Source organism: Neophocaena asiaeorientalis, unplaced genomic scaffold, assembly GCF_003031525.2.
Source record: "Neophocaena asiaeorientalis asiaeorientalis breed wild unplaced genomic scaffold, Neophocaena_asiaeorientalis_V1.1 scaffold362, whole genome shotgun sequence".
NCBI lineage: Eukaryota > Metazoa > Chordata > Mammalia > Artiodactyla > Phocoenidae > Neophocaena > Neophocaena asiaeorientalis.
The window spans coordinates 3,252,362-3,323,495 of NW_020175700.1; the positions used below are offsets into that span (position 1 = coordinate 3,252,362).

The following is a 71,134-nucleotide window of genomic DNA, read 5'->3' on the forward strand; positions in this document are numbered from 1 at the left end:
ATATATGTGAAGGGGAATGTTTCAGGGGGAGTAGGTCTAGAGTCAGCCAGAGAAGGGTCTCTGAGGTCTGGACCTGCTGAAAGCCACTTGTGGCATTGATCAGGGAGAAAATCAGGAAGAAGGTTCTAGAAGGGTTGAAAAGTTGCCCACCCACCTGGGAGTTGCTTGGCCAGGGTTGAAGGAAGGGGCTGGGGTCTGTCTCCCCAGCAGGAGAGTCTCAGGGGGCATAAATGGGGCATCCCCTACACAGCAGGCAGAGACCAGCCGTGTCACATCATGATCTTATTTAGGTCTCTCGACCTGTGATGGAGGTCCCACCATCCTCTTCTGACAGGTGAGGAAACAGTCCCAGAAGTTTTGAATAAAGAGGTTAGAAAATGCCTTAGTGGGAATCTGACCCAGTCTGTATGCTTACAAGGCCCATCTCCTAGGCTCATACATGTTTATCCTTTAGCATTAAAAAATCTATTTCCTGCAGTCTCTTGGCAAATTTCCATTAGAGAGTCCTTGGCTGTCTTGACTGTGTGAGGGACAGGGAGGGAGGAGGATTGGGTGGGTACCCAGGTGGGAGTGATGGTTGGGAGCTGAGGGCAGGCAGGACAGGGCTCTGTCAGATGAATGATGAGTTGGGCAGCAGTGATGTCTTCGTGTCTGTTTCACTGCAAGTGTGCTTGGTGTGTCACACCTGCTCTCTCGTTTAACCCCACGACCCCCTATCTGGGAAGGAACAATGACTCGCATTTTCAGAAGAAGAAGTAGAGGCCTGAAAAGCTCAGGTGCCAGGTCTGAGTACTCCCTGGGCAAAGAATCACACCCACATGTGTCTGGTCTCAAAAGGCAGGACCCCTTATAGGCTCAATGAGAAGTGAGTGGGCTTTTGTGGGCTAGCCTGTACACTAATCTCCAGTTCTAACATTGTGTCTATGATACAATTGAAGTTTGAGGCACTCTAATGTCAACACCATTTCTTTGTAAGTTGGGAAAGTCCTATTTCTCACAGTGGAAAAAACTTCACTGGCAACTTCCTACTTAGCTTGGTCCCATCTAGTGGCCAACTGGAAGAGTGCAATGGAATCATTGGACATTGCTAGCAGGTGCAAAGACGGGCACTTCCTGGGATAAAAGATGGGCTGAAATTCATAATAATTGAAGTGTCCATGGAATTTATAAGATGCACATTTAAAACATGTGAAATCTATAATTTAAGGTTTGTTCTTAATGTTTAAGCTTATTAACTGTTGCTGGTAGAAAATACACCTTATCCAATCCATCGTCTTTTAACTGATAAACTGTATTTAATGATAATATGATATGACATATAATTAATATAAATAATAGAATTAATAGAATATAAATAGAATAGCATTAATAGAATATAAATAGAATATATGTAATATAATACAAGCCCAGTGCTTGCAGACATGCTCAATAATGAAAAACATAAATTTGAAAATGCTACAGGTCACTAATTAATCTAATCCCCTGAGGGTCGGATGGATGTTTTTGGATCACCATACTTCCATATCAAAAAACAAAATACCAGATTAAAGTATACATAAATTGCCTTCCCATCTGTCATACCTAAACATATGCTAAGACATGATGTACTTTCTAGAGACTTTCTAATCACAGGGGAACCTCAAGAGCTCCGCCTGAGCAACTCTTACACCACAAGCACAAGTGCAGGAGAATCCCCAGGTCATCTCACGAGAACACAGATTTTAACAACCTCTCCCACCCTTTCTCTACTGCAGGATTCAAGTAATGGCAAAAATCCAAAGGAAGATTCTTTGGTAATTGATGCTTCTTTATAGGGAGTCCTGGCTGAAAGGCAGGAGGAAAGTCTTGTCACTGTGAGGTTAGGATGGATGAGCCCAGGAGTGATTCGCCAAACTAACACACTCAAATTAGTTTTCAAACATTTTGGGTTTGGCAAACTGTATCTTGCTAAGCCCCCTTTCCCGACATTTTTATACCCCTGTGGATTTCAAGGAAAATTTAATATGTATGTTTCGGATTCAATTCGGCTTAACTCAGCACAATTGTTTAGTGAGAGCCACTTTGTGTCCAAGAATCTTCCAGAACCCTTTTATAAGCCCCTTAAACAACTTTCCTTCTAACCAGGAAGTGTGTTTTGTCAGAAGTAAATTGAACTCAAACGCCCAAATAATTCAAATTTGGTTCAGAACTCAGAATCCCCAAATTTTTAAGAGGGTTGGAAAGTTTACAAACAAATCTTCATGTCACTGAGGAAGTCTGGTGGCGGTACTAAGATGTGTAGAGTATTACAAGTGAGATGCAGTGATTACATTTTATGTGCTTTAAAGCCAAAAGTCTGACTTCTTGCTGCCTGGATCAAGTGCTGGCCTGGTCAAGCAGCTTCCAGGTCTGGGTGGCCCAGGACCCGTGCAGTCCCATCAGCTTTCTGAGTGTTGGTACCTTCCTCAGCAGGCTGGAGAGTGAAGCCACAACAGCTAACACCCACGGGCACCATAGAAAGGTGGGCTATCTGCCCAGCCCCATGAGGGCCTTTGCAACAAAAGGTCTCTCTTCCATAGATAGGACCTCACCATCCAATTTAGGCAGTTAAATCTGTAGATGAATCAATGAGCTAGCTTCATTTATTCTATCCCAGGGTTAGTTTTGTCTTTTCAAAAAATTTTACTGTAAACCTGAGCACAGAATGTTCAGAGCATTTGATTAAAGCCAAAAAAGTACAGATGGTGATAAGACTTTTTTTAAACGTGCTGCTCTTTCTATACAAACATGACATAATTATTCCAGTTGAGTTTAGAAGTTTGTTTTTCTAGTCATGGTGTTGGGGCATGGTTTAAATAGCCAGCTGTGTCACTTAGTAATGAGGTTCAGCCACATGTAGCAGAAAGCCCAAATAGCAAGCTTAAATAAGACAGGGATTTACACTTTGCTCACATGTAAGAAATCCAAGAAAGGAAATCCAGAGCATAAAGCCTAGTTCCAGGGTCATCAAGGACTTGGGCTCTTCCTGTGTGCCTGCTCCAACCTCCTTACCATACAACTTCCATTCTCAGCATTGCTTTATGGTCACAAGACGGCTGATGGAGGCCCAGCCCTCATGTCTATGTTCCAGGCAGCAGTAAGAAAGAAGAGCCTTTCAGCTGACTCAGTCCCATGTAACGAGCTTCTTTAGAAGCCCAAACCAAAGATTTTGGCTTATATCTAATTAACAGCTACTGCCTACCAGAGAGGCTGGAAAATATGTTTTATCAAAGCACATTGCTGCCTTCAATAATATAAAGTTCCACCAGCAAGAAAATAGTGAAGAACTGGGTGGTCAACCAGTTGTCTCTACCTTACCTGCCATGCTCTCTCCTGCCCTTTTCATAACTCTTAATCACAGCAGTTATTGGTGGAAGGCGGACCAGGAGAAAATCCTGGCAGCCATGAACTGTCAGGCTGAGTGTGTGAGACCTAATCAAGGCCTGATCCACAAAGATTCTGATGTGTCTTCTTTGCTTTTAGGTACTTAGTTCTCTGCCTCCGCCTGGACTAAAACTGATTTACCCCAGATCAATATTGTGTGTGGAAGATCTTCCCTCAAGGCCAGAAAGGACTAGAGGGGCTGGAGGGGTTGGGTGTCAGCTGGCTCATCTTCCTCAGGCCAGGGCGTTCCTGCCTCTGGTGTCATCACTGATGAAATCTTGCAGGAAAGCAGATGTGTTTACATGTTCCCTGAGGAGAGAATGATGTAGTAGCATGGGGGTCTTAAGTTACAGGGAGGCTGAAAGGCAAGTAGTCCCCTACTCAAGTCAAGTTTGGGCAACATTGAACAATACACACGAAACGTGGCATCTACTCCATTGACACCAATTGGGAGGTGCTCGCAGTAAAGTCTTTCCTCACCCCGTCAGCCCAGTTTTTAGCCAAGCAAACTGAGGTGAGGTCACCTGCACTGAAGGGCCACACTGTTTCCCTTCTTTAGAGAACCGCCTTCACCCAAGGAGCCTGGCTTTCCATGAAAGGCTCCCACACGCCCAGGTCCTGGAGGCTGACATTGACTCCTGGGTGCTGGGTAAGGTGAGTGGCCTGTGGGAGGCAGCTCTGCAGGTGGCCACCAGCTCTGGAGGTGCTGAGGGCCCTCAGCAGGCCTCTGGGAACCCCTAGTAAGGCTTAGGTACCAGACTGGAAATGAGGTAAAACAAAAAGGGGTTCCATTATTATCATTCTCCTTATCATTATGAATTACATTTGCTACAGACCTCAATATCTCCTACAAGGTTTATGCATTTAAAAATGAATTAGGTTGAGATTTAGGAGGGGGTGGAATATCTAACTTAAATTTTATCTCAGTCTTTTATCTCATCTTTATTCATGATTATTTTTATTAAATGTTCATCAAACTAGTAAGCCCTCAGCATGAGATGTCCTGGACTTATATAATTTGAGATGCCAAGAAGCCAAGCAGCAGACAGCAGTAGCACCACCACAGAGTTGAATACAAAATACAAATGCTATTTTTACAATGAAATTAGCAGAGTGACTATTGTTTGACCAGGGAAGTTGGCGGAAGCCAGACAGAAGCCAGAGAGACTTGCTAACTTCCCAGAAGAAAGCCTACTAAGAGGAATCAATCTCAAGGAAGAATAGGAAAATGAGGAGCTGGCATGTATACAGCACTTTACAGCTTATAAAGCACCATTTTCTTACTTTAGCTTCCCTAAACACTATAAAGTGAGATTATTTTATGGAAAAAGAAACCGAAGCTCAGAGTGAAGTGTACAACCGAAGGGCACACAGCTGGAATCCAGGTCAGGGATGTGGTCAGAAGGGTTGGGCCTCTAAAGCCTTAGATGTTCAGACAATCCCCCTGCCGCCCAGACATCCAATGGCTGATAATGGGAGAAAACAGTCCTTCCTCCTTTCCTGGCACCTATAGTCACCACCTCTGAGGCTGGTGCCTAAGGGTTTGATTTCTATACAAGGCACACCTGGAGGGATGCTGCTATCATTTTGCACCTATACGTTTGCTGTGCTCTCTGCTGCCCCGGTGACATGGGGCCACAATAGACAGGTGTTGCCCTTGGTGAAAGAAGGGTGCAGAGGAAGGTAAGAGAAATCCCTCCTCCACACCCTGTACCATCCACCCACACACAGTCTGGCCTTGGTTCCTCCACCGCAAGTGATGTCTGGTACAAGTATCTGTATGCCTCTGTTTACTTACCCGTAAAATGGGGAGAAGAGCATCTTGCTTTCATCCCTCCTACTGAGTGGCAAGATGGGAGCAGAGGTAGCCTGCTGGTCTGAACAAATCTCGAGCCAGGCCCATCCTCCTAACCTGCTCTCTGGGAGCCACCTCCTATGGCTGAGTACCCCACTCTGATCCCAGGTTCCCAAGATCATGTGGGTGGATGTCAACAGGAGGAGCCACAGGTGAGGTTGTCGGCCCCCGAGGCCAACTGCTGCTGGTCAGGAGGGTCTGCCTCCAGACCCTGCAGGCCCTGCTGGGCCCATGCACCCAGACGCTGGGGCTCAACATCCAGGTAGAGGCCCTGGCATGAGACATCTGTCCACATGTTTCCAAGAGGCCCGAGTGGGGGCCACAGGGCCAGCCAGGCAAGACAGGGAGCCCAGGGACTTGCAGGAGCAGCTAAGGAAAGAGACAGCATTGTTCTGAGACTCATCAGTGTCAGTAAACCTGGCATCAAGAACAGACTCACTGATGTCGGTCAGCCCCGGGGGACCCATTGTCCCCTTTCCCTGCTTCACCTGTGCATTCTAAGCCACAACAGCATAGGACCCTTTCATTCCCAGAAGGCAGGTGGTCTGATGACAGGTTTGCAAAAGTTTAAAAGCTTATTCCACTATCCAGGACAATCAGCAGCATTGCAGTGAGGAAGGAGAGAGAGGATAGAGATGGACACTGAGAGCCCCAAAACAAACAGAAGGAGCCTCAGGACAGTAAGGAGTGTCCACATTGCTTGACACCTGAGATTACTCACAGAAGGAAATGGACTGAGGAGCTGAGGGTTCTGGGGATTAAACCACTGCTTTTGTCCTCCAGTTGATGCCCCACATCATCGTTCCAGAAACCTGAGGAATGACATACATGAGAATACGCTTCCATGTCTCAGATAGGACCTGGAGCAAGTCCCTGGCTTTGGTGCAACGTTTGAGAGGAGCTGGACGTGCTTCCTTGGCAAGTTGAGCAACCTACGCGATAAGCGCTTCAACACTTAAAGCTGCAAAGATCTCACGTGCTTTCTCTTTTGTTTATTATTTTTTTAAAAAACTAAGGTATAATGTATGCCTTAAAAAAAGAAATCAGAACAATTGCATCCCAGGGCCTCGGGCTGGAGCCCCGCTGTGAGCCTGTGAAGGTCAGGGGCCTGGCCGCGCTGGGACGCCACAGCACGGGGAAGGAAGGGCCAAAGGCTTTTCCTTAGCCTTCTGCCCCTCGGCGTGTGACGCCCAGGGCCGGGGGAGATTCCGCGCCCGCTTGCCCGCAGTCCCGGCACGGGCCGAATGGGGCGCGGCGGACGTCGGTCCTGCAAGCCCGGCCCCGGCGTCTGGACTCTAGGCCGAGGCACGTGGGCAGCGACGCGGGGCCTCCCCGCGGGGTCCCTGACCCCGGACGCGGCGCAAGGCCCTCAGCGGGCGGGCGGGAGGGCGCGCCTTCCCGGAGCGCGGGGCGCGGACCAAAGTTGGGCGAGTGCACGGAGAGTCAGCGGGCGGGGGGCGGCAGGTGCCGCGGGCGGACTTGCCAGCCAGCGCAGCAGCCCCGCGCCCCCGATTCCTGCCCCGGCCCGTTGCTCGAGTCCTGGGACTTCCGGGGCCCGGCGGCGTTTCGGGAGCTCCTCCAAGGGCAGCCTCCCGGGCGGGGAGCGCGCGGCGCGGTGGCCGGGCTGGGGGTGGCCGGGCTCCCGCAGGGGCGGCGGGCGAGGCCCCCTCCCCTCCCGCCAGCCCTCCCTTCCTCTAGTCCTGCAGCCAATTAGACAGCCCCCTCGGGCGGGAGGCGTGGGGCGCTCCATAAAGCGGCGCGGAGCTGTCACCCCGCGAGTAGGCTGCGCACCGCCCAGGCCGGAGCAGGCGCCGAAGACTCGGGCGCTTCGGACCCAGGAGCGTGGAGGAGCCATGGCCACCACCAACGGGGCCGTGGAGAACGGGCAGCCGGACAGGAAGTCTCCCACCCTGCCGCGCCCCGTGCGCAACCTGGAGGTCAAGTTCACCAAGGTGAGACGGACTCGCGTCCCACCCGACGGCCGCCTGGCTCCGCGCTGGGCTGCCCGGCCACGGTGGCGGGGACCAGGGGTCAGCAGGCCGGGAGCCCCGCTGCTGCGCTCCGAGAGTGCGGGGAGCTGGGGCGGAGAGCCCTCAGCTGAATTCGCCCGGCGCTCCTGTGACTCGAGCCTCTCCTCTCAGCCGAGCCCTCCCGAAGCAGCGTTCAGCACTGGGCATGCCGGGCGGGAGTCCACCGCGCACCCCAAAAGGGACGCCAAGATCCGCACCCCCAGACGGGCTCTCGGGCGCGAAAACCGGGCGAGGGAGGCTCTGCAGCGGCCGCGCGGTGCCAGGCTGAAGCCCGGTGCGGCCCCGACGTGCCCCTGCAGGGCCCGCTTTGAAGGCGAGCGGTGGTGCCCCGTGACTTGGGCGCGGTGGTCTTCCAGCAGACCCTGCGGCGTAGTTTCCGGGGCTGAAGGGGTCGGGCTTCGAGAAGGTCAGAGGGTCCCTGCAAACACCAAGAGCCGACCTGAGAGGTCAGGCTGCCTCGGGAAGTGTCCGGAAACGTCAGCGGGAGCAAGCGGAGAGAAGTTAGGCACCTCCTGTGCTTAGCTCTTACCAGCTTACCAGTAGAACGAGGGCTAGTAGGAAGGTGCTCACTGATGAGACTGTCCCGGAGCCCAGAGACCTTGGTCTTGGCAGATCATGGTCTCAGATCTGGGCCTGGGAAACCGCGGGTGGCAGGGCCCCATCGCGCCGCAGAGTCCCGAGGCTCGCTGTCCTTTTTGCGCTGTGGGCTAGGAGGCTGGAGCACCGACAAAGCGGTGAGAACACCTGCCTAGGGCAGAAAGGAAGATGGCGAGGCCTGGAGCCCGGGCTGAGCAGGACTGGGAGCCCTGTTGCCAGCAGGGAGCGTGTCCCCTCCGGTGGGAAGACACCCCGAGGCTGTTTGGAGGCCGTTGGGCTGGCTCTGGGGGCACTTCAGGGGTGCAGGCCAAGAGCCACGGTTGGCTTCATTTTGCCCAAGTTTGTCTCCTTTTATTTTTGCATCTTATCCATTGCCCCCAACTCCAGCTGACATAGCACTTAGAAAATTCCTCCATCAATTTTACTTTCACAAGTAGCAATTATGCCTCTCAAATAGTTTTAATCAAGCAGAGAAAGTTGTGGGCCACTATGTGTGGCCTTCAGATTTTGATCTCTTGGCGCTTTATTGTCGGCTGGACCTCTGATCACATGACATTAAAATTAACTGTTTCCAGAGGGCTCTGTAACCAACAGAGACACTTCGGTGGAGATTATTTTTAATGTAGTTTCCTAAGTAGTATCAGCTCCAAAGTGCAAATTCCAACTCATATTCTGGGAACAGTGAAAATAGTACCTAAATTTTTTTAGCCCCTAACACTCGTGGTGGTCACCTGTTGTTGGTGGTAGTAGTGTTTTGTTTTATTGGATTTTAAAAAGCAGTATAGAAACCAGAAAATACATATATTATTTTCCTATTCCTTTTTACCTTTTTTTAGTGCTATCAGAGCAATGGAGCCACATATGGAGTTACCTCTCTGTCTGCAGTTCTTTCTGCCCCTTCACAAGTGTAAATGCAGCCTTTAAGTAGAGAGGTGGATTTTAGCACATTCACAGAGTGACCGGTGTTTGTTGTCCTGCTGGGTGCCCCCTCTTCTTAGTGGAACAGAACGGGTTGTGACTAAGGCTGAGGGAAGGGCATGAGATGGAGGGGGCTGGAGAGCCAGGATCCTTAGTGGTTCCTAGGCAATGATGACTGCGGCAGCCTGACAGTAGGCTGCTGTACCCTCCTTTCATCTGGAGGGCAAGGCCTCTGTCTCTCTGTCCTTGCTCCAGGCCCATTTCCACAGAGGCCTCCTCCTAGCAGTTGTGGGGTTGGGGCAGCCTGTGTGGTTGTGACTGAGGGTGGGGAGCCCAGGCAAGCAATGCTTAGGGAGCCCCTGGCTGCAGAGGCAGCCCACAGGGCTGAGGAAAGAAGCGGGAGAAACAGAACTACAGTATCGAGGCCCCCCGAGGCCCCTGAGGCCCCCTGGCTGTGGAGTGTGTGAGCAGTAGCAGTCTGTTATTTTTCAAACCTGACTCATGGTGCTTCTTGTTAATGGAGGACAAGCTGGAAATGGTGGGTCTGAGCCCCAGCCTTGGGGGACCATTTCCCAGGGTAAGTCCAGACCCCAGAAGGACGAAATTCCTTTGTTCTCATGTTTTAACACTGGGCTCTGCTCTGTGATTTTGGTGAGGGGGGGTCCCCCCCAAAACCCCCACATAGGTCTCAGAGGGTAGCAGCCCCTTTCACTTCATAGGGCCCCTTCTTTTCCTTCCAGTAGCAGAAATTCTTTTTTAAGATTTTCTGGCTCATTAAAACACTGGTTTTTATGATCTCTTTAATGAAAAATAAAATTCACTCAGATTTCCTTTTCTGAAAATATGCTCCTTTTGAGTATAGCTGAGGTCCAATAGATGTTTCTGTAAGTGGCGTCAGCAGAACTCACTTGTGTGACCACCACCTTCGCCTCTTCTGGGGCATCCGTATCTTGATAATAGCTGTGGTTTTCCAGCTCAGTCTGGATGGTATACCATTCCATTCCTTCAAAATGTGAGTCCCATCCACTCAATGTAACATAATTTTATTCCTCTTTAAGTTTTGTTTCATACCAATTCACAAGTCAAGGGGAACAGTTTTTTTCTAGACCCATTTTCCTGTTTTGGGGTTCAAAACAATACAGCCAGCATAATTGGTAGGCCACACTTACCCCTTCCTCATTTGTGTTTTTGTTTTCTTTTATTGGAGAGAAAAAGCAACAGTAGAAACCACTTACAAAATTACTTACTAATGTAGTATAAAGAAAAAATTTTTGCTAAATTAGAAACATTGTGATGGGAAAATATGAGTAGAGTTGAGCCGTCTGAATTTTTTTTAAGTTGCTGGTTAGAAAGGACCATGGATCAATGTCATGAACGACCAAGTAATTTTTTTTTTTTTTTTTGGAGAAGCATGCTTGGAGATGAAGTATAACAGACATCTGATCATTGCAATCTGTTTTTATCCCCTTATTTATATTCTCTTCTACCACCTTCTCATTTTCCCTCCTCCTTGGAATTGATACCAGGAAGGTCCTAGAATCAGCAGTTTTCACTGACAGTCTCTATTATCTAACCCACGAAATTTCATCTTCCGACAAATGGGCCTCTCTTCCTGGCTGCACTTTCCTCCCCACGCTAACTTAACTCCTCTTCTCTACTTATTAATTTCTCACTGTTACCGAGTGATTGCTTGCTGGATGGCAAAAGTGAACTCTTGGATTTGGTTTCAGCTGGAAGAATAAACCTGTAATTGTAGCCTGGCCTTTTCCGTGCGCTTCCCTGGGGGCCTGGCTTCACGTTGAAGGCGCTGAGCTTCCAGAAGTCAGATGGGCACATCCCACGGTCGAGGGTCACTGTCAGCTCTGGACCCCACACAGGGAGGCAGGGGCCCTCTGCCCACCTGCCCAGCCAGAGCTGGCCTTCTGTGCATTGTCCCCACCGCAGTCAAATTTCCCTGCTTTCCAGGGAGAGTTATCAAAACACTGCACCAGTGGCTTCCCAGAGCGGGCTTCCTTCCCTGTGAGCTTAGGATTTTTTACAGGACAGCCCAGGACAGAGAACATAGTCAGGTTGCACACTGGATGAGTTGGCTCCCCTCTAATCCATCCTCACTGGGGCGTCAAGTATTCCGAATGAATGAAATTCACAGTCATTGAAATTAATCCTTGTAGTGATGCAATTCTCCCTTTAAATGACTCAAAGATATGCATATAGATATAGAGATAGAATAAATGCGTATAGAGATGTGCATATAAACATATGCATATAGATATAGAGATGGAATCTGATGAGCTACTTCTGTACTTAGAAATTATTGATGGCATTTTACTTGATGGAAATGCTTCTAAAGCATATCAGTCACGTTTGCGACTGGGGTCTCTCTGATGCCACGATGGGCTCTGATGAAAAAGTTGTCCCAAGCTGGTACAGCAGGAGGTTTCCTGTCCTCTCACTAGGTAGCCAGGACCTCCATTCTGTCAGAACATGTTTTATGTATTATTTGTCACCTCTGTTCCTAGTTCTTTCCCAAAAGCTGGCTCTTTTAATGCTTTTTTAAGGCAGTTAGAACTTAGGGTAAACTAAGAGTAAATAGTACACACATTTCAGTGCATGGACTTGTGAATTCTTTTTAGTTTGCTCATGATGTCTTTTTCTTTTTAATGTCTCTATTCTCAGCTGTGTTCTAGATAACTGAGTCTCTGAACTAAGTGATTTTTGTGAGTTAATTCTTTGGTTCTGGATATAAGCCGTTATTTGCTACATATGTTAATATAACCAGAACATTTCCTAACACAGATATTTATCTTTGTATTCCAATACTGGCTTTTATTAAGCCCAACATGAAAATAGACATTTTAAAGGGAATGGGGGAGGGGGGCTGATGTGCATTAATGAGGGCTAAAGGGTTATAGTAAGATCCTTGTATAATGCCAGTTCCTTGGTGATCTAGCTGGGGCTTGCAGCAGGAAGGAGGGAGAAGGTAGTGCTCACTGCTGACATACTCTTCAGGGACAGGTGGATTTCTTGGCACCATATATATATATGTATGTGTGTATATATATATATATATATATATATATATATATACACACACACACACACACACACACACACACACACATATATATACATATTTAATCTTCCCCCAAACTTGCTGAGTGTGTAAAATTCAACTTTATGTAACTAACCCTGCTATTTCTCTGTGAATCCATCTTATTGTTTAAAAAAAGAGAGAGAGAGCTTCCCTGGTGGCACAGTGGTTGAGAGTCCGCCTAACGATGCAGGGGACAGGGATTCGTGCCCCGGTCCGGGAAGATCCCACATGCCGCGGAGCGGCTGGGCCCCGTGAGCCGTGGCCGCTCAGCCGGCCCATCCGGAGCCTGTTCTCCGCAACAGGAGAGGCCACAACAGTAAGAGGCCCGCGTACCGCAAAAAAAAAAAAAGAGAGGACATTTTAGAAAAAAATTCTAAATTAGTTTTATTGTGACAAAATGTAGTTCTCTGAAAATGTGTTAAAAGTCAGGAGACTTGGATTCTAATTCTGAGTGTGCTCCCGGTTGGGCATGTGGCTCCATCCCCCTTCCAGGTCCTGCCTATAAAAAAGGCAGACAGGTAGGTTGGAGGGACAGAAGGAAAAGACGTTACCTAAGGTCCTCAGTATGTTGGAATTATATGATTTTGATTTAAGCCTAATGCATTACAACTTCCTTTCCTGGTTAGATATTCATCAACAATGAATGGAACGAATCCAAGAGTGGAAAAAAGTTTGCCACATATAACCCTTCAACTCTAGAGAAAATATGTGAAGTGGAAGAAGGAGATAAGGTGGGTGCCCCCTCTCCAGTAATTCAATTACAGATCACTAGAGGAAAAGGAAATGCTTCAGCTGAGTTATAAGGCAGAACTGGCCCACACTGAGGTTGGACCTAAGCGAGCTGCTTCTCAGACACTTGGCCCAGAATGGGATCAATTAGGGACGATGTGCTGCAGAGTCACTCTCCTTTGATAGATGTTTCTCCATCTACGAGGATGACCTCAGCTCTCCTTATCATGTGGCTTAAGGAAAGGTTTTTATCAACTGTTTGATACTGGTGGCATTAAATAATCTTTCCAGAAAGCATTTCCGGCTGTTGTGTTTCACGAAATGCAGCATTCTGGCAGGAGACACTTTAAAAAAAAAAAAGACTTGAAGGAAGAACGACTTGCTAAGTCATGCAGAAGTAATAATGTCATGCAACTGCCAGATTTCTTTTCTACCAGAAACTTAAATTATCTTGTAAAGCTATAGTCTATAACCGTATTTGATAGTGCAGGGTATATTTTATAAGCTATATTATATGTATACATTATATATGATATATATTATTATATATAAAGCTAAGGGACTTCTGGAGGTGTCCTTGATACATTTCAAACCATAAAGTATCTTTTGAATATGTATCATTGGGGGAAAGGTTGACGGTACCACTTTTGTAAGGAGCGAAGGGAAACGTAACCTTCTCCTCAACCACTAGAGTACTCATCTGATGTTCTTAAGTGTGTAGGTAATGTTGAATGTGAACAGGGTGAATGACACATGTGTAAAATAGGCTTGAATTTGATCCTGCTAGTGATGGTTTTGTGATAGGTATGCAATGCAGAGTGTTTCCACCTATACATACCCTCCCATGTGCAGCGCCCCATGCTAAGCTCTGTTTACAAAGATACTAGCACTGAGGAGCTCGTGTGAAGATGTGAAGGTGTAGGGGTGGAGCATGATGCAGAGCAGGACTCCCAGGTGCAGTATACAGGTATCAGGGAGGAGAGTAAGATCCCTGCCCCTGGCTCTGGCTTGTCCCATGGTCCCAGTGACTGTTCCAAGCACCAGAAGACAGAGGCTGCCCTGTTCCTGCATCTGGAGAGGTCCCGGCCTCCACCCCAGAGCCCGGGACAAGGAATTCAAAGACCTAATATCTCCCTTGCCAAAGCTTCTGCTCACCTCCAAGCCCACTTTGGAGACACAGAATCTTGGTGGAGTGTCCCTCTTGACTGGTGCCAGGTGTCCACTGCTGGCTGCACCTCCCTAAGGAAGAGAGGCTCAGAGGGACCTGGAGGGTGAGCCCCTGCCCATCAGCAACCAGAGCCTCAAACCCCATTTTCCTGAACATAAGAATGGGTGTCAGGGAATTCCCTGGCTGTCCAGTGGTTAGGACTAGGCGCTTCCACTGCAGGGAGCCTGGGTCTGATTCCTGGTTGGGGAACTAAGATCCTGCATGCCTCGTGGCATGGCCAAAAAAATAACAATAAATAAAAATTTAAAAAGAATGGGTGTCATTACTCTAAACAGCTCTCATTCTTTCCCAGTAAAGAAGAAGTTTTGATTGTAATTCTTCTATCAGTGCATAGATGATCCAGTTCTTTTTCTATAAAATCATCACAGTTCTGCCCTCAGAGGGTAGGTGAGGTGAGGCTAAAGGGAGAAAAAGTCCCTGATCCTCCCCATCTAGGGACTTTTTCAGTGTGGTCAGTTCTGAGATCCAGAGGAGGACTCGTACCCCCGTTTTTGCTATTGGACTGCAGTCCTCAGCTGGAGTAAAATGCCAAGACAGACATTTCCCACCTAATTGGTGAGCTGTGGGAGTGTGTTTGTATCCACACTGAGATAGCAAATAGATGATCTTTTCCTACTTTGGTCACCAAGAAAAATAATTAAGGTCAGTGGTTTTATGACTATTTTAAACGTTTTACATAATCAGAAGGAAAGTTAATCTTTGGCCATTGTAGAAAACTTGAAAGACTTAAGATATAAAGAAGAAAAAAAACACTTGAAAGCCCCCAGCCATTAAAATGATTGGAAACCTAGCTTTTGCTCTGAGCCGCCTGCCGCCCCTCCTTCCTCTGCAGCGGGCGGAGACTCTGCAGTTCTCTGACAGCTGAGCCCTCAGCAAAAGGTGACACACTCTCTCTATTGTTTCGGCCGTGCAGCTCGACGTAGACAAGGCCGTGGAGGCTGCACAAGCCGCCTTCCAGAGAGGCTCGCCATGGCGCCGGCTGGATGCCCTGAGCCGCGGCCGGCTGCTGCACCAACTGGCGGATCTCGTGGAGAGGGACCGCGCCGTCCTGGCCGTGAGTACATGCACACAGGGGAGGCGTGGGGCCAGCCAGCCTCCCCGAGGGCCCACCCCCCTCAGAGTGTGGGAGAAAGGACCTAGGGTGTTGTTTTGTGTGGCGGTGTTTTGGTCCTTTGAGGTGTGGCTTTCTGGCCATAGGCAGGCGTCTATGCTACTGGACGCATACTTTTTGTTTTGCAGTCGGACTTTTGTCCCCTGCAGCTCATCTTCTTGGCCTGGAGGAAGTTCAGCTCCATTAGTGGTTCCCAGACTTGAGATGTTCACAGACAGCTAGGCTGGGCTGGGCTGTATCCTGGACCCACCTGCACAGTTATGAACTTAACTTGTTTTCTTACGTGAACTCCCTTTTAAAGTGAAATTTAACCTCATCCTAAGTGACAGTATCCATGAAATTACAGGTTTAATGTGGTGGTGTATTTTTTCTAATACTTATTAAAATAAATGCTACCACTTGACATAGAAAAAGTGTCCCCATATAGCTTAAAAATCACCCCTATTTCACCCCTGAAATGGGCAGTGGTGAGTGTGTGTGGAGTGATGGTGAGGGCAGGATAACCTAGTTATAGGAAACCTCAGAGTATGAAAGACCTAGGTTCAAACCCCAGCTCTGCCACTTACTAGCTGTGTGACCTTGGACAAGTTGCTTAACCTCCCTGAGCATATGTTTCTTCATGGACAATATCACAAATAATGATATCTGAGTCTTGTGAGAACGATCCATTTAAAATCCTTAGCAGTCCCTGTCATGCAGTAAGCACTAAATAGATGATAGCTATTATTAGTAATGCTATCTCGGGCTTCCCTGGTGGCTCAGTGGTTGAGAGTCCACCTGCCGATGCAGGGGACACGGGTTCGTGCACCAGTCCGGGAAGATCCCACATGCCGCGGAGCGGCTAGGCCCGTGAGCCATGGCCGCTGAGCCTGTGCGTCTGGAGCGTGTGCTCTGCAACGGGAGAGGCCACAACAGTGAGAGGCCCACATACCGCAAAAAATATATATATAATGCTATCTGAAGACCCAGGTTCTAACCTCAGCTACTTGTTCTCCTGGCCAGCAAATTTCTAGCACCTTAGTTCCTCAGCTGCAAAACGGGGATCTTTATTCATCCCACTGCATGAGGTTGGCCTGCTCTCATGAGATGGGCTATGAAGACATTTAGGAGTTGTAAGTACAGAATTGAATGAGATCCTCAGACCTTCTTTTGGTCTTGCGGTGGGTGCTTGATCAGAGGAAATCTTGGGGCCCCCTTGTGCCTTGAGGTCCTTTGCAGCCTGCACACGCAGCCCTCATATGGCTCAGGCTCCTGTGTAAAACTTGCCCCAGACCTGGAGGCCCAGCTGGTTAGGAAAGGAAATCTCCTTTTTGGTCTCTGATTTGGAAAAATGGTTTTTTCCTTCTTGATCTGATGCTGGGAATGAGTAGTCAAGTGGACACCTGTGTGGAGGTCAGTGCCAGCTAGGACTCTGAAATTGCTCTTGACCCTGAGTGTGTGTGTTGGGGTGGAGGGTGGAGAAACTACATTTCAGGTGCTCCTCTGGGGTGTGTTGCCCTGAGGGTGCATCCGCACAGAGAGAACTGCACCTTCCTTCCACCCTCCCCAGCTGGCCAGCCTGAACCCGGGTGAGAAGAGCTCCCTCCCAGGGTCAGTGTCTCTCTCCGAAGAGCCTCTGGTTTCTTCCTGCAATGAAAGCCAGTCTCAACTCTCAAGCTGCCAAACTGGCTTCTTCAAAAACATTTCTGTTTTCACCCAGCATGAGCTCATCGGTCTGCAATGTCCGTGAGGACTAATAGCAGGCGGGAGAGGATGTGCCTGGGCACCCTCCCCACCCTGTCCTCAAGTGTCAGTATCATCTTGGGGAGCAGTGGCTTCAAGGCCACCTTTACCTTCAGCCCTCCTGGCTGCCCTGGCAAGACTGGTGTTAAAGCACATAGAGCAAGTCCCCTCTGCCATCTGACCTCGCTGCCCACAAGAAATAAGATCCAGTTCTTCGCCACATTGTGAAAGGGACAAGAGAATGACTGGCAAATACAGTTTTTAAAACCCAGACCACATCACGGGAAAGCACGCCCTTGATGGGGTTTTCCTGCATTCTCCCGCACAAAGTGCTGCTTTCCATCATGTTCTCTTGCCAGCTTGGTGGCTTTGACAAAGCTGGGCAATTACTTTGTGTTCAGTGTTTGGAGACCATGTGGCAGATCCAGCAGCCTCAGCTCTCTCTCTCCCTCACTAAAGCACCTGCACCCAGACTCTGGCACTTCGGGCGCTCATCTTGGGAGCCTTGAAATAGGGGCCGTCCCTGTTTCCTGTCTTCTCAAGCAGAGCCCCACTTCTGAGCCCCTCATTTAAGCCTTGGTGCTGGGGCATCTGAGGCATGTCCCATAGCACTTTTCCTTCATTCTTTAGTATCTGAGGGTTACCATGTGTTAATTTTTCAAAAGGCATATTTTTCTCCTAAAATGTTAAAAGAAATAAACTTAGAAGCAGCTGTGGTTCCCACATGGTCCAGACACAATAATTGTGTAGAAGTCCCAATGAGTAGCTAACACTTGATCTCTCAGATTCAGGCCTGTGTACTCACCTGCGAATCTTTTTTTATTTTTATTTTTTAAAAGAACTTCCTTTCTAAACCTGTTGTGACCCAGTTTTGCTTGGACAGATTCCATAACACCAACCTGGCAAATTCCTGTTGTCATTCCAGTAAGCAAACGTGACTAAGTTAATAATAAAAAACAGTCAATGCTTGTTGAATGCTCATCATGTACCAGGCTTATTGTGGGCACTTGACCTGTAGTATTTATTATCCTATTTGGAGAACGCTGAGACCCAGAGAGTTTAGGTAATCTGTCCTAGTCTATCTAGCCAGAGAGAGTAAGCCAGGGCTGGATGTAGGCAGTGGCTCCAGGCCTCACACGTCCCCACAAAGCTCTGTCCCAGTCTCCTGCCTTTCTCTCCCATCCCAGAAAAGGGCCAAGAGTAAACTCCCTGTTCCACTGACAGACATGTGGATGCTGTATGGAACAGCTGGGCCCTGGAGAATTTTGGCATTATTTGCAATTGTTGGGTTTCCCCTGGGAAAATGCAAGTTCCAACTTAGAATGTAAATCAATAGGAGCCAAAGGTACAGTGTACTGGCTGTCACACTGTCCTGACTTGGTCCCTGAGCAGCATCTACCAGGGGTGAGACATACCGGAGACCCAGACCAGCCCTGTCATCTCTAGCAACACACAGCCCTGTCTCCTTGATGTCCCCAGCTGAGGATTGTGGAGCACCTGTCTGGCCCTAAAAGGGAAAATGACAACAATAGTCAGAGCTGTTAATTATCATCATTTGAGCAGTGGACAGTGCTGTTTGTTAGTGCTTTATGAGGTAGGTGCCATTACTGTTATTGTTGTTGTTTTGCAGATGAGGAAACTGAGGTAGGGAGAGATTCAGGGACTTGCCAAGGCCACTCAGCTAGGAAAGTGGTTGCCTCCTGTTCAGAGAATTCTTGGTTCATTCCTGAAGCAAAGATAGAGTAGCCCCAGCCATTCATGCGGCCATCCTACATCCTTTCCAGATGCAAATGTACAGGGGCAGCAGCCTAAAAAGCAGTCACTGCCCTTACTGAAAGTCAGATGCCCCAAATTCAGTGCCAGCCATGCCACCTACCCTCTGGATAACACAGATGAGTTCCTGGGCTCTGTTAGCCCCTGTGTCTGCACCTTGAAGTGGGAGCAGAGCCATCCATCTCGGAAATGAGGCATATGCAAGTGCATACGGAGAGGCCTCTCTTCCTTTGTAAATCATTCTCTCAGCCCAGTGACTCTAAAATGAGAATCCTGCCCTGGGCTATGTGTCAGGGTGGCCACTTCCTGCAGCCATGGATGACGGGAGGTTTCAGTGCTGGGCTCAACTGGAGCCGCTTGTCTGAGGGACAAAGGGGTTCTCTTCAGCCCGGCTGGAAAGAGAAAAGAATCCCTGCCATTGAGTGGCTGTGGGCTCGCCTGAGGAGTCGCCCCTCACCACCAAAGGCCAGTCTGCTCTCTTCCCACCACGCAGCGCATCCGGCTGGCAGCCCAGTGCAGGAGGAGCTTGGAGTGCGTCTTTGTGCTGGTGGCACGACCCCTCTGGGCTCCGTCACTCTTTCCACAGCTGTGCTGGTCAGCAGGGCCAAGAAGAAGGAACCTGCGTCCCCCTTTCTCTTTTGTTAGAGGAGCCAGCCCCTCCCCAGCCACCCCCCCAAGTCCTTGAACCTTCTGAGAGCTCCCCGGAGCGCACAAACCCATGTGTCCAGGTCCCACTGCTGGGGCAGCAACACTCCAGACAGATGACAGAAGACCAACGCTGAGGCATATTCCTTCCCAGCGAGGCTCCAAACCAGCCTTGTACCCTCTGTCCTTCGTGGGGACCTGTGCCTGTGCTCTGGCCAACCCTCCAGGCTGAGGTGTTTTGAAAGAAAAGCAGTCCTTGACAGCCTGGGACAGGTCTTATCTTAAATGAGGTATCTTGCTTTCTGATGAGTCCCATGTGAGGTACTGAGAGCAGCGTTCTAGGACTCTGCTCTCTCTCCCTGCCCTGTCTTTAACAACCTGATGGTTAAAAGGAAAACTGTGTCTTAAAAATATTTTGTCTTATTATTGCAGACCCTGGAAACGATGGACACAGGGAAGCCGTTCCTTCACGCCTTTTTCATTGACCTGGAGGGCTGTATCAAAACCCTTCGATACTTTGCAGGGTGGGCAGACAAAATACAGGGCAGGACCATCCCCACAGGTGAGCCAACTCAGGACTCTCAGCCTCATCCGGGGTCTCTTAGGGGTTCTGTCTTCTCACTCCTCCAGCTAGCCTCTTCAGAGCACCCCCAGGTCTTTTCCCCAGAGCATCCTTCCCACACCCAAAAAGGAAATGGCACTGTGTCAGTCCTTCCTCTAAGGAATTTTACTTTTGAAATTGAGTTAAAAACCGCTTCATTATGGAACAGATAGGACTTAGAGCTGACACTTGGTGGGCTTCTGGGTTTCTTTCTTGTCTTTTTACTCCTTAAGATCCTTAACCTAGTTTCATGCGAGCACGTTCTCTGTTAATCTCTTTTCCAGATGACAATGTTGTGTGTTTCACCAGGCACGAGCCCATAGGTGTGTGTGGGGCCATCACTCCTGTAAGTATGGCAACTTCTCTAGATAGATCTGTATAGATCCCACCCCATTCCCCTGTGGCCTTTGGAACCAATTTCTAGTGGGTTTTGATTCGATTGCACTGGTATTAATTGAGCATTTTTTCTGTGGCATGGAGCTTGGTGCTTGAGGGTCATCAAGATGGATCAGACCCCATGCCTGCTCTCAAGGGGCTGATTCCAGGAGTGCAACAGGAGACACATGGATTCAAACCAAAGGGGTCAGGGATGGCCAGCCCCCCTCGGGCATTGGTCTGTCAGCTGGGCCTTGAGGATCAGAAAGAGTTGTTCAACAGGAAAAAGGGGTTTCTGAGCAGTAGGAATGGCCTGAGTGAGGGTGTGGAAGTGTCTGGACTACTTGGAGGGCAGTAAAGATAGCCGGTGAGGTCAGAGCTTAGGTGGGGACAAAGTGAGGAACAGGAAGAGCAGCCAGCAGGTGGTGCTGGCTCAGCATCCAGTATGCCTTGCTTCCCAGGGCCCAGGACTTTATTCACTGGGCCATGGAGAGTCTGGCAGGTGTTGGGGATGCTATGATGCTGCCATCTATTGGAGGAAACACCAGGCCACTGCACCAGCTGGGGAGGCGGGCGGCAGTGTGAAGAGGGTTGGAGAAGGGCTCTGCAGGGGCCAAGCAGACGTGTCCTTCAGCCACCAGTCTTGAGAGCCGGAAAATGGTCAGGCCAAATGTGCTCTTGCCCATCAAGTTGGGAGGGATCACCTAAAGATTGGTGTAGAGTGAGAAAAGAAGAGGGCCTGGGGCCAATCCCACAGACCACCAGGGAATCCCATGGAGAAGTCTGAGCAGCCAGGGTCAGGGGCCTCCCAGGGACGTAATACATTTCCAGAAAGAGACTCTAGTCAGTGGGGTCATCTCCTATGTAGGAATTCAAAAAGACAGAAACACAGCTGTTAGATGTGCTTCCCAAGAGAGGCATCGGGGGAGTTGGGGCTAATGGAAAGGGAGCTGGGCACGTGGGGATGGCCCTTCCAGAAGCTGCAGTGAGAGAGAAGGGAGCTGCTAGAAGAGGCAGAGGCCAGGAAAAGGTGCAGATTTGCTTGTAGGTGAGGAGAACTGATGGCATTTATGTGCTAAGGAGTGGGGATCCAGAAGAAGAGGGGACCCCGATCACTATTGGGGGAACCCTAAGACAACACCTGCTGTCATTAGCCAACCACACAGGCCCCTGGGAAATGGGATGTTATATTTGTTGTCTAGTTGTAGGAATTCCAGACAGAGCTGGGGGGAGAAATCCAGCTAGCCATTGGTCAGCCCTGCAGGGGGGACATCATTGGAGTATAAGGAGCCAAACGGACTGTTTGGGGGGTCGGAGGTGAGGCACGGCTAGAATCAAGCTAACTGCGCTCTTGGAGATGCTTGGTTTCATCTCGTCTCATCAAAGATGTTACTTAGGCAAGCTGTGTAGTGGAGGAAACAAGCCTGGCCATGAATCCTGGCCTTCGTCTGAGGCACAGTTCCTCCGTGCCTCAGTTCCCTCTTCTGTCAACAGGAGCGGTAATATGACTGCCCCACGCAGGGGTGTGGGGATCAAATGAGTTCAGATTTTGGAACCGCACCTGGCACACAGTGGACACTCAGTGGGCAAGAGTGCTTGTCAGGCCTGATGTCACAGCAATTTCGATATCCCTGCGTCCGGGGTGAAAGGATGACAAGAAAGTATTTCCCAAGGTTTATTTCACCAAACACCCATTCGGTGGGGGTTAGTATGTGTTCTGTAAGGAGAGAAAGAGATCCTGTGGCATTTGCGTTTAGGAGAGGCGGGGCTCATTTCTGTGGGACTTTTCGGAGATGTTAACATGCTGATGGCATTGTAAACCTCCAAGAGGAGAAGGTAGTACACCTATAGCAGAATCCTCTTTGCAGTGACCACCTATTAGCATCTCCCAGAATGCAGTTTAGGAGGCGCCAGGCAGGAATGCAGTTCTGATCATCGCATACTCCTACGTTACCTCCTATACCCCAAATCTAAACCATGCAAAGCAAGTGCTCCATGGAGGCATCGCAGGGCCTCCAGAACAGTGTAGTAGTGGATCTGGGCCCCCCAACCACTCTGTGTTCTGCTGCAGTGGAACTTCCCTCTGCTGATGCTGGTGTGGAAGCTGGCACCCGCTCTCTGCTGTGGGAACACCGTGGTCGTGAAGCCAGCGGAGCAGACTCCCCTCACCGCCCTCTATCTCGGCTCTTTGATCAAAGAGGTAAGATATCCAAAGAGAAAATATTCTGTGTCCTCAATTACATTGCCACTCCCAGGAACCAGGCCACCATCACAAGATAAGTCTGCCCCATGGAGCTGTGCTGTGCATGCCAGCGCCAGCCGGCTCCTGGCCGAGTGGGAAGGGAATGCCTTCTGGGTTTCACTTGGCAGCTGCTCATTCCCTCTCCTGCTTGCGGTCACTGAGCTAGAAGAGACTCCATTCCCCCCACTGATCCTAATGAGAATACTTTACTCTTATTATGAGCTCAAACCCATGGTTTATGACCAAATATTTTGTCTAGAGAATTTACAGGAGGGTTACTTGGGAGGCAGGTTCTTTGGGCCCTGCACATGTGGTGTACAAAATGGTCCATTCTTCTTGTGGGTGGGTGATCTCGCCAGCTCCCCCTGGAGGGGCTACTGCTGAGCCCCGAGCCTCCTCACCAATGCTCTGCTCTCGGGTGACCGTTTTCTCCGTGGCAGCCACCGCGTAGGGAAATGGACAGCCCAAAGGGACACCTCCTTCCAGACACACCTGGCAATGTGTTTCAGTCATTTTGTCCCCAACTCGTATGTTGCAAAGAGTTTTAAAAAGAAACAGGAAGAAAAGAGGGATAGGAAGTAAGAACCATTCATTCCACTTCTCAGCTGGGCTAATACGACAGGAAAGCAAGACCTTTATTACTTAGATGTAAGGCTGCAGAGCCAATAATTGACCAATTTCTCACTTTCCTTTGACCCGTGATGTAGGACCTTATGACATCGTAGTAATCAGACTTACAGATTCTAAAGTCACAACTGTTTCAAAAAGTGTTTAGGAAAACTAAAGACTCAAGCACGATGTTGTAAAATCTTGCCTTCCTAAAATAATGTGTTTTAATGAAGACACTGGCATCCCCCAGGGGTTCAGCATGCCCCAGTGGTTCAGCATCCCCCACCTGTTCATTTGTGGTGCTCTTGGTTAATAAAGAGGACCCAGCATATGAGGAGCACCAAGCATGAATGTGAAAGAAAAGTCGCTCCCTACCTTCAGGATGTGCTGGCTCTCGGCGTGACCCAGGTTCAACAGCAGGGATTCTGAGGGAGTGAGACCATATTGCCATTTGGAACATTAATGGGGCAGATTTTAAAAATGAAAGCTGAAGCCCAGGAAGGGTATTTTGCAGGTACCTCCGAGCTGGGGACTGTGACCAAGGTGTCCCTTCTCCCCCCAACACACAGACAAACACACACACACACAGACACACAGAGACAGACCCATATAGACACAAACATAGACACACACAGAGACAGACCCATGCAGACACACACACACACACACACACACACAGAATGGTGCTCTGCTATGAAACGGCCACTGCCGTTTTGCTCAGAAGCCCTTTGGGGTAGGCAGGGCCGCCCAGAAGGAGGGTGTGTGCCTCGCCCTGGCCCCCCCCACACTGGCTGACTGGGTCTGGTCCTGGGGTGGCAATAGGAACCGGGCCCAAGCTTTCAGGTGAGGGTCCTGCTCTGCTCAGGGACCTCACCCAACCTCCTCTTCTGAACACCATCTCAATTTCCTCCCAGGTGGGATTCCCTCCGGGCGTGGTGAACATCGTGCCAGGATTTGGGCCCACGGTGGGAGCAGCAATTTCTTCTCACCCTCAGATCAACAAGATAGCCTTCACTGGGTCCACAGAGGTAACCCTCCTCGCCGACTATGGGGGACAGTGGCTGTCGCTGAGAATTCTCTGTTTAGAGGCTAAACTATAACCCCATTTTAGTACATAGTTGTACTAAAAAAATAGTACATTTTTTAAACAATCAGTTAAAAAAAAAGTTACTGGTCCAGTTTCCAAACTAAATAAATATCTAATTCATTTACTCAGAAGCCTCAGAAGAAAATATTCATAGATAAGATAAAATAAAAATTGAAATATCCATAGGATAAACAGCATAATCAAGGTTAAAAAATAAGCCTAAGGTGATTGGCAATATTGTAGTACTGATCGTACATTTGAAAGTGTAAACTTTTGTTTCAGAAATTCCATTTTGAAGCAACTACTATTCTCATGAGCATTCAAGGACATACTTTCAAGTATATTGTATCCATCCTATATGACGTTTTACAGCCATTACAATAAGGAAAGCTGTCCATGATCTATTGCTGAAGCACAAAAAGAAAGTAAATTGTAGGGCTTCCCTGGTGGCGCAGTGGTTGAGAGTCCGCCTGCCGATGCAGGGGACACAGGTTCGTGCCCTGGTCCGGGAAGAACCCACGTGCCTCAGAGTGGCTCGGCCCGTGAGCCATGGCCACTGAGCCTGCGTGTCCGGAGCCTGTGCTCCACAACGGGAGAGGCCACAACAGTGAGAGGCCCGCGTACCAGAAAAAAAAAAAAAAAAGTAAACTGTAGGAAAGTATATACTATATATATGTATATACCATTAGTAAAAGGGTGTGTGTAGAGAAATAGAAATTACCTGGAAGGACTCCCCCAAAAAATTCTTACTGTGGCCTCCTCTGGGGCAGGTCCTGGGGCATTAACAGAGTGAGGGAAGATAAAAACTTTCCCCTTTAATTTACACACATCTATATGTGGGAATTATTTCTAATGAGAAAGTACTTCTTCTGTACTTAAAAAAATAAATGGATAAAATTTCCCAGGCAATAAGTGCTCCCATCTCCCTCCTAGTTTAGTCCAGCCAGAGGCCCAAGACCGAATCCTATGGCTGCTGGACAATAGCTAGAAGACAGGGGACTGAGGGGGATGGAGGGGCAGAGAGGGTCCTGCCCCCCAACGGCTCCTATGTCTTCCCAGTCTTCTCACCCAACAGCAGAAGCATCACTGCCCCTGCCCCTGCCCCTGCCCCTGCCCAGCTTCTCTCTCTAGGCGACTGCAGGGCTACCCATGGGTCCAGCCGGGTAGCGCTCTCACCAGGCAGCCAGCCTCCTGCACAAGAAGGTGGCTTCTGTCACCCCAGGGATTGCTCAACTGACAGGCGTCTCCCTAAGAGGGGTGCTTCCCACCGAGGCCCCCAGCTGTGCCTCAGCCTCACAAGAGATCGCAGGCCCACAGCAGGCTGGTTTGCTTCAGGTACTCTCCCTGGAGACAGTCCTTATCACCTGGATCAGGCCATCCACACCTCCTTCAGGCCATCACCCAGGAGCTGGCCAAGTTTTAAAATGCACTCTCGGGGACTTCCCTGGCAGTCCAGTGGTTAAGACTTCACCTTCCACTGCAGGGAGGGCAGGTTTGATCCCTGGTCAGGGAGCTAAGATCCCATGTGCCTCGCAGCCAAAAAACCAAAACATAAAACAGAAGCAATATTGTAACAAATTCAATAAAGACTTTAAAAATGGTCCACATCAAAAAATAAATAAATAAATAAATAAAAATGCACTCTTACCTTAGTTTTGAGGAAATAGCCTCAGCCCTGAAAGAGCCTAGCTCTGCCTCCTGCTGGCTGTGTGGCACTAGGCCCCTGTGTGCACACTGGTCTCTAAGAGTCTTCCAACTCAGAAGTTGGTGGCACCCGGCCCAAGACAAGTCACTGCTGTGTGCTGGGCCAAGCCCACCTCTAGCAGTGCAGGGGATGCAGGAGGTTGGACATCACAGTTGGTTGAGTGGTCCTCCCGTTACTTCATAGGAAAGCAATTCTCTCCCTACCCGCTGGGGGCCCTCAGTCTTAGGGTGTGTTTCCCATCCTAAAGGTTAACTCCCCTATTTCCCTAATTCTCAGAGGTTCCCTCAGATTATACCAAAGGACCACACAGACCCACCTCCCCTTGGTCCCTTGAGCTGGACCAGCCTGCTGCTGGGAGGGACAGGCACCAGGACAGGTGACAGCCAGCTCCACCACTAGCCAGCTGTGTGGCCGTGGGCAAGTCACTGAGCCTTCAAAGGCTCCCCATCCACTCCAGTACGTGGAGCAACTCAGATCCGGGATTCCAGCCATGTCTGATCCGAGAGGAAATGCTGGGAGAGGGCAGGGGAGTGAGGGGACAGCATCAAGGCCCAGGGTGCCTGGGTAGGGAGGCTGCAGCCCAGGCCATGCCACACTCATGCCTCCAGGCTTGTCCAGAATGTGTGGGCCACATCCAGCTGTGTCCGAGGCTTTATGTGGTCTGGTTTTTATCCTGAAGGTTGGAAAGCTGGTTAAAGAAGCTGCCTCCCATAGCAACCTGAAGAGGGTGACACTGGAGCTTGGTGGGAAAAACCCCTGCATCGTGTGTGCTGATGCCGACCGTGAGTCTCTCCCCTTCCGGGCATTGCTGGGGCTTTACAGGACCCGTAAATCTCTCCCCACTTCCTTGCCCAAATCAGAACCAATTGAGAAAGACAAGCACATACACAATGGGGATGTTTCTCCACCTCGGGTTATCCCTCCATAAATAATAGGCAGATGGAGATCCAAACGCCAGCTTTACTGCTGGTAGAAAGCTGTGTTGGAGGAGGACATGCTTCCTGTGGTAGCCAGAGAGGCCGCCTGTTTCTGACCTTCATGAGTTTGCCTTCCCTGTCCTTGCAGAACTGGGGCCGTGACAAGCGGGCTGGGGTTCTTCTCCAGAGCCCCCTGTGTCGGGGGAGAGGGGGAAGGCCAAGAGGAGGAGGAGAAGGGCATGTGCTCCTCCCACAAGCATTCATCATTCTACCCTCCAAGTTGGTACTTCCTATGATGCTTTCAGGCTCTCGAAGACTTGAGATATTTCTTCCTTCTTTGTCTCAGATCTGACAAAACAGAGGCCAGTGGCAGGTGACCCTTAAAGATATCCTGCTGGCCTAGGTGCTGTCTCTCCCTTCACTACCTCTTCCCTGGGAAAGCCACCCTGCCCAGCAGCTTGGGGGCAGTTTGTGTCTCATGACATAATATTAAAATAGACACTCTTCTTGGTTGTCATGTCCAGAAGAGGGAAGGAAGGGCCACATCAGACATTCATCGACCTGCTGACATGGTCCGCTGCCAGATTTTTGGTGTGACTTCCCAAGTACACTAAAACACCTTTGCCTTAAAGAACAGCCTCCCCCACCTGCCCACTGGTGCCAGGAATTCCTTTCATGGAGTACAAAGCCTTCCACTCCACACTCAGATAAGTTTGGAATTGCAAATATCCCTGAGAAAAATGATCCTAGCACAATTTCTCGCCAAGGTGTAAATAACTGGTTTCAGTTCTACTCCTTGAAGCTGGCTTTCAATGGGAGAGGACTGGGTGAGGAAACAAGCCCCAAGGAAAGAAAGGGAGGCTGGGTGTGAAGGTGGACTGCTCATTTTTGCCTGGTTTGGTGCTCCCTGATGGAAGCATCATCAGTGTTGCTAGTGGTCTCTGGAGCCACACGGAACAGTACTGGGTATTGCCCCACTGTGCCCCACATTTGGAGTTCCAAAGAGCCGGACTCCTGTTTTGCATTCTTGTGCCTCCATATCTGGGTGCCCCTTCTGCACCTCAGCGCACCCTCTTTCCCTCTCAATGAGGAAAACTACAGCTGAAACACAGGACTCCTGTCTGAGGGTTGGTTTGATAAGGGTCATGTGAGCAAGTGAGGTCATGGGCAAGTGAGGTGAGGATGTGACAAGTCTCTGTGCTCATTAGTGCAGTAAAGACACTAAGTCCTGCAGTCAGGGGACCTATTTAACCCCAAACTCCATGGATCGAAAAATCCCCTTTCCCATGCTCTCTGTTTGGGAAGTGCTGAGCAAAATTAATTTCTGAAACGTAGCCATCCCGGGGCCTGTTTTCTCATGTGGGCAATTAGAGTTACAGCTGTCGCCAGTCCGGCCTTAACAACTTAATCGCTTCCTCTTCCCTCACCGCCCCCTCTCTCCAGTGGACTTGGCAGTGGAGTGCGCCCATCAGGGAGTGTTCTTCAACCAAGGCCAGTGCTGCACGGCCGCCTCCAGGGTATTTGTCGAGGAGCAGGTCTATGATGAGTTTGTCAGGCGGAGCGTGGAGTTCGCCAAGAAACGGCCCATTGGAGACCCCTTCGACATCAGGACCGAACAGGGGCCCCAGGTAACCTACTTACGTATCAGATCTTGAGGTGCACGTCTGGGGGCTGAACCAGGCAGGCCTCTGGCCCTGGCCCTGTACAGCTCTGGTGCTCTGTGACTCCAGGGGACTCCCTTACTCACTTGCCCAGCCACTTGAGGCTTTTGTTCAGACGCTGATCAACAGTTCAATCCCATCAGGTCTTGGTAGTGTTATGAAATGGGGGTGTACACACAGAGCTCTGCTCTTTGCAGCAGATAATGCTGAGCTCTAGGCCTTGGTGGAAGGGAGGCATTCCCGGTTCATAAGTCCATGTGACTGCACCCTCCAGCCAAAGGACCAACCCTTCTCTGAGCCACCAGGGTCCCCAGGAGAGAGCCTCAGGCAGAGGCTGTCTTGCCTGGCTGGGCTCTCTGCAGAAGCGAGTTGTAACCCTGGCTAAAATGCAGCAGAGTACAGATGGAGGCAGCAGCTGGAGCCAGAGGCCTCAGCCTGGAGGCCCTTGAGCCCATGTGCATCATAGGACAAAGTGACCATCAGAAACCAAAGAATCCCACTGGAAAGGGCTCGGAGAATGGGGATACATCTCCAGGCAGTAGGAACACATCTCTGGAGACCTGGTTTTTGAAGCTAATGACAGGATGAAAATGATCATAACCACGAGGTTTAATAACCTCTTTAAGAGGGCAGGTCCTGTATCACTTTCTTACTAAGTATGCAGTGCGGCAGATGGATAAATATTTAAAAGAGGGCAGCCTGACCATCCCATGCATTATTAAAATGGAGTTCAACAGCAGCCTACTTTGCTTGTAGCCAAAGTCCTGCTCCAGCCAGGAAATTTCAAATCACATGTCAGGACTCAGCCAATTTGTGTCTGTCCCGGGAGCTGGCTACTTACCCACTGCGTTGGCACCACGTGTTTCCACGGGAAGCCATGGATCTGAGGGCAAGTTTGGCTCTGTGATTTTGTGAAAGCCACAAGCTCCTTCCAAACCTCAGTTTCCTCATCTGGAAAATAGTGTAATTGATGAATATTATGAAAATTTCAAGGCACTTAATAAGTTTTTATTTTTTAAGGGGGGGCATTAAATGGCAGGCTCCCTGATCTAAGTGGCAGCAAATGTCTGTGCATGACTTCAAGCCACATCAATTAGGTCTTGCTTAACCATCTTGGCTGGGGATAAGGGAGGACCATGTGGAAAAGGTGTGTTTCTGGCTATAGTGCCCACCCCTGCCTTGCCCCATCCCACATGCTCTGTGGCTCTGGAGCCACGTGACCCTGGTGGAGAGAAACATCTCCACTTGTGGCCAGCACTCCGCATCCTGTCAGGCTTCAACCCCAAACCCAGCAGCCAGTGACACAAAGTTGTCCATCGGCCTTGGTTGGATTTCAGGTATGAATACAGACATGGCCACAAGTCATTATCAAATCTGCTGTGATTGTAAAGCTAACCCAGAATCCGTGGGAAATATGTGAGCTGATCCCATTCTAAGGAATCCCTTTTACCCCATCATTATTCATAAGTCTCTTTCCAAGGCTTCAGGCTTGACTTTTGAAGCCAGATATAGAAATCTCTTCCAAAACAGCACAGTGGTGTTGATTTCATCAGTGCTTTTGATGCTGCTGCTGAAAGTCCTTTTGAAAACTCACTTAAGCCATCTAACCTCAGCATATTATTTTAGGATGTTGTTGGGGTTTTTTTTCTGCCAAAGTGCTTTTTCATCTACGTTAATAAGGCTTTACTCCAAGAGGATTTACAGCTGTCTAAATAGTTCTGTCTGTCTCATGCCTGTAAAACAGCTAGCTGACCAGATAGGTGTCCACTGCAGGCAGCCAGAACACTCCAGAATTATTCAGGTTTGTTTGGCAACTGAGTAAAGATATGCACAGACTCACGCAGGCCACCTGGTGGGGGGCAGGGTCCTGCATCCTCTCTGTCCTCTCCTCTCCGGCAGAGCCACTCACAGCCTTGGCCGTCCGCAGGACCCTGTTTCTCCGTCTTTGGTGCTGTGCCCTGGTGCAGCCTTCACTTCCCAGCAGGTTCTTCTCTCGCACTGTGAGGCACCAGCTGACATTCATGGAGGATTATTAGATTTAAACAACACATTCACACGGACTTGCCAGGAAGAGTTGAGTCTGGACGGTAGAGTTTCCATGGGGCCCTCCGCTGGCTTCAGCACAGACAGTCTTGGAGGCAGAACATGGTCAGTGGCCGCTGAGGGTCTGTAGTTTGATGAAGCCCCACAAGCCTCTTGGTCTCCAAGGAGGAGGAGAGAGCAATCCTGGCACTTTTAACCCAAGTCTTGGTTAAGACTTCCCAGAGAGAAGTTGAGGGAACCTTGAGATATTATGAGATATGCTGCAGTTTGAGTTACTTTTTAGGTGGCCGTACTTACACACGCTCAAAACCCAAAAGATATATAAAGGTCAGTAGTGAAAAAGCTTCCTTCATAGGCATGGTTTTTACCCTTCCGTCCATGGGTATCCTGTGTTCTTAGTTCTTAGAAGAAAATTCTCCAGAATTTCTGTATATACAAGCAAAATTGAGTATGTATACAAGAATGTAATATGAATTCTGGTTTCCCTTGTTTTTTACTCAAAATATCTATACACAGTACTGTTTTGCACCTTGATTTTTGTCCCCTAACAAGAAACTTGAAGAGCTTTCCATATCATACCAAACCATGGGAACCTGCCTTGTTCTTTTTTATATGTACATAGACTTTCACTGTATGAATCCAACAGAATTCAAGTAACACGTACTGATGAGTATGTGGGTGTGTGCGGTCACGCACGGTGCCACAGAGTATGTCATTCCACACATACACAAGGAAATCCACAGGACGGATTGCCCAAGTGGGACTGCTGAGTGAGAGCACATTTATGATTTCTACAAGCATTGCCAAATTACCTTCCAAAAACATGAACCAACTTACGTTCCTGCCAACCTTGTATGAGCTTGCCTGTTTCTCCAGCCTTACTAACAGAATATGTATGGAGCTTTGCCCATCTGATAGTTAAAAATGATATCTCATTTGTTTTTAATGTACATATATCTCTTATAATGAGTAAGGTAGAACATCTTATCATGTTTAAAGGCCATTTATATTTCCTTTTCTATCAACTGTGCAAGTGCTTTGCATATTTTTCTCTTGTACTGCTGATCATTTTTTTGTCACTTCTAAGAATTCTTTACATACTAGAGGGAATTCTTTACATACTAGCGCTATTTCTATGATATGACCTGTCAATTTTTTCCAGTTTGTTGTTTTGCCCTTTGACTTTGCTTATGCTGTTTTTGCCTTCTTTTTTTTTTTTACATACTCAAATTTATTAATCTTTTCTTTTGGCTTCTGGATTTCAAGCCATAGAAAGGCCATCAGCACTCCAAACTTATGGAGGCATTCTCCCACATGAGAGAATTTGAAAACTTTTTATGACGTCATCTTTCGTGATTAAGTCTTTGATCTACCTGGAATCTATCCTGGTACAAAGTGTGAGGTATGGATCCAACTTGGTGTTTTAACACTGGATCCACGTTTCATAAGATGACTGGTCAAGGGGCTTGCATGGTTTGTGCCCACCCCTTCCAAGAAAGCCAGCCTACTCCTCAGGGACAGACAGTCATCCAAATGCGCCATTGGGTTTGCTTTTTTTTTTATTCAGATTTGCTTAAATTAAACCACTTTTTTATCTGAAAGTCACAGCTACAGCAAACCTATCTAACAAAGCTGTCTCTCCCAGCCAGAGGGAGGGGATTTGCAACAGGGTCAGGGTCAAGAACAGGGTTCCCATGGATTTGGGAAGAGGGATCATTTTCGGTGGGAAGAGCACTTCCCCCCTTGAGTCTCCCAGAGAGGTGCCCTTTGCCAGCCGGTCGAATACAACATCCACAAGCTGGGTGTTAGGCTGGTGGTACAGGGTACACCCCAGCCCAGGAGACCCCTAAACAAGAAGCCCTTCTGATGAGCTGGCTCCCCATCAACCAGGAGTAGCCCCTCTACCTCACCTTGAGCCTCTACTCTGTGTCCAGGGGTGATGAGTAAGGTGGTCAGATTTACTTCTCACTTCTCTGCACTCTGGATGGAGAATTCCAGTAACTGTTGGTGCCCTAGGAGCAGGGTGCAGGGTGGCCAGTTAGAATACATGGCACCCCGTTCAAATAAACAGTGAATACATTTTTAGTGTAAGTGTTTCCCAAGTAGTGTTTGGGGTATGCTTATACTTTAAAAATCATTCATTGCTTTTTAGGAATTCAAATTTAATTGGGCATCCTGTGGTTTTATTTGCTAAATCTGGCAACCCTAGAAGGATGCAAGAGTTAGAACAAAGAATTTGACTACTTCAGATCTTGTTTCACCCACAGATTTGCTTAACAGCATGGAGGGTGTATGAATAAACCTACACCTGGAGAGGATGAGAAAAGCCCATCTCTCCCCTGCTCCAAAGAGCCCAGATTTGTGCATCGGAGGAATATTTGCATACAGGGAACATCTGGTCCATGAATTTTTTCTTGGCCAAAACATGATGGGTAGGACAGTGATCACATAGGAGGCCGTTGGACACATAAGTTGGTAGTCACCTCCCAGAAGGAAGCCGGGCTTACCTCTCACTGTTTTACAGATTGACCAGAAGCAGTTCAACAAAATCCTCGATCTGATTGAGAGTGGAAAGAAGGAGGGAGCCAAGCTGGAATATGGGGGCTCGGCCATGGAAGACAGGGGGCTCTTCATCAAACCCACTGTCTTCTCAGAAGTTACCGACACCATGCGGATCGCCAAAGAGGAGGTACTGGGGCTGCAGGAAAAACCATGTCCCGTGGGGCCCTGTGCTGAGCTGGGGCCCAGGGGGCTGGGCCTTTCAAACCTGAGTCTTCTCCAGGGCCCAGGGATCCCAGAAATCTTTGTGAAGGGACTGTTTTCCTTTTTCCTGTGGCCTTTTCCCTCTCCTTAGGGGTCCTTTGGGAAGCTGTCCTGCTCTTGGGACCCCTGAGCCCTGTGTAGAGTTTGTCCTAGCCCCCAGTTCCACGCATTGCTCATCGTCTCTGGGGAACAACAATCCCTCTTCTGTCTTCTAACATGTCCTCAGGTTAGCCTAGGGTGGAGGGCCATTGCAACCTGTGCATTTTGTCAGGAATTGAGCCATGGATTCAGGGCCCAAAGCTGCCTTCAGTTCCCCCAGACCGAACTTAAATGACAAGTGTTCATTCCAAAAACATGTCCTGGCTAGAAGTCTCTTTGAAGTTTTCCATCATGGGCATCCTTAGAAATGGTGGAAATTAAGATGACCCCCAATAAGAGCATAATTCTAACTGTGTCTTTCAGTGTCACTGTTAAGCTAGTTACAACTGGTTCCCACCTGAGTCCCAGGTGCTTGGACCCCGGAATGTGGCCTTTTGGGGCACATGAAAGAGTGAATCACTGCCGAAGTCTTCCCGGTTCGAGCCTTTTATACACTTTCTCCTTGAGATTTTTATGCGTTACTAACTGTACCCTGATGGCATGAGACTCAGCTCTTTAAACCTCTCTATGACGAGCTCCGTGGGAACCAGGGCAGGTATTTCAGCAGGCTGACCCTGTCCTGCTGGGCTATGGTGCTGAACATTGAATCAGTTACAAGCTCCTTTCAAAATCACCTTTAAATATTCAGCCTGTAGCTCTTTCCTTTCCTTTGCTATGTTGTAGATGGTGAGGAGTACTGCCTTACTCCCTCCCCTGGGAGTTATTAGGGAAACATTTTAGGTCATCTTCATTGATAGAAAATGCAGCACCAAGAGACCAGGGCCTGCAGTCTGTGCCTGCAAACACCCTTCACAATAACTTGCCAAGAATGACTTCCAAGGTTTTGTCTTCAGTGCATCCCAGCATGCAGGGGCTCCTCCAAAGCTTGAAGCTGGGGCTTCTAGAAGCCCTGACCACATTGAGAGAGCTTCGACCCAACGTATTATTTTGGTTGTTATTTTTTATTTTTGTTTAATTCAGTCTTTCCCTTGGGATTTCAACCATCACACAGCTAAAAAGATGTTTGGACTCTCTCCTTCAGTTATCCTCTTCGTGCGTGTGAGCACTGTGGGTGTTTGAAAAAAGCATAAACGAAGGAAGTGCCTGCTCAGGGCATACATGCTTCATTCCAGCAGCTTCTCACTGCCATTCTTCCAATTAATCATAGATTTTTGGGCCGGTGCAGCCAATACTGAAGTTCAAAAATATCGAAGAAGTGATAAAAAGAGCAAATAGCCTTGAATACGGACTAACAGCAGCTGTGTTCACAAAAAACCTCGACAAAGCACTGAAGCTGGCTTCCGCATTAGAGTCTGGAACTGTCTGGTGAGTAGAGCATGTGCTCGGCCCCCCTGAACTGCTGGCCAGCTGGCTTCCTTACCCTTCTGTTAACAAAGAGCTTTTAGTCGTACATTATGCGCCAAGCACTGTCTAAGCACTTTGCTCCATCCTCATGACCACCTTCTGAGAGGGGTACTGTTATCGCCCCCATTTCACAGATGAGGAAATCAAGAGACAGAGAGACTGTGTGACTTGCCCAGGGTCACACAGCTAGTATGTGGCAGAGCAGAGCTCAGGACAAACTGTCTAGCTCTGATGCCCATGCTCTTGACCACCGTGTTGGGCCACCCCTTATTTTTTATTCTAATTCTAAGAGCAGCACATGCTCTTGTGCAAAGTATGGATGAAAGTTCCTGTTTCACCAATAATTCTGCTGATTACACTATCCCCATTTTAAAGATAATATTAGAAGATAAATATGAATTGGAGGCCAAGAAGCAGGAGAACTTTGAGGTCAGGGCCTGTCTCATTTCAGAGCTAATTCTTATTCCCTTCGCCATAATTTTCCTCTCCCTTTTTCTCTCTTTGTCATTCCCTTTCTATCCCAGTGAGAAGCTTTATACTTCAGAATATTCAAATTTTAGTTTCTGGTGGTAAGAGCAAGAAGGCAGAGATCAAAAACACTGTTTTCATGATTAAAACCTTGACAAAAAGTCTCCTTTAGGTGACGCTCTACACCAAGTGCCTAGTACCTGCAACACCTGAGGTCCAGCTGGGTCCTCTCCTGGTGACCCTGAACTTCTCTTTATTCTCTCTCCAGGATCAACTGCTACAATGCGATCTACGCACAGGCTCCATTTGGTGGCTTTAAAATGTCAGGGAATGGCAGAGAACTGTAAGTGTTTCTGTCACTCCATGCCTGTCAGCAGGGCCGATAAAAGATACACTAGATGCGCAGTGTATGGTGAACGGTGGCCCACCCTCCAGTCCACTGAGCTCTCCCCTGTGCTGTGCTTTCCCCCTGGGCTGTGCCGTGTCCCCCATCTTCTCTCCCCTTCCTGCCCTTCCCTACCCTCATCCTCACGCCACCCCAGGACCGACCCCCAGCCTCAGCATATGTGTCCTCCCTAGCACCCATCCCATGTGGAGATGTTCAGTAGGTACTTGACCTAGGCTCACTGCAGGACAGGGCAGAGCTGGGAAGTGCACTTTCCACCAGACACAGGATGTCATTACTCACTCAAACCCTGGCCCTCAGCAGGGAGGATGGGCTCTCTCCCAGGTCAGGCTGTGGCCCTTCTGCCCACAAGCAAGTTCCCAGGGACAGAGCGTGGGTGACTCTGGCTCCTCCTCAGTGCCTTTTCAGAGAGATACTGCAACATGCTGGGCCTCCGAGCCTCTGTCAAACCCACCGCACACTCCTTCATGGTGCCCTTCTGTCTTGCCCTTTGGGAGGCTGTGCTCCATAGACCTAGACTAATGGATGGATCTTCTGTGTCTGGCCCAAGATAAAAGGCCCAGGCCTAGAGCTAGATGGAGTGTTCTGGCGGTGGGCACGCTGTGGTTTCCAGCCAGATGCTGCCTTCTCTCCCACATCTTTCTTGGTGGTCGTTGGGGTTTTATTAGCCTTTGTGGACAAATAGCTTGTAGGATCAATCTTCCCAGGGAAACCATCTGTGACAACACACAGGGTCATTCCTGGAACATCTCAAAGGACTCCGAGCTCTTCCTCTTATTTAAACAGTTTGTATTATTTATATACAGATGCATCACTTCGTACTTATTTGTACATCTTCCAGTAGGAGCACTCAAATGCTTCCCCTTGGCTTGGGCCTTAGTGGGGCCTTTGGGCAGCTACCCTTCCAGATTCTTAATCAAGATGTATGAAGGAATGAACGGGGCTGGCTTCCATCCCTGAGCAAATGCTCTTGACCAGTCTCCAGGGAATTGAGGGCCCTTCCCCCTTCTCAGTCCTTCTTTCTCATTCATCCTGACTCATGGCAATACAGCAGAGCCATCTGAACATCTGAGTAGAGTGTGTCCATTTGTGTCCCCCTAATTCCTAAAATTGGTTTGCCCTTCCAGAACCTCAGTAAATTCTTGGCCTTGAAGACCCTTTACAGAAACCTTGTTCCCTCTGTTGAATGGCTTGTTTGTGTTGTGTTCTGTGAGCCTCTGTTCATTACCTCTTCACTCACCTGTCCACCAGGGACATGAGACCTGGGCTGGGATTACCTGCATCACCTCTAGGGCCCACCAGTAGCACTGGCCACAGCTGACATTTGCTGAGCACGGACTCTGCCGACCTCTATCTGAGAGCCTTGCACATGTTAAGGCATGCCATCCTTAAAACAGTCCCTGAGTCCATTCAGGCTGCTGGGACAGAATACAGTAGACTGGGTGGCTTAAACAACAAACATTTATTTCTCCACTTCTGGAGGTTCAATATCCAGGTGTCTGTTGAGGACCCTATCTTCCTGGTTCACAGGCAGCCGTGTTCTCTCTGTGTCCCCATGGAGTGGAAGGGAGGAAAGTGTTCTCTGGGGTCTCCTTTATAAGGACACTAATCTCATTCATGAGGGCTCCACCCTCTTGACCTAATCACCTCCTAGAGGCCTCACCTCCTAATTTCTTCACATTAAGGATTAGGGCTTCAACATTTGAATTTCAGGGGGACACACATGTTTAGTCTACTGCAGGTAGGTACTACTGCTACCCCTGTTTTTGGATGAGGAAACTCAGGGATGCCCAGAGAGGTCCTGTGCCTTACCCAGGTCACACTACCAGTAAGTGACAGAGTTGGGATTGAACTCTTAAACCCACCACACCACAGGGCCTTGCTCAGTAGGGGTCACCTCTGTGAGCCACCTGAGATGAAGCCAGCCAGGGTACACAGAGTCATTTGTCTCCTCGCTCTGCTGCTTCAACCAGTCAGGTTGTGACAGCTGGAGGACCCAGGACCCCACAAGGCCTTCCTCACAGAGGCCAGGCACAGCCTCCTCCCATAGCAAGAACTTCAGTCCCCAAAGCAGATGTCCTTGGATGCAGGAAGGGTGTGTGGGGCCCACCTGACTTCTAGGCAACTGACTCACACCCACTATTACTGCTTTTCTCACCTGTGTCTCCCTCCCCATCCCCGGTGGCACTGCCTGCCCGCTGCAGAACAGGGCAGGGGAGTATCCGCTGCACTCAGTCCGTGTGTCATCCTGCCGGTTAGCCAAAATTGGGACTTTTGTGGATGTCTGTTTTTTCGACCCTTGGCATATATTTTCCCAAAGCTTTTGATAAAGTACTTTAACATAATCCACAAGGAGACTGGAAACTGGCTTGAAAACCAATTTCCGTTTTCAGTTGTCTCTAATTAATGTCTTCACGTTGCAATGAGTTCCCCTTTTTTATGCTGGAGCACTATGCGGTGGATTCCATGGTTTTCCCCATCCCCGGCCACCTGGGTGGGGCTGGCTATCTGCCGCCCACCCACGGGCCCCTCTGGGATCTCTCCCTGTACAGGTCTTGGGATGAAGCCTGCAATTTCTCTTCCTCCTGGACACTTTTCTTAGTTCTTTGTTTTGCTTTGCAATATAGTAACCAAAAAAAATGCACACTGTAGAGACATGTGGGAAGTCAAGGTCTCCCTCCCCTGACCCTCAATCCCATTTGTTAGAGGTAACCACTGTCCCATCATCCATTTTATTCATTTTGTTCACTTGTTCATTTGTTCACTGGCATATATTTACTGAGCACCTTTGATGCCCCAGGCACATGCTAGGCTCTGAGCACACAGCAGTGAACTCTATAAACAGCAGTGCCAATGCCCCCAACATTCTGGTGAGGTCCAATGGAAGAAAGGCTGAGCTTATGGATGAGTGAGCGCCAAGGCGGTCACAACTGGGTGAGAAACCATTTAGGAAGGGCCACAGGGGGTCAAATAAGAATGACAAGAACTTGAACTAGGGCAGTGACTGCAGGAATAAAAAGAATGAGGTGATTCATGCACTTAATCTTACAGGAGTGATTTCATATTGGACTTACTAGTTATGTGCTAATTCAGCATGATTTTATCACTTGGTTTGCTTTTCTTTCTTTATGCAGTTGAGAAATCATTAACTGCGTTGAATTTTTACAGTACAATACGATGTGCTCATTTTGAAAGGTTATTGTACATTTTCTATACATATAATGGATGTAAACATGTATTTTTTTTCTGTTTTCAAATGACTTGGGAGGAAAATACTTTTTGCTCTTAAGAATGGGTTTTGGATATCCTAACCTTCTTTTTATTGGTGGTCTCCTATGATGGACTTTTGAGTTATTTCCAAGGGGTTTTGCTGCTACAGACCATGCTGATGTTCTTCCTTGCGCATAAATCTTTATGCACTTACGGGGAATTGTTCTCAGAATAAATTCCCAAAATTGGGTAATCCAGCACATGAAAAATGGGCTCCCACTCTTGGTTTGCATTCCTTTAATTGTAAGGGGTTGAGCACCTTATTAACACTTATTGGTAATCTTTATTTTTCTTCTGCAAACTGACTATTCATGTCTTTTGTTGATTTTTCCATTTTTTTTTTAAATTGGTTCGTAAGAGCTTTTTGTGTATTAAGGAAAACAGCACTCTGTTTCTCACACAGTGTTGTAAATGTAATTTTTTTCTAGTTTATAATTTGCCTTTGGGTTTTTTTATGGAGTTTTCTGCTCTGCAAAAGTTGAATTTAGCATTCTGTATATGGCTTTTATATTTTGTTATGTTTAGAAAAAATTACAAAATAATTCACCCATTGTCATGTATCATTCTTGAACTTCGTTTTAGGACACTACCAAAGAACTCAATGACATATTAACAATAAAATAATAATATTACTTTCTACCATTTACTTTTTACCTAGCACATAGTAGGTAAATTTGCTCTATTTGAATCAACTCTAATCATTATAACTATAGGGAGGTGATGGTATTCCAATTTTACAGATGATGATATTGAGGCTCAGGGAAGGCAAAAACCTTGCCTTAACTGCATAGATCCAAGCCAGTAGTTATCCAGCTTGAGCTACCTCAGAATCCCATAGCTTGTGAATCCCCTGGCTGTTAAGGCACAGATTTCTGGGCCCCGCCCCTAGGTTCAGTAGGTGTATTAATTTCCTATTGCTGCTACAATAAATAACCACAAAATTAGTGGCTTAAACAACATTAATGTATTATCTCACGGTTCTGAAGGATAAAAATCTGACATGAGTCAGCTAATTAGCAATTTTAATTCCATCTGCAACCCTAATTCCCCTTTGTCATATAACCTAATATTTTCAAAGGTTCAGAGAATTAGGATGTGAACGCCTTGAGGGGGGCATTATTCTGCCTACCACAGTAGGTCTGGGGGACCTGAGTCTCTGCATTTCGAGCAAGTTCTGAGGTGAGGCTGGTGCTACTGGTCTGGGGGCCACACTTTGAGAAGTTCTGGTCTACAGGATGAGATGGGATTCTGTCTCGAGTGTTCCTAGCTACAGAGCCTCCATGGCCACCTCTTTTCCTAAACAGGTGCACATTCTTATTTACATAATGGCAGAGCCAAGTCTTGTAGAGGCTTTTAAATCGATCCAAAGCCACCTCTTGGTTCTGGGAAGGGGATCTGCCCTAAGGATGACTCATGATGCCTGAGATGGGTCACTGGGCTCTGCAAGACTTAAGGAAAGGATGTGTACCAGAAACACGGACTCAAAGGCTGCGGACTTCCTCATGTCCACTCTGCTAATGTCCGCGCCCCTTGCTGCTCCATACTGGCCTCACTCTTCTTACAGCTGGTCCCCAGCTCCAGGTCCTCTATGTCCCTGCCCAACATGGATGCTCTGGCCACATACCCGGTCAATAGCTTAGGGCCTCTGCCTCTTCTGTCTCTTCAAGCAGCTCCACCCAGGGATTTACCACTTTGTTTTAAATCCCCTTCATCCTCTGAAGGCAAACCCTTAGTCCTTCTGAATATTTCAGAAGCATCACACACACACAAAACTTGACATTTAACCTTCAGTTACATATCCAGGTACTTAAACTTACTAACGGTCTTACAGTCCTTAGACTCTATTAAGTCCTCACATTCTGGTCTTTGCACAGACTCCAGACTGCCCAACAGAGTACTACTAGCCTGTGAAGCATTAGAACTCGGTTCACACAGAATGGCTAAGTGCCTGCCCATGTTATATCTCCCTCTTTTCTGTGATCACAGAGGTGAATATGCGCTGGCTGAATACACAGAAGTGAAAACTGTCACCATCAAACTCGACGACAAGGACCCCTGAAGGAAAGGCAGGCTCCTTCCTCAAACATCTGACAGCTGAATGTGGCAGATCTAACTTGCTGAAGAGAAACCTACCTTCTGACCTTCCTGGGATGCTTTCTTCTGGAGACTTTAAATCTACTGGATTTGAATGATTTTTATTTTCCTCTCACACTCCTGTTTTATTGACCAAAATGTTGTGTGTGAAATTGCAGTCCTGCTTGGGGATGGGACTAGTGGCCATTTCTGTTTTCCACTTTCCACCAGATCCCGGGGACAGTGAGGAGGCTCAGGGTGTTGTCAACAGGAAGTGGTATTTGAAGTATCGAGCAGTAGCTTAAAAATGCTTTGTTGGCTCTGACTCCAGTAAGAATTTGGAAAAACAAAATCCCTGCGTGTTCTGCAAACAGGGCTCTGTACCTGCGGGTTCCTCAGGGTTACCTGCCCACAGAACAAGCCCCTCCTACCATTCAGTGGGAAGGAATAGCAGTAAGTTTAAAAAAAGTTAAAAACAAGGTTGGGAGTATCAGATGTGGGGAGCCTTGGGGAAGCACGTACCATGGAAGGGTCCTGAAGGCCTTGGATGTGAATGGTCTTCAAGGACTGTATCTTGACATTGACAGTGGGACTCAGCTTAAAACCAATACTGCCTTTGGAATGTGACCAAATCAACAGCCCAAAGAGCTTATCTAATGCTATGTCATTGTCTACCTTAACCAAGGCACTTTCTTAGGCAGGAAATGTCGCTAGTGTCACCATCGCTGCTAAAGACCCAGTGCTCTAACACTACAACAGTATAGCAAATCCTAGGATCATTAAGTCCCACATTTTACAAATTAGAGCCATAATTTGCTTTTCCCAATTATGCATTTCTACCACTTGCCTATGTAGTTTTCCTTTTCTCCAGTTGGGGTATCAACACTTTAGTAAGACGTACACAACTGAAAAGACTGCTGTTATAATACAGCCCTGGTTTTTCAAAGTCCTACTTTGATATTAATTAGTGATTGATTAACAAATAACATCTGGACTTCATGGAGGAACTGGGTCTGCTACTACAGTGGCCTGAGCACAGCAATAACAGGTTGTGAATTTTTCTTTTCCTCTTTGTGTATCCAAAGGATGTGCAATTCCAAGTTTTAACTTGGAAAACTGAAAGTGTTCCCATATAGCTTTAAAAACACAAAACCAAACTGAAATTGTGTTATTCAGATACTTTTACTATTACTAACTAGTACTTTTCTAACGGTGCTTATGTTTGAGAATTAAGTTATGTTTGAGAATTAAATTGGGGCGGCAGTAATAAAATGGAGGTCAGTGTCAAAACCAGTGTATGTATAGAGAAAGTCTTAGGTGAAGTGAGGTTATCATTGGAGGTCAGTGTCAAAACCAGTGTATGTATAGAGAAAGTCTTAGGTGAAGTGAGGTTATCATTCTTGTTGGAAATATGCACTATGCAATTCACCTTCTCTCAATCAGTTAACACATCACTTAGACTACCAGTCACTTGTTAAATCAGGATTTGACTTCATACACTGAATTTTCAGGATTTTATCTCAAGTAACTATAAACACTAACCTTGATAATAATACATTAGAGGGTTCTTATTCTTTCATTGTACAATAATGCCTTTAATATGAAATGCTACATTATTTATAATTGGTATAATGTATCTTTTTATAGTTGTAAGTAAACAGAGGTGATGTATTTAACCTTCTGTAATATACTGTATTTATCTATATAGTATTAGATTTTACTTCTGTTAAGGTTTACTCCTGTGGTATGGTTTAAAAAATCTACTGGCCTGGGAATTCTGACCCTAACTGCAGATTGTGTTCAACAATGCAACAACTATAAAATAAAATCAGATATTTGAGAAAATTATGTTTTTTCATTTAAAGATCAGACCCCTTTTCATTCGGAGGCTGACCTTTTTCTTAGAACTTTGGTACAAAATGGCTTGGAATAAAGTGGTATCAATCACTTAAGGACAAAATTACATTTGCTCAATCCATCAAGTCCCACTCTTAGCTTGAGTGTGAAACTCACTTCTATGGTTTTGGGGGTGGACCAGGCAGCAAGCTTGGCCTCAGAGGCTCTGTATCTTAGTTGGTGAAGTTGAAGCTGTCATCTGAGCTGACTCAGTCCCTTTTTATCATAAAGTGATGAGGAGATGTGAGTGTGGGAAATGGTGGGGAAGATTGCACGGGGATTTAGGGAAGACACTGTATCCTGCAACTGTGTGCACAAGCATCCATTTTTGCCACTTTTTTCCACGAGGATCTCGGTGTCTGGGTTTAACTTACCTAAAGTTTCTAAGGCTTCAAACCAGTAAGCCTCAATCACCAAGTCATATGCTGACATTGAACTTGGATCGAGAACATTCCTGTACTTGGTTAGGTCCACCAAGTTCAACCATGCCTCTCGTGTTGAGAGTCCATATCATTTTGACCATGTAGAGGTAAAGCTCCACCCTTTCAGAGAAAATTTAAGGGAGGCTTGGATCAGATCCCTTTTAATATATGCACTTGTGTATGCTTTAATGCATTTAGAAACCTCCCATTTCCCAATCAAAATGTGAGCAGAAAATTCAAGGAAAATGGCATTACCTTCATTTGGTTTACCATGAAGTTTTACCATGAAGGTAACCACTCTGAGGACATATACTGGCTGTGGTGTGTGTACATGTGTGTGTGTACACGCCTGCCCTTGTGTGCCTGTCGGGGTGGGGCACAGTAGGTTGGCACATTCTCTAAAAGTGGACCCTTTGGAATGACCTAGCTTCTCCTGATGGTGGACCAAGCCCTTTTAATGTCCTTGCTCCTAGCATGTGGCTGACTTGAGCTTGAAGGTGGATAATTAGGGACATTTTTTAAGTGTCCAAGGAGAAATGTCTGAGGAAACAGAATACCAAGATGAAGGGAGGCGACTAGAAGAACTGAGGGGTCAGTCAATCACTACACCTTCAGAAAGCAGAAAGGGCAGGTCAGGGAGGTAGCTTCCAACTGACCCCACCTTAGGAGGAGTCAATCCAACATGAGATGCTGGTCAGCAGGGGTCAAGAAGCAGAAAGAAATCTTAACTGACCTGTAGCAGTCACCTCATGCAAACCTGTAACACATGCCAATGGATAGAGTTAAATGCTGGGATACAACCAGCTCAAAACAGGCCACCCATGTGACAAGTGTCCTGGCTATTTTCTACAGTGGAGACATTTCCAAGCCGATTCCCAAGCTCATTTAAAAGGGGAATTGGGGCTTCCCTGGTGGCGCAGTGGTTGAGAGTCTGATGCAGGGGACACGGTTTCATGCCCCGGTCTAGGAAGATCCCACATGCCACGGAGCTGCTGGGCCCGTGAGCCATGGCTGCTGAGCCTGCACATCCGGAGCCTGTGCTCCACAACGGGAGAGGCCACAGCAGTGCGAGGCCTGCATATAGAAAAAAAAAAAGGAAATTGCCCTGAGAAAACCATAATTCAAAAAGAGTCATGTACCACAATGTTCATTGCAGCACTATTTATAATAGCCAGGACATGGAAGCAACCTAAGTGTCCATCAACAGATGAATGGATAAAGAAGATGTGGCACATATATACAATGGAATATTACTCAGCCATAAAAAGAAACAAAATTGAGTGATTTGTAGTGAGGTGGATGGACCTAGAGTCTGTCATACACTGTGAAGTAAGTCAGAAGGAGAAAAACAAACACCGTATGCTAACACATATATATGGAATCTAAGGGGAAAAAAATGGTTCTGAAGAACCTAGGGGCAGGACAGGAATAAAGACGCAGACGTAGGAATGGACTTGAGGACACGGGGAGGGGACGGGTAAGCTGGGATGAAATGAGAGAGTGGCATGGACTTATATATACTACCAAATGTAAAATAGATAGCTAGTGGAAAGCAGCCGCATAGCACAGGGAGATCAGCTCTGTGCTTTGTGACCACCTAGAGGGGTGGGATAGGGAGGGTGGGAAGGAGACGCAAGAGGGAAGAAATATGGGGATATATGTATATGTACAGCTGATTCACTGTTATAAAACAGAAACTAACACATCATTGTAAAGCAATTATACTCCAATAAAGATGTTTAAATAAATAAATTAAATAAGAGGGAAATTGAATTGCCCCCATCCCCGTGGGCTATGTCAGCTCCCTGGTCGGCGCACTGGGCGTGCGCTTCCTCACGGTATCGCTAGATGGCAGAGCCGCGCGCCTTGCAGGGGGCGCCTCACCGCCATCGCCGGGCTCACCCAGAACCGTGGACGCCACGCCCTGCAATTTATTAGGGACTTTTCGGTAGCAATCATACTGCCTCCTTTTGCATACTGGAATTAGAACCGCAGTGGTGAGGGCAGGATTGCAAAACTGCACCCACACTTTTGGAAGGGCGTCTGGTCTAGGAGAGCTGGAGGGGCAGCCTCTAGGGAACAAAGCTAAGCTGCCCCGTGGCCCCCTCGGCAAACAGGGGCCCAAGGAGCTTGTCCAAGTGGTCACTGCCTGGATTATCTGCAAGGTCATAGGTGGAGGTGGGGGTGGGGGTGGGGCTGAAGCTGCCCGGCTTTTGTGAAATAGCAGTGGTGGCAATTTGTCTCTGTTCCTTGAGAATGTTCCAGTCATAACATTACATAGGAGGAGCCTGGGGTGCGGGTCCTGCCAGGGTGCAGAACCATCCGCTTTTTTCCAAGCAGGTTTCTCTCTCCCCGGTGGGCACGTGGAGCCGAATCCGATGCCTGCCTGCAAGCATGGACGTGCAATCTTTATGATCTGCGTTTGGATAATGGCCTCAATGGTGGTAACATACTTATATTAGGCTGAAACATAATAAATTGCCTACACTCCCTCATGTTTATCTACCACACCACCCACCAAAAAAAACCCAGACAATTTAAAATGATTCACCATTGACATCTTTGTATATATCCATAATTAAAGGTTCCACCTTCCACCAAACTGGAATAGTTTGCAAACTATTAAAGCTTTAAAATTACATATTTCTAGTCTGCTCTATAAAGAGGTGTACACAAATGAAAATTCCCGTCTTTTTAATATTTACTGCCAGAATCTACGACCCACATATACTAGTCAGAAGTTCATCAGCGAATCTTGCTGCTGAGCGGAACAGAGGGGCAGGGAAAGCTGGGTTGAGCCGAAAACCAACCAATCTCACCGCTGCTCCTGCCCCGCGTGGAGAGCAGGGTACCCAAACTTGGAGGAGACCTCGCGCTAGAAGGTCTCCCGCGGGCCCTGTGGTCACCCGGGCGGGAGCAGTGAGTGTGATCACTCGGGGTTTACGGTGAGGGAAACTGAGGCTGGCGGCCGCAGGGACTCCTCGTGCCCATTGTGGGGCGGCCTCTCAGCGGCTGACCCTCGCCCCGCTCGCTCTTCGCGCCGCCCGCCGCCCGCCCTCCTCAGGATTGAGGAAGTGCGTCTGGCCCGGCCCGGCCCCGGCGCGCGGCCCGAGGCGCAGGGGCGGAGGGCAGAGGGGCTGCCCGGCCCCGATCCGCCGCTGTCCTCCCGGTCCGCGCGCAGCCCCGCGTCCCAGGCGCCCGCGGCCCTGCCCGCAGTCGCCTCAGGTAAGTGCTGACCCGGCCCGCGCCCCGTCGTGGACCCGCCACCTCCTGCTGCGACCCCGCGTGGAGCCCTGGGCCCTGCAGTCCAGGCCCGGGGCGCGGGGCGATCCTGGGCTCACGGCCTCGCCGCCTCCCGCCGCGCTCGCGGGGTGCCGGGTGTGTGGGCCCAGGCGGGGAACCCGAGGCCTCGCGGGACGGCACCGGGGCGGGGGGAGCAGACACCAAGCAACAAAAGGAAAATACACCAGGACGTCTACACATTTCCTCCACTTTGGGAGAAAACCCCTTGCTTCAAGTTGGAGCGGGCCGTGCGAGCGCGCGTGTGTGCGGGAGTGTGAGTCTGAGGGTGTGGGTGTCGGAGAGGCACTGCCCGGGAGGCTGTCTGCCGGCACGGCCTGGCAATGCAAGACGGCCGAGCGCCTTCGCCCTCTTCGGAAAGTCCGGTGCACGCTTCTCGCCCGAGGGTCCGGATAAAACCCGCCATCTCCTTGGTGGTCTCTGTGGCCGACCTTCCAAGGCGGGGGCGCAGATGAGCGCGGTCGGGGGTGGGGGAAGGCTGGGGTCGGAGGGAGATGGTAACGGCGGAGTATAGGGATCTCTGCGGTCGGTCCACCCTGCTCCTTCACGTTCTGAGGCCATGAAGTTTTTCTCCCACAAGCACATCCCCCTGCAAGGATCAGAGAAGTATAAAAACAGGAGCGTGCAGTTTTGTTTTTAGCGAGCCTCTCACCAAATGCACTGTTTTGAGAGTTTGCTACTCACTCCCATTGTATTCAAATTCCTCGGGCATTAAAGGGGCAACTAGAATATACAAGATTTTGAAAAATGTTTAACATTCAACTCCTTTTGTGGTCTGACTTATCTTTGTTTATGTCCTGGAAGAATAAAAAATTAAGTTAAAAACGTACAAACCCCACACCTAATGTGTCCCTACAGGAGGTTTGGGGATCTGCCAAACCTCTCCCTCCCCCAGGCTTCCACACCTCAGGGAGTGGCCCGTAGTAAACGCAGATGCTCAGATAAAAAACGTGGGAGCTGTCTTCCATCCCATTCCCTCGTCCCTTGAATTCAGTTGTTAGCAAGCCCTGTTGGGTCTACTTCTCACATATGTCCAGATCCATTCCCTTCCTTCTCACCACCCTGCCTAGTGCAAGGTACTAGCTTCTCTTTCCTGTACAATTGCAGTACTTCCCGTCCCCCACCCCACCCCCATTCTCTGTTTGGCAGCCAGAGTAATTTATTTTTTGAAAAAAGGTAAATTAGAGAGTGTCTGTCCTCTGCTTGGAACCCTTCAATAGCTTCTTCTTGTGCTTGGCATGAAATCCAGAAGAACTCCTTCCCTGCATATCCCCCAATTGATCTGGCCTCTGCCATCTCAGACCACCTGGCCATTGCCCCACCCAGCCAGACAGCCACCTTCGCCAAACCCAGCCTCACTCTCACATCCCTCTCTCTATGTCCTTTGGGTTGCCACTGTCTGTGTTCCTACTTTATCTGTTTAATTACTCCTTTAACTTACCTGGAAGTCTCTACTGGCACTCCAGGTGTCAGAGACTCTTCCTATGTGCCTACCTTGCTCACTGTTTCATCTTTACTCCCAGAGTTGTCCAGGAGGCACCAAATGCATGCAGGTATAGAGACTGAATGGTGAATGGACAGCCTTAACTTATTTGTGACTTTAGACTCATGAAGGGCTTCTGTTCTCATCTGGGATTGAGAACTACACATTTCTCTGGTTTGTAGCTCTGTAGTATTTTGATGTCCACAAATGCATTAAACACGTTTTGTAGGCAAACCAATATTGGTCAAGGGATGCCAATAGTGCAAAGACTATGCACCAACCAGCTCGACCAGTCTTTTCAAAAAAGAGCTGGATGATAAGAACATTTCTAACACATTTCATTTGCAAGTGTCTTCCAGCTCTTTGGCAGTGGCAGCCCTTTCCAAGCCTCCTGAAAAGACAACTGAGCAGGTTCAGGATGTTTCTTCCATGTCAGAAAGTTTACTTACTTAACTGTGTCCTCCCCACCAGCTGTAAGTTTCATGAACTCATGAAGCTCACTCCCTATGGAAAGGTCCCAATAAAAACATTTGTAGAAGGAATATCAGGTTGCTTTTTTTCTTTCCCATCAATGGTGAGGTTTTAAAAATTATTAAAATAATTACTATTGCAGGACACTTCCTGAAACCCTCTTTAGGATATATATACTATAATGTAAAGAAAACATGTAACTTGCAACCATTATTTGTTGCATTGATCGGAACCCAAAAGAAGCAGGAAGAAGCAAAGATCCTTTAGAGGGCAAAGATTGAGCAAAACTTGAGTTACTTCATCTTAAAACTTCTACCTTAGAGTCTAAGCCAAAATACAAATTATAACTGAAAAACTGTTCCAGTGGCAAAATCCTCCATTGGTAAAATGATTTTCAAAAGGAAACTGAAAATGAAAAGGGGAACAAAATGGCTGGGTGAAGGTTGGCCTAAAATATTCTTAAGATTTTTTTTTTAACTTAAAAACATATATGGTAAGACACTTCTGTTTTCAGAAGGAACATCTACTAGCGTTTGGATTTTTTAGGTGTTGTTGGGTATAATTTGTAGCTGATATTGAGAGGCGTTTGAAAGCAGATAACAACTGTGCGCCTTCGTTTCTGAATGTTGCTGTGTGATTTGGAGCCTTTATTTTAAAATGGAGATTCTGTTTTGCTACTTCTCCCTGTCCCCTCTCAAGTTGATTTTCCAGGTTTTGCAATTTACAAAGCTTTGATTGTCTCCTAAGTAGTGTCCAGATTGATCATTCCTTCCTTCCTTCTTGGACTTTTCAGGCTCCCAAACTTCAAACATGGATTTTCCCAAGTGTGGTTTCTCTAAACCTTTTGCTCTTTAGTTCGGAAAGGTGCAGGCTCACAAAGGGCAAGACCTCTGGTTCAGGGCTTTCCCAGCCCCACCTCCCCTTGCCTATAAGAGTACAGACCACCTGGGCCAGGGGCCTGATTTCCAGGCTCTAAGATGAGAAAGTTCCGGTGCTCTCACAGCCTTGTTCCAGAGCTTACTCAGTGCCCACCCTGTTCAGGGTACCTTCTAGAACCTGCTCACTGGGGAGACAGTGGGTCTGCCCTCCAGCATTGATTTTCTGAGCTTGTGTTTTTTGGGGTTTTTTTTTCTGTGTAGCATGTGGGGTCTTAGTTCCCCAACCAGGAATTGAACCCATGCCCCCTGCATTGGAAATGGGGAGTCTTAACCACTGGACCACCAGGGAAGTCCCCTTCTGAGCTTGTTAATCAGAGGGCAGGTGGGAGACCCTGCTGGCTTCCCAGTCCTCCCACTATTATTGCAAGTAAGAACCACCTCCAGTCCTGTTGTAGAAAGTATCTGCAGAAACTTGACCTTGCTGGAAATCTCACAGCAACTGGGAAAAGTTGCCTGGGTGCATGTCTGTTTTTAATAGATGATGTTGTCTTAGGCATCATTTACATGACCTTAATTTTCTTTTTGGACTACACTATCACCCTCTAATTCAGAGTTGTCTATCTCAGAGAACAGCTGCTAATTACACCATACTTTTTATGTCTGTACTATAGACTCCACATGAATGCTGGGAGAGACACATGCATTTCATATGGTCATCCCTTCCCATTGTGTGTTTCACCCTGGGCCCTGCCAAGTTGAGCTTGGATCTCACCCTCAAGGTGCTTCTGGTCATTTGATCAGCATAGCAGCCTGTGTCCTTGTGTCAGGGACCCAAGGTCAGTGGGAGCCCAGCATGTGAGAGCAGTGACTTGCCTCATCACAGTCTCCTTAGTCTTAGGAGATGTGTCTTAATCTAACTCAGAGTTTCTCTGGATAATTTTCGGCTGTGAGCGGCTGTCCTGTGTGCTGTAGGATGTTCAGCAGTGTTCCTGGCTGCTACCTGCTAAATGCCTTTAAGCACCCCCACCACCAGAGGTGACGACCAAAAATGCCTCCAGACATTGCCAAAGATCCCCTGGGGTGGTGGGGGCAGGTAGAATGTAGGAAGCCCCTTTCTGTTATCTCCCAGGGCTCAAACTGACTTGGGTTCATAACCGGTACCAGTGCCTTCCAGACCCTTCCTTTGAGATTGCTGCGTGCTTACCTCTTTGTCATTACGTGCCCACCTCTGGGCTTCCGGGAGAGTCTGTTCTGGGCAAAGGGAAGCCTTGTTTTGTGTATGTGTGTGTCTGCCCCACCCCAACTGGAGCATGAGCCCTGCAAGGAAGGAGCCTCATTTGGTTGTCTTGGTGTCACCGTGCCGGTGACTATGAATATGTGTAGATGGAGCAGTGATTGAGCCCTTTACCAGTAGGTGTTCTACAGTTGTTTGGAGTACCCGGACTCTTCTCAGGCAGATTGGAGAAGCTGGGCAGATTGGAGCCCAGCTGTGAGGTGGGGTGGGGGTGCTCTGTCTTTTCATTGCCACCATCTGACCGGGTGTGACTGGATAGATGGAATGTTAAGAGAAGTGTTGCAAAAAGGGGGAGGGGGAGCACCAATGCGTATTTACGTGACCGTATAAATAAGTATGTGCTTGGGTGCAGGAAGTGACTTGACAGTTAAGAAAAGCTTTCTGACTTGATGTTTTTTCACCACTAGGACGAGACAGCTTTCCACTCAGCCATGACGCTGTGTCTGTGACTTGGTCCACCCTGGACTATAAGCCATGACTTAGTCCACCCCTCAGGGAGCCGCGGCTGCTGTGACCACTGCGGGAACTGACTGGGGAGAGCGGCCACCTCGAGGCTTGATGGTTGGAATGTCTCGGCGACCACCCAGCATGTACTGGTGTGTGGGGCCAGAAGGGTCAGCCGTGTGTCCAGGACACGCCATGGAGACCCATAACAGCGGTAAGGGCAGGGCTGGCCAAGCCTGCTTTGCATGTTCTACGTACGAACAATGGGTTCTCAACCAAAGGATATAAATTGCCAATTATTTGATGAATTGTATGGTTTTTCAATATAAAATATATCGTGGGATTCTCACTAAAATTCTAAACATTGAAGGAGCCATGGGGCAAAATTTATGTGGACTTAAGATTTATATGGATCTTAAGAATCAGGGCATCATTTCATGTTTGTTAAAAAGATTTTTTTTAATGGGGATTTGGTTTTGTGTTCTCACTATACAAATAATACGTTTATTAAAGAAAAATTGAAAAAAGAAAAAAGAAGTAGAAAGAGTAATCACCCAGAGTCCCACTGCCATGGGCAGTGGGCAGTTAATATCTAGGTATGTTGTCTTCTAGTCAGCTTCTCTGGGCTGCAGGGACTTTGTTTTAACTTATTTACTTATTATACTATATATACTTCAGTATCCTACTTTTTTCCCCTAACTTTGTGTCAGTCACCTAGCTTGTGGGATCCAGGGAAATATCTTATTTGGGTGCACTGTGCAAAATGATTGACCTAATTCTTACTCTCCCACTGGATGTTTTGGGACATTTGTGTTGCTTCTAGTTTGTTTGTTTTTGCGGTACGCGAGCCTCTCACTGTTGTGGCCTCTCCCGTTGCGGGGCACAGGCTCCGGACGCACAGGCTCAACGGCCATGGCTCACGGGCCCATCCTCTCTGCAGCATGTGAGATCTTCCTGGACTGGGGCACGAACCTGTGTCCCCTGCATCGGCAGGCGGACTCTCAACCACTGCACCACCAGGGAAGCCCTGTGTTGCTTCTAGTTGCTGACTCAGACCAAAATCATTCCATGCCCATCTTTTTATACATGGTTTTGAGATTATTTCCTTAAGATAGATTTACAGAAACAGGACTATTAGATTTGAATGTTTTTAAGTCTCTTTACACATATTGCTGGATTGTTCACCAGAGTTGCATCACTTTTATCCCAAATAGGATATCATTGATATCATTAACAATAAATATTTGTTAAGCCCTTAGTACATATGGGGCACTGGGTTTGGTGTTTTAGGAAATAACCTCATTTAATCCTCACGACAACCTATAAATGGTACTTCTATCCCCATTTTATAACTGAGGAACATGAGAATAAGAGAGATGTAGAAACTTGGTCAGGGTCAACAACCTGTAATGGGCAGAACTGCCCTTTGAACCCTGTCTTAGCCCTGGACTGTCATCCTCAAAGTATAGGTCATCCTGCGGGATTTGAGAGGACCTGTGGGTTTGTACCTCTGTGGAGTTAGCGATTCAATGTTGTACCTGGCTCAGTAGACATTTTGTTCAGTTACTTATTGTTTTTTCTCCATCGAAAATGCCCAAAGTCTAACTAAGGTGATATTTCTGAAAGATTTCTTTACACATAAGTCAGATTATGAAATGAGAAAAGAATTGCTTCTTGACATTGTCCAGCACTAAATGTTCCCAGAGTGTTTGACTTGCACTTTTTGAAAGGTTTTCTTTTTGTTTTTTCAGATGTATGCCTTTTTTTGTTTATTTGCGGTACGCGGCCCTCTCACTGTTGTGGCCTCTCCCGTTGCGGAGCACAGGCTCTGAACGCGCAGGCTCTGGACGCGCAGGCTCTGGACGCGCAGGCTCCGGACGCGCAGGTTCAGCGGCCATGGCTCACGGGCCCAGCCACTCTGCAGCACGTGGGATCTTCCCGGACCGGGGCACGAACCCGTGTCCCCTGCATCGGCAGGCGGACTCTCAACCGCTGAGCCACCAGGGAAGCCCTGGATGTATGCCTTTTTTCAGTTGCTTGTTAGGAAGGCCGTGTCTTATTAGCATGAGATCAAGGTGACGTGCGTGGAATGCTATTCCTGATTTTGGGTAGAACCTCCTTCCAGGGCACTCTCAGCTGCAGTATCCCATCTGCCTCTCCTCAGCAATCCGGAGGAATGATGGTGGGGGCAGGGATGCTGGGTCCTTCTGGGGCTCACTGGGTGGGTGGCTGTGTCATCTGAAAAAGCCCCAGAGGAGACTCTGCCCCGTCCTCATCCTGGTAAAGAGCGGTGGATCTCCACCCTGGCCCCCAGAAACACTGGGCAGTGCCTAAAGCTATCAGTGCACAGGCACCCCCAGCTCCACTGGAGCAGCATCCTGGGGGTATTTTTTAAAAGTTCTTGCCTCCCCACCTCCACGATCCTACTGTGCAGCTGGGGGTGAGAATCAACTGGTCTAAATGATTTGGACCAGCAAATTAGAGCAGCATTTCTCAAATTGCAGTATATACTCCAGTCCCCTGGGGATCTTGGTGAAATGCAGATTCTCATCCTGTGAGTCTGGGGGCACCGAGAATTTGCATTTCTAACAGGCTCCCAGGTCGTGCCAGTGTTCCACCAACAGAGAGGCAAGGCTGAGACCTCAAGGTGCCCAGGAATCCTCACTGACTCTTACAGTTCCTGGGGACCTGGGTCAAGGGACCCTGGACAGACCTGGAACCAGCCCTGCCTCCAGGCCTGAGGTAGGACAATGACCAGGGAATGTTCATGTGCATGAGAGGCCAAAGTGTTGACACTCCTAGCCCTCATTTTCCTCCTTTGAGGTCTGGATCTGAACTTTACACTACTCCTACAGCCAGTTGCCTCTCCCTGACAGCTGTGATCACCAGGTGGGAGGGAGCAGGCTCAGAATGGTCTTTTCTGCCTCAGGGGCCTCTTTCCCCAGTGGAATCTCTGGACTCCGCACCTCCCTGTTCTGGCTGAGCCTCAGGACACACACAAGGCTTGAGGAGCCTATGGGAATTGTGCAGCCCCCACTGGTACTGTTCTACTGCTTAGGGCTGGAAGGTGCCGACAGGGGAGGTGGTGTCTTGTGAACCCTGATGCTCAGGGATGTGTTTATGCACGGAAGAAAACACATAAACACAGAGTTGAAGAAGATGAGAAAAAAGTGACCTGAAATACATTGTAAAATTCTGTCCTATGGCTCAGCATTATGGAAATTATGAAGAAAATACAAATTTATGCCCATTCTTCAAGAGTTGAAAGGTCCCATAGGTGGTAGCCAAGGAGCTGAGTGTGGAGGGCTTGCCCTAGGACCCCCAGAGATGAAACCCTACAACACTCCCCTCCTGCTGGCAGCAGGCTGCTTACATGGCTTAGTAGCCCGACATCAGGCCCCTCCTGGCCTCTTGCAGCTACCGTTCAGCTCACCTGAGAGCAGTGAATGAGGGCAGCAGAGGACCCACCCTGCTTTCCTGCCAGGTCTAGGGGAAGACAGTGACACCACGGGGACCTGTGTGGGTACTGGGAATGCTGAATCCATTACCTGGGCTCTGGATTAAGGAGCCACTACTAACTACCTATAACCTAGAGTGATGTGTACTTCTGTCACTGTCTTGTTTAGAACCCCACAGCCGGTTTATGACTGTTTCCTTTCACTGAGTGAGAAGGGGTGGGAAGACACTTCTGGGACTCACACAGTGTGATGAGGGCTCAAGAGCCTGTCTGTGGGGTATTAGGCCTGCATTCAATTCTTAGTTCTGGGTGACCTCAGCTGAGTGGCTCAGCCTCTCTGAACCCTGATCCAGACAGACACAGAATCTTAGTGGGATGTGCCAATCAGCATCTATTTCTGGCCTCCTGGCCAGCAGGGGTCTGGGGGGTCTCTGCTGTGTGCTGCAGTCTGCACTCTGCTTCATGTGGCTCCTAACCTCCTGAGACCAGCAGGCTGGCAGGGCACCTTCTTCCCTGCCAGTTGCAGAGGTACAAGCGGGGAAAGCAAAAACATTCCATGTCTCTTAAGGCCTAGGCTCAGCGTGGCACGCTGTCGCCTCCATGCCTCTGCCCTTGGCCAAAGAAAGTCACATGGAGGAGCCCAAGTGAAGAGCTCCCTGCACGAGGAGGCCACAGCCAGGCTGTGGATTCAGGCAGAGGGGGAGGATTGTTGTCCATCATTCATGTACCATGATAGGAGTGGGTGGGCTTCAGTACTTTAAAATGGTATCTTATTTATGTATTTCTATTTATTTATTTAAGCAGCCCACAGAGCTTTTCTCTCATGAAACTTTACCTGGAGCCCCAGCCCACATAACAGCTATAACAGTGGAGTTGCTTTGATGGGCAGTCGTGGAGGGGTGGGGGTGGTGAATCCCACCGCTGATCTTCACCTTGACCGCGGAGCTCTGTGGGCCCAATTTTAAAATATCGCATGTTGGATTTCAGTTTCACAAAATAGAACTATATACACCAAGACCATAGCCTGGGAGCAGGTGACACTCAAAGAGTAGCACAGTCACTGGGGATTATAGCCACTGCTCTTTGCTTACCCATAGGGATACAATGTGCATGCATTCTTTTGTGGTTGTTTTGCATTACTTTTGCAACCAGAGAATAATATTGCAACTTATTTTAAAAATTGTTTTCTCTTTAAGTATGGAAGTTTTGTGATTAGGATCCAACCTGCGTACCTCCTCCCTCGTTGGGTGCTCATTTCCAAGATCAAATTTGCTTTAACTGGCCTCTTTCCCACGAATTTCTTTCTGGATTAAATGGGGCAATATTTGACTCCAGGAACCTGCAGCTGTGCTTCCCATGGGGCCCACCCTCTGAGTTCTGTCCCCATTGGATGAGCTGGATTTTTTTCTGCCCCACCTTCTCCCCAGAGGAGTCATGCCTCCCCTCCCCTTCCCCCCAGTCCACCAGCCTCACCCCAGGGATGACCGTTACAGACCTGATTCGCAGCACTGCCTGAGGGAAACTGATTGTCAGAAAGAGGACCAGTGGATACCCAAGTTATTCTCAATGTAGGAGCAGCTCTCTCACCTTTTAAAAATCCTTGGAAGATACCATGCTTTGGAAATAATGTTATCATTATACTTCCAAGTAGAGTTAGGAAAAGATCCAAACTTTCATAAAATGAGTAAAAAACTAACTTTTTACCTTTGGGCTTTTGGTAGTGGTCTTGTGTGTGTGTGTGTGTGTGTACTGGGTGTGTTTGTTGGTGCCTCTACCTGTTTTGACTTACACAATTCACCTTGTGCTGGTTGAGAATGGTTAACCCTTTCAGCACCCATGAATATGTGAGTGCTTCTCCAACTGCCTGTGGTGCCATGTGGGCTATGTGTGCCTGTTCTATGTTTGTGCAGCACAGTTGTGCCCCAGAAAGGTGTATTACAACCTTATTAGTACTATCAGCATTCAGCTGGGCTTCGGTGCAGGAGGAATGTTGAGAGCACATGGATGGGTTCAGAGTGTGTTAGCTGAGAGAACGAGGGTCAGTGAGATACTGGGCCAGGACTGCGGACCCAGCCAGTTTGACAAACATATCATTAGACATTCTTCCACATCCGTCTCACACCAGTCAGAGTGGAAAAACCTGTCCTGTCAGCTGAGGTAAGGCTCCTGGGGAGCAGAGAAGTGAGGAAACTTCTAGATAATTCAGGCTAAGAACGCTTGGTGAGACTCTTCAGGATCTCACCAAGGGTGAGAGGCGCTTGGACAGACATCACCTGAGGTGGTCCACATCCCCCACCTCTCTGTGAGTGGTCCTGACTTCCGCTGCCTGCCTCTCACAGCATGGACCAAAGAAGGAGAAGGAACATTCCAGAAGGCCTTCAAATCCTAGGTTTTTACATAGCTTCTTCTTCCTTTGGCTTTTTCAGATCTGTTTTGAAAATAACTTTTTAATACAAGAGCCAAGTAGATTTGCCCGAGTGGGGGCTCTGCCTGCTTTCCAGAAATAGAAATACGAAATAGCGTGACTAGGAAGTGCCCCTCCAGTGGCAGCATGCTTTCTTAGTGAGCCACTGTAGGAACTCCTACAAGGGGCAGATCCATCGTTTTGTGTGCCTTTCAGAGTGTAACCACCAGCCCACATGTTAAGCTGTTCCTGGACTTGGTGTCCTGCTCATGCCTGCTGGGAGGACACGGCTTTGCTAGGACTGTGGTCAGCAGGGTGCCCTCTCCAGCCTGGCTGCAGGAGCAGCACTGGGCCCCCCCAGGGACCGTAGCCATTGTCCAGTAAGGAATCCCTTACTGAGAGAGGTGAAGAGGAGGGAAGCTGTGTGGTGGCCTAGGTCACAGGAGAAATGGCCATGGGCATCCATCCATGTGGGAGCAGTTAACACAGCTGTGCTTCATGCCTGCAAAGTCCTGCCCAATGACAGAAGCTCTGGGTTTGATGGGGCTTTTAACATTAACCTAAATCTGAGGCTTAGATCATCTGATTATTTGTTCGGAATATGCTTGCTTACTTCTAGCAACAGGGAGCTGACTCCTTCTTGAATATTCCAGCCTTTCTGTGGGCTGCTCTGTTGGGAAGTGTGTGCTGCTGCAGAGGCCAGTCCTGTCTCCACTGCCTCTAGCTCCACCTGCCTAGGCTGATTGGCATCCCTTAACCCCTTTCTTGAAATAACTAACTTTGATGCGTTGCCCTCCCTGTGGATTCCTTTTTAGGCTGAGCAAACCATCCCACTGCCTTCAAGAGCAGGCAGCCCGCAACGTTACACATTTCACTTGGATATCACCAAGCTTTTGCCTTTTAGTCTGTGGACTAACCGTTAGGCCATGACCACCTGGGCCCAAGGGGAGAGCAGCCTCCCACCCCTTCCCTCCACCCTGTGTGTGGGGGCTCTCTGGAGCGCCCCATCCCCCCACCCCATTCTAGGTGGCCAGAGCCTGAAGTTCACCCAGGGCCTCAGCCGACCTTCCCCTTCCCATTCCCCACATTTGCCCCTGACTCCTTCACCAGGGCAGCTACTCAGTGGCCAGGAGAGGAGATTCTCTTTCCAGCTCTGTGCCCTGGCCTCCACGAAGAGGTCAGTGGCCTGTGAGCAGGTGCCTGCGTGGACGTCCCCAGGCCCCAGTGCAGAGGGATAAGGATTTTCTCCCACTTCCCTGGTTTCCTGGTCCACATCAGCCAGACTCTGAAGAAGCCATAACTGGGATTTTTATGAAATTCTTTAACTCTGGGAATTGAGAGAACTAAATAACATATAAATTATCACACCCGATAACATTTAAGTCCAAACTCTAGTATATTGATTTCACACACATATTCAGGAACTCTGATGAATGAAAATAGGGGCTTCCAATATTCCTTAGAATTCCCAGTTCTGAGTCTGTTCACCATCCTAGCCACCCCTGTGTTCAGTTCCTCCAGATTCTACTTAACCATCTTGCTATTTATTGACATTTGTTATAAAGAATAAAAGATAAAAAAGCAAAAAACAGAAGTGTACATCTCAAGCAGTACAACCCTTCCTAAGCCCATAACCCTGATGTTATAGAAGGAATCACACATTAGTTAGAAATTATATTTTCAATTGTAAATAACTTTTTAGGACTGTACTTCATTTTGCTAATTCTTGCTATGTTTATGCCTCGCAGCTTTTATGTCATCTACATTGTCCAGCATCCAGTGGCCAGGCATGTCACCAGGTGTTGGTTTAAAATCAATTGCTTACCTATTCATTTCAGGAGAACCAAAGCCAAAAATAACTTAGTTGGGGCACTTTGAATTTTTCAGCACATAGAGATATTTAAAGGCATTGAAAAATTTAGTCCATTATTTTGAATGTAGAACCAAGTGATGATGCAAATTTGAGGTTAGAATTTGAATACATTTTGTATTCAAGAATGACACTCTTCAAGTTCCTTTTAGTAGCTCATTTTGGACTTCAGATGGCCCTGTGAGCTCTTAGACAGGTGGGTGGTCACAAGTGGCCTACACCTGGGAGTTAGAGGTAGAAGAGGCCAGGGCAGACCCTTCAGGCTGTTTGCACCCCTCCCTTCTGCTCTCAGAATCAAAAGCCTCCAATGGGTGGTCACCCGTGTCCCCATGCAAACATCACCAGCACTTCTGGGTTCAAAAGCAAAAAACAAGCAAAGAACCCCTGCCTGATAGCGGGCAGGGGCCTCCCCGAAGTTATGAAAAAGTTACTTGTGTGTAATCACACACATTCTCATATAAAATCAAATGCCATCCTGCCCAGGTGACCACTGTTAGCTGAGTGTGTTTCTTTTCCATCCTCTTCCTACACTCATGTCCATACACACACAATTCTTTTTTGTGTATATTTCTGGGTTTACATGCATGACATTCAATTGTACATGCATTGTGCAACTTTTGTTTACTTGAGTGATGGAGTCTTTTTCATTTGCATCAAGTTCCATAGTGTAAATACAACAACATTTATTTAATCAATCTGCTATTAAGGTGCCTTTAGATTCTTTCCATATTTTGCTTCTTACCATAAGAGTTGAGTATACCCCAGCAGAATGGCAGGATCAAAGAGTAAGCACATTAAAAATTATCAAAGTAATACACAGCCCTAGTTAAGGAAGCAAGTGATACATATGGACTATAAGGCAAAGCCCCAGCGGCAGCTCCCAAAAGTGTCTCTATTTCCTGTTTCTGGTTCTAGTTCTTCAGGTCATCACCATTTCTCTACATAAAGAATATGCCTGCACATTTCTCTTGCTCCATCCGTTGAGACAGAGTCTGCTGCCTGCCTGCCTGCCTGCCACGATAGAGGACTATTTCTTTCCCCTTGCACCACACCTCCCAGATGCTCCCTCCCACTTAATTCTATCAGTGTGGACTCATCTCTGGGTTGCTTTTGCAACATTAAATGATATGTTCTCATTGCTATGACTTGGCCTGGGGACTCAGTGTCATCCATGTTCTGTGGGGCTCAGGAGACGCACACCTCTTGCCTACTTTTTACCTCCACCTGGTTCCCACCTCTTACTCAGAACTCTTATTTTTTTTTACTTTTTAACTTTTTTGCGGTACGTGGGCCTCTCACTGTTGTGGCCTCTCCTGTTGCAGAGCACAGGCTCCGGACACGCAGGCTCAGTGGCCATGGTTCACAGGCCCAGCCGCTCCGCGGTATGTGGGATCTTCCCGAACCGGGGCACGAACCTGTGTCCCCTGCATCGGCAGGCAGACTCTCAACCACTGCACCACCAGGGAAGCCCAGAACTCTTATTTTGAGCCCTCATTTGCCTGGAGCACATGAGTAAGGAAACTCAGAAAGGGCTGTGGTGGCACATGTGAGACTCGGTTTTCCTGAAAGCATCTTCCATTGGTCTTCGCCGTGATCCCAAGTGGAAATCATTTGCCTTTAGACCTTGGAAGAGCCTGCTCTGTTGTCCTCTGATGTGGTCTGATTCTCATCGCTTTGTGGGTGACTTGTTTTTTCCTCTCTAGAAGCCTTTAGAATCTTCCCTGTATGTCTGGTCTTCTGAAATTTCATAACAAAAGACCTGGGTGAGGGTCTTTATCCTTCATGCTGCTTGGTACAGGGTAGGTCAACAATTTATCCCTTTCAGGCCTGGAAAAGTCCTTGTATTTTCATTGATAGTATTATCTTCCTCTGCTTTTTCTCTTTATTGTTTTGGTTTGTTTGCTTTTCTGGAACTCCTGTTGCTTATCTTTTCCCTCAGGTTTTCCAGCCCTTCTTAACTTCCAGAAGCTCTTTCCTATTCTTGATTGTTTCTTTTCATAGCATTCTGTTCCTGTCACATATATGCAGTGTCTTCTTGAATTCTCTTGAGGATCCTAATAGGCATTTATTTTATTTTGATATCAATCTTACTATCTTCTCAGTTAATTTCTTAATTTATTTCTTAATGCAAATTCATTGATTAAAATAAACATTTTTATAATGAATTCCAGATAAACCAATAATTATAGGATTCAAAGCATTATTAGGGAAAATTGCAATCAACTAGAAGGCTGTTACCAGAGCTCTGGAAAGAAGGCCCAGGGTAGCCCAGGACGGTGGGGCAGGAAAGGAAGAAGAGGTTGGAGTGGGAATCTTTTCTGAGGACTTATGTAACAAACTACTGCATAACTCACTGGCTTAAAACCACAGCAGTTTATAGTTTCCCGGGATTCTGTGAGTCAGGAATCAGCAGGGCTCAGCGGGTGGTTCTTCTTGCCTCACTCCCATGTCTGATAATTCGGTGCTCCTCACCGTGACTGCTCTTCCCACATGCTCATCCAGACGTCCACCCCCAGCCTGTATACAGCTTAGCAGTTGAATTCCCAGAGCTCAGAAGCAGAAACTCTGAGGCCTTACTAAGGCTTATGCCTGAACTGTCTCTTCATCGCTTCTTCCGCCCTCTGTTGGTCAAAACAAGTCAGAAAGTAAGTCCGGATTCCATGCAGGATGGGAAATATTAGATTCCGGCTCCCAAAGGAAGGAATGCCAAAAGTTTGTGGTCATCTTTGACACAGCACACCACAGAAATCGATAATGCATTAGATGTGAGGAGTAAAAGAAAAAGGATCAAGGATGTACACACACTCAGATTTAACTGATATTAATATTAAGCCATTTTCACTTCAACAATTATTTTAAGAAGTAAAACATGACAAGAATAGTTAGAGCCCCCTTTGGAACTCTCCCTGGTAACTGCTCTTCATAAACCCCCAAAGGTAGCCATTATTCAAAGTTAGTATGGACGTTTTGCCATGTTTTATACCATTGTTAATTATGTCAGTGCCTATAAATACGTAGTATTGTTTCTGTCCCACCAGGCAGTCCCCTCTGGTCAACAGAAATTCTATAACATCACCTGCCTGGGTTAAGGAAGAAGCTTCATTGAGGGAGAGGAAATCACAAAGCCTGGGTCTGCAGGATGGGTTGCCTGTGGTCCCCAGTCTCTCATCCTCTCACAGGGAGGCTTGCCAGGGCATCTGCTGCATGGGAGTGGATTCCAGTCCAGCAGAGCATCCAGCACGGATCTCCACTCCCAGAGGCTAGCCTCTTCATGATGTGGCAGGGTGGGTGCTGGCTGCCTATAGGGGAATCACTTGGGGCTGTGGGATGTTATAGAACCTCCAGGCACTAGACCCATGGAAACTGAGCTTGGATGCCATCCCTTCATCCATCCAAGGGAGAGGTGGGCATCCCTCAGCTGGCTCATTGTCCAGGTTTGAGGAGTGGCAACCACAGTCACGTTTGGGCAGTCCTGCTCTTTTCAGAACAGTCTCCATATTTAAGATTTTAAAATAAATATTTTCATACTGTGCCAATCTTTTTGTAATTTAATTTTTTAATCAACACTAAGTTTGTACTGTATAAGAGCTTTATTTTCCAAGAAGCTGGATAAAACCTTTTACCTATAAAACCGTCTAGGCCTGGTGCTTTTTTATGGGTAGACTTTTACATTATTGATTCCATTTCATTAAAGACTGTAGGTTTATTTAAATTTTCCATTTCTTCTTGAGTTAATTTTGTGAATACATTTTTCTAGATAGTCACCCATTCAATCTAGATTTTCAAATGTATTAGCATAAAGTTCCTAGTGGCTTCAGGATTTAAAATATGTTTTTAGATGACATCATTTAGTTTTCATAGATACATCATATACTCGATATAAAATTCAAAAGTACAAAAGGGAATACAGTGAAAAGTATTCCCTCCCACTCTGGTCCCTAGTTTTCCAGTTTTCCTTTCTTCCAAAGAATCAGAGAAAATAGTTTCCTCTCTCTTTTTTTCCCTCAGAAATCAATTTCTCAGGCCTAGATTCAAAATGGCTTTTTTCTTTTCATAAATCTTTAGCCTAGGCAGAATTTTGAAATTGTTATGTTTTTATCTCAGTTTTTTTTCCATCTTTTATATTATGGAAAATTTTGAACGCATCATAAAAGTGAGAGAATACTGTAATGGACCTCTCTGTATCCATTGCCCCAACTTTAGCAATTATCACACATAGCCAATCTTGATCTTTTCATATTCCCTTCCATTTCTCTCTAGATTATTTAGAACCCAATTCCAAATGTCATATGTTAAGAAGTGTTTAAAAAAGTCCAACTCAGTACATTTTATATACATTTTTTAAAGTAAAAAATATGGGCTTAATAACATCAGATATCTAGTCAGCATTCTAATGCCCTTGATTGTCTCATAATTTATTTTTATCAATGGTTGACTTGAATCAGGTTTGTTACTGAGTCTCTTAATTTCTACCTTTCTCCCTCACTTCCTTTTTCCTTGCAATTTAATTGTTGATAAAACCACATTGCTTATCCTTTTTAGTTTCCCACAGTCTGGATTTTGGTGATTGCATCCAGTGTGGTGCTCCTCTGTGCTTCCATAGATCCAGAGGCTTGATTACATTCAGTAAGACTTGGCAAGAACACTAAATAACTAGTGTTGTGTATTTCCTATTGTTTCATCACAGGAGTCAAATGATGTCTAATTGTCTGTCTTTGCTGTTCAAATTTTTCAGTATTTTTGGTGTTGTCAGCATGATACTTCATCATAAAGGTTGTAATGGTTTTTCAGCTTTTCACCTAATGATTTTATCAGTCATCAATCATTGCTTTATATCAGTTATTTCTTTGGGGTTGTGAAGTGGTGATATTTTAAGTTTACCATTCTTTCTTCATCTAGCTGAAATCTATCTCTAAAGAAGGACTTCCTCCCATCAACTCTGTGGTACCTTGAGATACGGTTTGTATGTGAAAGTCAGGATGAATGAATCTTTCCCTTATTTTAATTATTTCATTTTCTGAAAATGGATCAATTCCCTAGCATCTTTCAAAGGTGACCGTTAAAGTGTGTCCTTTTAATATTATTACTCATTCATGGATTTTTACTTTTTTATTTCTGATGCTAAAATTATTCATCTTTTGCCAGCTGAAGCCCCTTTGGGTTGGTTTCTCTATCTTTTGACATGACCCCAGGAGTCTTTGATAACATCCTTGCTTTCTGATGTGACAAGATATTCCAGGCTCCTGTGGTCCAGTTCCTGTCCCAGACCTGCCATCTCTCATGATTTAATTCTCTAGTGTATATTTTTGTCTCCTTTCTCATTCCAGATATTGTCCGTACTTTTGCTACCCCCCACCCCCGTTTCTTATTTTTTTGATCAATCTGTCAATAAGATTGTTTCATGAGTCCTTTGAAAGAAGCAGCTTTGGGTTTTGTTGTTGCTTTTTTTAGTGTCTTTGCTTTCTATTTATTTTTTTCCAACGAAAGATCTCACATTTATTACTGAGCCAACCCACTAGCGCAGAAACATTGAAACAAAGAGGAAAATTATTTTCCCAATAAAACACATCCAGCTGTCCAAATAGTAGTGGTTTTCAGAGTGATATGGTTAAGATGCACATGACCTTGATACAGCAAAAATACGCGTGCCATTTCATGTGTGATTCCTTATAGACCTAGATTGGGTCTTCTCCAATGTCTTCTCTTGGAGTTGTACCTGATTTTATTACATTTTCATCTGAATCCACTGGAGAATAAGACGATTCTGCTTCTGTTTCTTGGCCAGGAATTGCTTGATCCTGAAAGTCTTGGGAGAGGACAGGGTGAGGAACAGAGTTAACCACACACACCAAGATGGCGGACAAAAACTCTGGTTTCTATTTAATTAATTTTTTTTTTTTTTTTGGCTGTGCCATGTCTTAGTTGCAGGATGTGGGATCTTCCTTGCCACCTGGGGGATCTTTGTTGTGGCATACGGGCTCCTAGTTGCGGCATGCGGGATCTAGTTCCCTGACCAGGGATGGAACCCGGGCCCCATACATTGGGAACGCGGAGTCTTTTTTTTTTTTTTAAGTTTAACATTGGAGTGGTTTATTATATTAGAAAGCTTCTGTAAGTCTCAGAACGTTAATTCTTTTTTTTTTTAGCATCTTTATTGGAGTATAATTGCTTTACAATGTTGTGTTAGTTTCTGCTGTATAACAAATTGAATCAACTATATGTATACATATATCTCCATACCCCCTCCCTCTTGTGTCTCCCTCCCACCCTCCCTATTCCACCCCTCTAGGTGGTCACAAAGCACGGAGCTGATCTCCCTGTGCTATGTGGCTGCTTCCCACTAGTTATATATTATACATTTGGTAGTGTATATATGTCAATGCCACTCTCTCACTTTGTCCCAGCTTACCCTTCCCCCTCCGCATGTCCTCAAGTCCATTCTCTACATCATCATCTTTATTCCTGTCCTGACCCTAGGTTCTTCAGAACCTTTTTTTTTTTTTTTAGATTCCATATATATGCGTTACCATACGGTATTTGTCTCTCTCTTTCTGACTTCACTCTGTATGACAGACTCTAGGTCTATCCACCTCATTACAAATAGCTCAATGTTGTTTCTTTTTATGGCTGAGTAATATTCCATTGTATATATATGCCACATCTTCTTTATCCATGCATCTGTCAATGGACCCTTAGGTTGCTTCCATATCCTGGCTATTGTAAATAGTGCTGCAGTGAACATTATGGTACATGACTCTTTTTGAATTATGGTTTTCTCAAGGTATATGCCCAGGAGTGGGATTTCAGGGTCATATGGTAGTTCTATTTTTAGTTTTTTAAGGAACCTCCATACTGTTCTCCATAGTGGCTATATCAATTTACATTCCCACCAACAGTGCAAGAGGGTTCCCTTTTCTCCACACCCTCTCCAGGGAGCGCAGAGTCTTAACCACTGGACCACCAGGGAAGCCCCTCTATTTAATTAATTTTTGCTTTTATCTTTATTTTCTTCTTTTTCCTAAATTCACTCCTCCCCTCTTCAACTTCTTGAGTAGTATGCTCTAACTTCTGAGGACCCATCTTTTTTTCAACTTGAGAATGTTTCTTATTTATTTGAGTACATGGTTCTGGAATTCTTATTAGACACGTTTTGAAAAACATCAAGGATCATCTTCCATGTCTCTTTAATTTTTTTGTCTGTACTTTAACTTCTTTGTGTCTTGCTGCTGCACCCTCTGCTTGGTTTTCCACGTTGCTGATTTGTCCTCTAGCTCTCTCCATTATGCTCTGCCACCCACTTACTGTGTTTTACAGATCAACTCTTTTGTTTTAATCTCCTAGCTTTTCAGTCAATTCTTGTGTATGGATGCTGCGTCCTCTTGTATCTCTCCAAGACGTCAGTCATATTTATTCTGGGGTCTTGTTCTTGCTTTACTAACACTGGTACTAGATGGAGATGGGACCCCGAGATTCTGGAAAGCCAGAACCCGATATCCTGCTTAGGGGAGCTCAGGCACTGATTCAGTCTTTTCCTCCCAGATGAGGGTAGTGGTTGCTGATAGCAAGTTAATCATCAACCAAAGAGTCCAGAGTTTGTCCATACTCCCTTATCTCGGTGACTGGGTTATTTGTGTAGGTTTTCCCACTGAGCAGTAATGTAAGGGTGCAGCAAGAGATACAGGCTCTCAGATCTGGCAAGACCCTACCTTGCCTAAGCATTGTCACTGTCAACTGCTCACTTCCCCTTGGGGACTCTGAGGCCCAAGGGGGAACTGCGGTGGGATATGCCTCATCCTCTCCTGCCCTGGGGGGTCAACATGCTCCCAGTGGCACTGGGTCCTTGGCTAAATAAGCAGAGAACTCAATTTAGCTTTACTTTCTGTGTGTAGGGATGAGGGTGGGGCGGGGTCTCTTCCTGCCCTGCTTGCAGGCTCTGTTATCGGAATTGGGTGCTTCTCCTTTATGGCATTCATCTTCCTCAAATGTTTGTGGGTACATGGTTGGATGTTGATCTTTGTGTTTGGGATTCCCCATAGCTGTCTGTGAACGCAGTTTTGGTCAACGCAGCCTGCAGATGGGGGGCAGGGAGACTGCAGTGGACTGTCCTGGGGGTGCACCCAGAGTATGTCTTCTGGGTGGGGGGCTCCACGAGCTGCCTGAGTGTCACCCACCACCTAAAGTTCCACACTTCCTCTCTAGTGCACAGGGGGCAGAAACCTCTTCCCCCCACTGCCTGGCGCAGGCTGGAGACAGGCTTACTGTGAGTTTTCCCTCCGAGCAGTCCCCCTGCTGGTGGCTCTAGGGGTCTTGCTTCCCATATGCTCTCCAGGCAGCCTTGGAGCACTCCTGAACCTTGCCTACCTCATGCACGATGGTTTCTGGACCTATTAGGTCTCCTTCTTGTTTTCTGTGTTCACATGGCATTTTGAGTTTGGTGTGTATATATATATATGTATACACACACACATATATATATGTGTATACACACACACACACACACACATATATATATATATATACATATAAAACTTTTAAGGACTTGGGGCAGGAGGTTGTGGCTACAGCCAGGGCTCAGTCTCCTGTCTGGATCCTATCTCAGCCTGCTGTCTGGATCCTATCTCCCAGCATCTCCTTGGCATCTCTGAGGTGTGCAATTTGCAGGAGAAACTGAGTGATGGTGTCAAGGATGTGGACTTTGCAGTCGGAAGGAGCTGGGTTCAAATCCTGGTCCCTCTGCACCCCAGTCCTCATCTGTAACACAGAAATGGTTAGAATCTGTTTGCAGAATGCTTAGCACCATGCGAAGTGTGCATGCTTGGTAGTTACTCAGTAAATTATGTAGCCTCACCTGGACTCTAGTTCTGTTAACTGAAACTGATAATAATATTACACTGATAAAAATGAAGAGGTCCTTAAAAATGGGAGGGCTTTGATTTTATTGGGCTTGAAGCCATAGAAAGCATGGAATTTACAACGTGTCCAGTCCTCATTTTCGAATGTCTATCACTGAAATGTGATGACCCCTAATCTAATCATCAAAATTGTTTTAATTAAAACTGTCTAAATTTTAATTGAAAATGTTTTCATTAAAGTCAAAATCTTTCCTTGCCTTACCTTCAGAATGCTTTTTTGGACCAGATTAACAAAATCTGTTTGTTTCCTACTAAAGCTTGAAGTTCTAATATTCATGAGTATCTTTTAAATGTTCAGCTGAAAACTGTCCATAAGGAGTGCCTTGAACTCATCGAGAAATAGTGACGGCTGAGTCAGGTTTCGGTGGGCAAAGGGCCGCAGTAGCAGAACCCAGGCATTCTTGGGATGTTTGCGGTTTCTGAGGAATCATGGAGCTTCTTGCTTTAATGATCAGAATATCACTCATAAAAACAAAGGACCATATTGTTGTCTGGCCAGGGTTTGTATTAACTGAAGAAGTTTGTACTATGTGAGTGGGCATTTCCATAGAGGAAAATAGCTGTGAATGTGGCAATCACAGAGCAGTCTGGTCCAACTCAGCCACAGGCTACAAACCCAGCCGCAGAGGAGTGCGGCACCCAGGAATGTAAACTCTTGCTCAGACTGAAGATCTTCTCTGCGTTTTTGTCTCAGGGCAAAGGGGTGAGGCTGCAGGCGTTCGCTTCTGTTAAGCATTATCCTTTATGCAGATACATTTGTGGTGTTTGCTTTTAACTTTTCAGCGGCCACGTTGTAATCACCCAAGGGCTTCCCTTCAAATCTACGAGTTAAATACATCAACTCATAACTCTGCGAGCTGCAGAGGACCCCTGATCCTGGCTTGTTGCTTTTTTTGGTTTGCCTGCTTTGGGATTTAGAAGGCAGATGGCAGTCCCTGTTTTGAGGCAAATCAGCTGGAGTCAATTTTTGTTGTTTGAACTCGAGGGTGTGTATCTCTGCCTGAAGACATGCCCAGGAAAAGGCAGAGCAAATGACTTCATGTATTTTTCCTTGCCAAGATCTTAAAACTTTAGTTGTTTGAATATAGTCACACAGCTCAAAAACCATTCTTTGATTTTTACATCCTTACAGAATGTCTTTATGTGTATACAAGCAAAACAAATATAGATTCTTATTTTCCCTCTTTTATACAATGTATAGCTGATCACACACACCGTTCTGTACCTTGCCTGTTTCTTTCACACATTCGTGCTATCATCATCATCATAATCATTCTTTTGACAAATGCACAGAATTCTATTGTGTTGTACCTCATTTTATGTAAGCAGTCTCCTTTACTGGACATTTGGGCTATTCTTAATATTTTGTTATAACAAAAAATGCTGTGATGTCTTTTCACATGTATACAAGCATATCTACGCAATAAATTCTCAAAGTGATGGGTCAAAGGACATATGCTTCTAAAAATCTGCCAGATAGTGCCAAATCACCCTCCATGGGAGTTTTTCCTGTTTACCTCCATCCTCCACAATGTATGTGCTTGCCTGTTTCCCTATAGGCCTGACAACAGTGTTTGTTATCAAATTTTTGGTTTTTCCTAATCTGATGTGTGAAAAATGGTGTCTCAGTATAGTTTTAATATGCATTTCTCTTATGATAAGTGAGGCTTAGCATGTTTTAGTGTGTGTAGGAGCTGGTTATATTTACTTTTTTTGAACTCTCTCTTCATATCTTTTGCTTATCAACCTCTAGGACTTCATTGATCCTTCCTTATCTTTCCTAGGAGCTCTTCGCATTGACATTGTATCTAGTGGGTAACTAGATGCCCTATCCAGATCAATTTACAAGCCCAGAAGAACTGAAATGAGAACTTTGAATGTCCAAGGGGTTATAAGTAGAAATGTTTTGCTTTTTTCTTAATTATTGAATTAATATAAATTAAATGTACACTGTCTAGGAGAAATCATGATAAATATACAGGATCGTATGAAGGAAACTTTAAGAATATTTAAGTAAATCTGATAAGGGGTAAATATCCAAAATATATAAAGAACTCATACAACTCACTATAAAAAAAAAAAAACCTGATTAAAAAATGGGCAGAGGACCTGAATAGGCATTTTTCCAAAGAAAACATACAGATAGCTAACAGGCACATGAAAAGATGCTCAACATCACTAATCATCAGGGAAATGCAAATCAAAACCACGATGAGATACTACCTTATACCTCTCAGAATGGCTATCATCAAAATGTCTACAAATAACAAATATTGGCAAGGATGTGGAGGAAAGGGAACACTTGTGCACTGTTGGTGAGAATGTAAATTGGTGCAAACACTATGGAAAACAGTATACAGGTTCCTCAAAAAATTAAAAATAGAACTACTATATGATCCATTCATTCCACTCCTGGGTTCATATCCAAAGAAAATGAAAACATTAATTCAAAAAGATATATGCAAAAAAAAAAAAAAAAAGATATATGCACCCCAATGTTCACAGTAGCATTATTTACAATAGCCAAGATATGAAAGCAGCTTAAGTGTCCATCAATAGATGAATGGATAAAGAAGATGTGGTATATATGTACAATGGAATATTACTCACCCATAAAAAAAGAACGAAATTTTGCAATTTACAACAACATGGATGGACCTGGAGGGTATTATGCTAAGTGAAATAAGTCAGAGAAAGACAAATACTGTATGTTTTCACTTATATGTAGAATCTAAAAAAATAAAACAAACAAGTGAATATAAGAAGATAGAAACAGACTCATAGCTACAGAGAACAAGCTAGTGGTTACCAGAGGGGAGGGTGTGGGGGGAGACAAGATCAAGGAAGGGGAGGAAGAAGTATGAACTACTAGGTATAAAATAAATAAGATACAAGAGTGTAATGTACAGCACAGGGAATATAACCAATATTTTATAATAACTTTAAATGGAGTATAATCTATAAAAATATCGAATCACTATTATTGTACACCTGAAACTAATATAATATTGTAAGTCAACTGTAATTCAATTTTAAAAATGACAAATAGTCCTCTTGTATAGGAAGACAACATTGTAAATATGTCAATTCTCTACATGTTGATTTTATAATTCAGTGCACTTGCAGTTAAAATACAAACAGGATTTCTTTTTAGAACATGAACAAAGAATAATAAATTCTACCTAGAAAAATAAGCATATAAGAATAGCCAAGAAGATTCAAATGAGGAGGAGGTCAGTTGAGAGGAGGGCAGAGTAGTTCCATCATATGTTAGAATTATTACAATGCCATAGTAATGAAATGTGTTGGAGAGTAGAAAGGGAAAGGACAGGGAAAGCAATGGGACAGAGTAGCAACTCAAAAATAAGCCAAAATGGGACTTCCCTGGCGGTCCAGTTGTTAAGACTTCACCTTCCAATGCAGGTTTGATCCCCGGTTGGGGAGCTAAGATCCCACATGCCTCGCGGCCAAAAAAA

General features: G+C 46.8%; 2 protein-coding genes and 1 pseudogene across 4 annotated transcripts in view; 2 read left to right on the forward strand and 1 right to left on the reverse strand.

The window, feature by feature from the left end:
* Positions 1-7,083: 7,083 nt before the first annotated feature.
* On the forward strand, positions 7,084-41,295 carry ALDH1A3 (aldehyde dehydrogenase 1 family member A3). The gene is made up of 13 exons (XM_024732048.1): positions 7,084-7,209; positions 12,523-12,627; positions 14,767-14,907; positions 19,537-19,666; positions 19,990-20,051; positions 22,152-22,280; positions 23,846-23,959; positions 26,403-26,505; positions 28,084-28,268; positions 32,869-33,033; positions 34,414-34,571; positions 35,347-35,421; positions 40,741-41,295. The coding sequence occupies exons 1-13, from the start codon at positions 7,111-7,113 to the stop codon at positions 40,811-40,813; spliced, it is 1,539 nt and encodes a 512-aa protein (XP_024587816.1). The 5' UTR covers positions 7,084-7,110; the 3' UTR covers positions 40,814-41,295.
* A 4,942-nt stretch (positions 41,296-46,237) lies between these two features.
* Positions 46,238-71,134, forward strand: part of LRRK1 (leucine rich repeat kinase 1) — a 120,318-nt gene continuing 95,421 nt past the window's right edge. For all 3 annotated transcript variants that reach the window (XR_003001378.1, XM_024732055.1, XM_024732056.1), the window contains exons 1-2: positions 46,238-46,370; positions 50,979-51,229. Coding sequence is in view for 2 of the 3 variants with exons in the window: in XM_024732055.1 (XP_024587823.1) it covers positions 51,130-51,229 (100 nt within the window). In the remaining variant the exon portion in view is untranslated. The remainder of the gene's footprint in view (positions 46,371-50,978; positions 51,230-71,134) is intronic.
* Positions 64,414-67,112, reverse strand: LOC112390974 (60S ribosomal protein L39-like; annotated as a pseudogene).

Excerpts from the sequence above, each read along its gene's own strand:
- ALDH1A3 (XM_024732048.1), top strand. The coding sequence starts at position 7,111 with ATGGCCACCACCAACGGGGCCGTGGAGAACGGGCAGCCGGACAGGAAG. Across the intron at positions 22,281-23,845 it reads TCGGCTCTTTGATCAAAGAG|GTGGGATTCCCTCCGGGCGT; the intron begins GTAAGATATCCA and ends ATTTCCTCCCAG. Across the intron at positions 28,269-32,868 it reads GGACCGAACAGGGGCCCCAG|ATTGACCAGAAGCAGTTCAA; the intron begins GTAACCTACTTA and ends ACTGTTTTACAG.